General features: G+C 40.4%; 1 protein-coding gene across 1 annotated transcript; it reads left to right on the top strand.

Annotated features, from left to right (window-relative positions):
* Positions 1–19375: 19375 nt before the first annotated feature.
* ADRA1B (adrenoceptor alpha 1B) lies at positions 19376–58469 on the top strand. The gene is made up of 2 exons (XM_036751364.1): positions 19376–20353; positions 57815–58469. The coding sequence occupies exons 1-2, from the start codon at positions 19405–19407 to the stop codon at positions 58381–58383; spliced, it is 1518 nt and encodes a 505-aa protein (XP_036607259.1). The 5' UTR covers positions 19376–19404; the 3' UTR covers positions 58384–58469.
* The last annotated feature ends 13620 nt before the right edge of the window (positions 58470–72089 follow it).

The raw sequence follows: 72089 nt of genomic DNA on the forward strand, positions 1-72089 counted from the left end.
TGAGGACCAACCCTGACAGACTTCGCTCTTCTCAGCAACACAAGGTGCAGGCACAACCCCAAAGGACTCACGATGGAGAATGCTATCTACATCCAGAGAAAGAACTATGAAGTTTGAATGCAGATTGAGGAACACTTCATGCTTGCCTTTTTCTCTTCTCTTTTGTTTTTGTTTTTGGGTTGTTGTTTTTTTTTTCGTTTTGGTTCTGTTTCTTTTTTCTCGTGACTCATTCCATTGGTCATAATTCTTCTCCGCAACTTGACTAGTGTGTAAATTAATTCAATGGGAAGTTATTCATGGTAGTTATATGAGATTCCATGCCGTCTTGGGGAGGGAGGGGGGAAGGAGGGGAGAAAAACTGGAACTCAAAATTATGTAGAACCATCATTGTAAACTAAAAATAAAAATAAATATTAAAAAAAAAGAAAAGCACCCCAAACACTAATGCACTGTTGGTGGAGTTGTGAACTAGTTCCAAATATTCTGGAGAGCAATTTGGAACTATGCTCAAAGGGCTATAAAACTCTTCCATACCCCTTTGACTCAGCAATAGTACTAGTAGGTCTATATCCCAAAGATATCAAAAAAAAAAAGAGAAACGGATCTATTTGTGCAAAAGTATTTATAGCAGCTCTTTTTGTGGTGGCAAAGAACTGGAAATCCAGGGAAAGCCCTTCAATTGGGGAATGACTTAACAAGTTGTGTGGAGCAATATGCTTATGATGGAATACTATTTTGCTATAAGAAATGATGAGTGGGGGGAGTTAGGTGGCACAGTGAGTAGAGCACCGGCCCTGGAGTCGGGAGGATCTGAGTTCAAATCCGGTCTCAGACACTTGACACATGTACTAGCTGTGTGACCTTGGGCAAGTCACTTAACCCCAATTGCCTTGCCAAAAAAAAAAAAAAGAAAGAAAGAAAAGAAATGATGAGCAAGATGGTTTCAGAAAAACCTAAGATGACTTGTATGAACTCATGCAAAGTGAAGTGAGCAGAACCAGAACATTTTACACAGTAACAGCAATGCTGAATTATGATCAACTGTGAAAGACTTAGCTACTGTGATCACGACAATGATGCAAGACAATTCCAAAGGACCCATGATGAAAAATGCTATCCACCTCTGGAGAGATAACTCATGAACTCTGAATGCAGATTGAAGCATATTTTTTTACTTTCTTCATTTTTCTTGAGGTTTTTTTGTCTCTGTTTTTTTTGTTTTTGTTTTTGTTTTGCAACATGGATGATATGGTTTCCATGATTTCCCCTGTATAATCGATTTCAAATTACTTACCTTCTAGAGGAGGGGAAAGGAGAGGAGGGAGGGAATTTGCACTCAATTTTTTTAAAACTAAATGTTTGAAAAAATTATGTGTAATTGGGAAATAGTTAATGAAATAAAGGGGGGAAAACAAAAGAACGCCAAACAAAATTCACCTATGTCACAGTTTTGTCTGTGGCAGAACCTGATTGTGCAGGTGAGTTGGCCTGTTTAAAGTAGAAGACATCCAGGTAAAAAAGAATATATTGTGGTCACACTCCAAACAGAAACAAAATTGAAAAGAAAAATTCAATGAGATTCACTTAGTTTTGGCTTCCTTTCGTTGCTGACCTCATCCCTCTGTTTGAGGGAATGACTTGTCAAGGGAAGGCAAGGCCATTTATAATGGGACCAAATCCTTCTGAGGTAAATTAAATAAAAGCTCACTGATGTCTGGGAGGCCTCTGGAACCAGCTTCTCTGAGATGGGGTGAAAGAGGTTACTTTGGACATTTTCCCCAGAGTGAGCAAATCATCCTACTGAGGCTTTCAGGTGCCCCCGAAGAGCTGGACTCCTAAATCTGGAGCCAGTTTGGCTTTTGATAGAAAGAATTCTGTGGCCTTGAGAGGAAACAACTCCAAACTGAATTTTGTTCTGTTCACCGCTCTGCTCAGACTACAGGATTTAATTGATAATAAATATTTATTCTGGTTTTTGAATCCCACTGGCTACATGCCCATAGACCCCCTCCCTGCTTTTTCTCCAAAGAACACTGTATCTGGCACCTGATGACAATTAGCATATGCTGCTCCCCATTCCCCCACCCCAAAAGTATGTGAATGTTCTGCCAGTCATGCTCCTTTTTAAAAGCCCATGATATTCTGTGGTTGAATGGATGCACAAGGAAAATTTCTGTTGACACTAACTGCACTTTCGCCCATGCATTACAGACTGAGAGTCCTCCTCCCTGGCTCTCGACAAAGACTTAGTTTCACATTTTCTTGGCACACCATATTCCTCAAGTCAATTATCCCAGTCATACCTTCAAACACCCTACCTACCTTAATCCCAAGCTCAGTTGGAGTAGATCTCACAGTCAGCTTAAAAAATATCTAGTTAGTCCTGAGTTTGCTCAAGGTAGCTAGGTGTTAAGTAGAGAGAGTACTGGAATTGTGCTGGCAGAAAGAGCTAAGTTTGAATCCTGCCTTAGACATTTATTAGCTATGTGACCCTGGGCAAGTCACTTAGCCTCTCTCAGCCTCAGCTTGCTCAACTGTAAAATGGGGATAGTAAAAGTACCTACCTCACAAGGTTGTTTTGAGGATCAAATGAGATAATTTACATAAAGCATTTTGGAAATGTTAAAGGGATAGACGAATATTAGTTATTATTATTAGGTAGTCTCCAGAGCAAGTCCTATTGTTTCTGTATACTGGCAAGGTTATATAACTTTTAATCTGTCGAGAACTGTGTTGATCAAGAAACAAAGTCAGATGCAACCATTACATCATCTAAGTCACCCAGATACAGAGCACCAGTACTGTTTTCAAAAACTGCTTTTGGGAAGGACATCATAGTATTTAATAAGCTTAGAAAGAAAGTGTCTGGTCCTACCACTTACTACATGTGTAATTTTAGGGGTGTCCCTTGTTCTCTCTTACCCTCAATTTCCTCATCTATAAAATGAGGTGGCTGGACTTGATGGCCTCTTCCAGGTCTAAATATGTGGATCATAGGGAAGGCATCCTCTGAACTAATTTGTGTTTCTCTTGCTGTCATCTCAGCCCATTTTCTCTCAGCCTCAATGGTTATAATGATAACAAAATTTGCATCTGTATGGTGCTTTATGATTACGAAGACCTTTTATCGCATTAGAGCATTTGACTCTCATAGCTGAGTAAGGCAAACAGAACAGATATCATGCCCATTTCACATGTGAAGAAACTGAGGCTCAGAGATTAAATGACCTGCCTGCCCAAGACAACACACCTTATAAATGGTAAGACCAGGATTCAAACTAACCCCAGCATTCTTTCTGCTGAACTACACCTCCTCACAAGTAGGGCTCGATCCTAGAATTAGAACACATCAGATATTTTCAGACTGTTCTGCAGTTTTCCTACTGCCACCCTAACCTTCTCCTTGTAAGAGCTGAGACATATGCCCTCTGGACCTGGAGCAAATAAAATAGGTTAGGAGGAAGGAGTTCAGCTTCCGAATGGATGAGAAAGAACAGCTTCTGTTCCTTCTTTGGTACATTAGGATATCCTGATTCTTGCCCTTTGTCAATTTTCCCCGACTGCAGAGAACACATATTCTTATTATTTGGCTCAGCACCACGACCACCCTAAGCAAAATTTGTGAAGTCAGAGAAATTTGCCTTTGGTATACTCTTCTTCACTTCCTTCCTTCCTCAACCCTCCACCTTGTAATTAGTCCCCCTGAGACCCAAAGCCCTTCCCCTAAGGACTATAGGCTTTAGAGTCAGAAAGGATCACAAGAGCAGAGATGGAGATTTAGGATGTTAGACATTACCAATGTGATTTTTTGGTTTTGTTTTGTTCTCATTTTTGTTTTATTTTGTTGCCATTTATGATTTTTAAAAAAAGCAAAAGCTTTTTGTACCTTTCATTTTTTACATCATAGTCATTTCTGGATATCCACCCTCCTCCACCCAATAAAAAGTCTAGCTTTGTAAGAAATAAAAACAGTTAGCAAATCCAACTAGCAAAGCTGTTGTGCCAACAGTTCAAACATCTCATTTTATAAATGAAAAAAATAAATGGAAGCCCAAAGATGCCAAGTGTCTTACTCAAATTCACATAGGTAATAAGTAAAAAAGCTAAGATATGAAACCTAGGTCTCCAACTCAAAACCCAGAGAAGAAAGGATCTGATAAACTAATTCACACTGAGGTATTAATAACTGAAGCTTAATATATCAGCTCTACAGAGTATATTTCCTTTTTTAAAACTGTCTTGATAGAAGGCAATGCTTACCCCTCAAAATGAATAGAGTTTAATTGTGGTGTTTAATGGCAGGGTGCATGGAGGGGAGGTACTTGGGATAGGGCGACCATCCAGGTTAGAACATTAGACCCTAGGCAAATCACTTAACCTCTGTTTGCCTTAATCCACTGGAGAAGGAAATGGCAAACCACTCCAGTATCTTTGCCAAGAAAACCCCATGGACAGCACTGGCATGCTATGGTCCACAGGGTTGCAAAAAGTCAGACACAACTGAATAACCGAACAACAACAAACCATCCAGGTGCCCCCTAAAACACATCATCTAAGATGTTATTTTTATGAAAGACTGACTGTATCCAATAACTTCCCCAGGTGCTTAATTTAGATCCCACCCAAGTACAAAGGGTTGGGAAATGGAACAGGGCCTCTCTCCACTGAATCTTAGTTGATCCCAAGGCAAGCTTCCAAGTATCTCCTTGGCCAAGGCTTTAATAAACAGTCTGAGAAACGCTGGGCATTTCCTGTCCCAGAAATCCTCTTTACCAGGATGTGGGTAGGCAAAGAATAAATGAAACTTTCTCATCACCCCTTCCCTCATCCCCATGCCTGTGGGACTTTCAGTGATGTCACACACATTTGCACAGAAGACCTTCAAGCCCTCTTCTACAAAATCCAAGACAAAATATCAGAGAAAGTCCTTTTCTATCACTGCCTAAATTAGGACTGTTCCAAGTTCCTGTCTAATACTGGCCAGTCAAGCTTTGGACATCTTCAGGGATGAAGACATTTAAAGGTCATCTTGAAAGTTCCCTTGAACCTCTCTGAATCTGGTGACCACCAGGATTGATAATTTCATGAACACCTTGATGGCATGATGGCATGAGTCAAAGAGAATAAGGAATGAAATATGACAGAGATAGAGACAATAATAATAATCTTGAACATGTAAAGCTGGTGACTATTCTTAAAGCAAATGATGTATTCATAAAACACATGGGGATTTTCACCTTTTTTGGAAGTGGGGTGCAGGACAGGGTTAGGCTTTCCTAAAAGTTGAAAGGCTTACATTTTTAATGCACTGCAATTCATAGGATCTAGAGCTAAAAGAGAGCTTGGAGGTCATCTGTTTCCAACCTATTTTACAGATAAGGAAACTGGGACCCAGAGAGGGAAAGTGACTTGTCCAAAGTGACACAAGTACTAAGGATCAAAGTCAGGATTTGAATCCAGATCCTATAGCTCAAAACAGTGTTCTTTCAACTATACCATACTGAGAACTTTTGGACACAGAATCTCATTTGATCCTTAATACAATCTTGTGAGACCTAGAGAGAGTGAAGTTATTACTATCCCTTGGGGCAATGAGGAATCTGAGTTTCAGAAGGTTTCTGTCATTCTTATTAAGTAGCAAACATAACATTCAAGCCCATACCCATGTAATGAGGCAACTAGGTAATGAAGTACAGTGCTTGGATCATTGGGCCTGGAATCAGAAAGACCTGAGTTCAAATGTGACCTCAGGCACTTAATAGCCATGTGATTCTGGGCAGTCACTTAACTTCTGTCTGCCTCAGTTTCCTAATCTGTAAAAATGAGAATAATAATAGTACCTACTTCCCAAGATTGTTGTGAGGGTCAAATGAGATAATATTTGTAAAGTACTTTGTAAATTTTAAAGCATTACATGGCTATTAATATTAATTTTTGTTTACTTCATGTCTCTGTCTGTTGCCCATACAATTTTACATATATGCAATGTCATCCTGCATCACCATTCTCTTAGATGTAAGAATGGGAAGAAAGGGTTCATATCATTTACTCTTTTTATTCAGCACTTAGGACAGGTGCATACATTAACAAATGCTTGATGGTAATGGTAATGGTAATGATGTCATATCCATGAACAAAAGTGGTTACACATTTTTTTTTAGAGGGCTAGGAGTACCTAAGAAAATTTTTTTTAAAAAACCCTCAGTGTGAATCATTAACAGTCTAATGAGAACATTTTATAATAATTCATTTTTATAGTGCTACACAGTTACAAAGTATTTTCATAGACATTATCTCATTACATCCTTATGATACTCCTGGGAGATAAAAGGTACGAGGATTTTTATTCCCACTTTACAGATGAATAAACTGAGCTTCAGAGAGCTGGAATGATTATCTGAATGTTACATAGCTAGGATTATACATTTAGAGCTAGAAGGGACCTTAGAGGTTATCAAAAGCCAACTGGAGTTAACTCCCTCCCTCCTCCCAGGTAGATTGTCATGAAACCCAGATGTGAGCCAGAGACCATCCTATCTATGGTCTGGAGTGACTCAGATTGGAATACATCTTTGGAGTGTCTTTTACCCATGGTTGGGAGAGTGGGGAGGTACCTTGGCAGGAGATAACTTGTATTTCTGTAACAATTTTATGTGTGTGTGTATATATATATATATATATATATATATATATATATATATATATATATATATATATACATACATATATACACATATATACATATGTGTATATACAAATATGTGTATATATGCAGACATATATATGAATTTATGTGTATATATATTTACTTAAGGTTTACAAAGCACTTTACAAATATTATTTCATTTCACCCTTACAACAACTCTAGGAGGTAGATGGTATCATTATTCTCATTTTTCAAATGAGGAAACTGAGTGGGTTAAGTGACTTGCCCAGGGACATATAGCTAGGAAGTATCTGCAGTAAAATTTGAACTCAGGTCATGCTGACTCCAGGTCCAGGGCTCTATCCACTATGCCACCTAGCTGCCTATAGGTAAAGGTCAAAGAAAGCTGAGCTCAGAAGAATGACTTGTCAAAGGTGAAATTAGAAGCAGAGAGAGACAGAGAGACAGAGAGAGAGACAGAGAGATGTCTCACATTTGAGTTGGGGATGCATTTGGAGGAAGGAGTATCCCACAAATTGTTTCCTTTCCCAGTATCCTGTAAATTATACCATATACTCAAAAGCTCCAGAAACCTGAATCCAAATCCAGATGTCTGGGAAGAATGAACATTATATCTTTTTAAAAGCAAAATATAAAAACAAACAACAAAAAAAACCGTTTTCTATATTCTGCATTGTTTTGTCCATTTCTAAGACCTCATGGGTTGTCCATCCTTCCTTAGTGCAACTAATTCAGACCTGATAAGGTTTTGAGGTGATGTGTTTCAACATGGTCACAACGTAATTGCCTGTTCTAATATCTGCCCTTAAAAAACTTTTATTTTTGACTTACATGAACTGATGCTGAGTGAAGTGAGCAGAACCAGGAGAACATTGTACACAGTAACAGTAACATTGTGCGATGACCAACTTTCATAGACTTAGCTCTTCTCAGCAATACAAGGATCTAAGACAATTTCAAAAGACACGTGATGGAAAATGCTATCCACATCCAGAGAAAGAATTTTGGAGTTTGAATGCAGATTGAAGCATACTATTTTCTCTCTTTTTTTGTTTCTTCTTTCTCATGGTTTTTACCTTTGGTTCTAATTCTTCTTTACAACATGACTAATGTGGAAATATATTTTTAAAAACTTTTATTTTTTAAAGAATGATCATAATCTTGAATACAATCTTGATTATAGTCTTGAGGGAGGTAGACTCATCAGCAGACTACTGTCATAGTCCAAATATGAGGTAATGAGGGCCTGCACTTGAGTGGCAACAGTATCAGAGGAGTTTTGTTGTTGTTCAGTAATTTCAGTCATGTCCAACTCTTTGTGACCCCATCTGGGGTTTTCTTGGCAAAACTGCTGTAATCGTTTGACATTTCCTTTGCCAGCTTGTTTTACAGATGAAAAAACTAAGGCAAACAGGGTTAAGTGACTTGCCTGGGGCCACATGGCTATGGGGGGCTACAAGATGTTGTGAAGGCATAAAATACAAGGTCTGTCTGTTGATGCTTGTAATTTGTTTGTAATTGCTCTGAAGTTCAGGGTGCTGGCTTTTTCCCCTGAACTAAGTGAATGATACTTGTATGCTGGAGTAAAGTAAGATTGTTAACCCCTTAACGTTGCTTTCCTTAGTATAGCAGATCAAAAGAACCTGGGCTTGCAGCGTTCTTGTTGTTGGGCTCGTGTTGGTTTTTCACCCCCACAGCAGCTGCTAGCTGAATTGTTGAAACAAAAGTGGGGGGCAGGGCAGTAATGTGATTTGAGCACCCAGCTTTCTCATCAGCAGCATGGTGTAGTGGAAGGAATTCCGGATTTGGAGTTGGATCACCAGGGTTCACATCCTGTCTTTGCTACTTAATATCTATGTCACCTGGGCATGTCAGTTTACCTCTCTGTCAGTTTTCTTCATTCATAAAATTAAGGGATTATAATAAATTATTTTGAAGGACCTTTTCAACTCTAAATCTGTGATGCTGCGATCAGAGTGGGGGAATTCCTGGCATTGAAACTCCCTCCATCCACTTAGTCTTTGTGTGTTGCCTGGAGACACTGACAGGTGGCCCAAAATTTCTAGAGGCAGAATCTGAATCCATGTCTTCCCAGTTCTATGTCTAGCCCTCTCAACACCAAGCAATACTGCCTTTCTGGTCTACATAAAGGTACTGTTTGTCTTTTTAAACTAATTTCTGGCTGGGCATAGTGGTGCATTCCTATAATCTCAGCTACTAATGAGGCTGAGGCTGGCAGATTCCTTGAGCTCAGTAGTTCTGAGCTGCTGTTGTCTGCCCTAAGTTAAATGTTAATATGGTGAGCCCCCAGGAGCTGGAGCCATCCAGTTGCCTGAAGAAAAACAAACAGGACCAAGTCAGAAACTGAGTGGGTCAAAGCTCCTATCCAGATCAGTGTGATCAAACCCATGAGTAACCCCTGGATTTCTATGTAGGTTAAGATTTTTAAAATAAATAATAATAAAGTTAATTTCTGAGCAAAAGTAAGGCACACTCAAACTTACAGAAGTCATGTAATTATGTAAGCAAAGGTGCAAGTCCCACTTTACCACAGAGAAACCAGCTGCCCTTAGCTCACCGGGGTTTCCTGTGTTGACTTTGGCGGTGCCTGATTGCCTAGGCCTGTCAGAGAGGCTATTGAAAGCAAAACAGCAAAACTAACATCATTTCACAGGCTACAAACACCATTGTTCTTTTGGTTTTCTTACTCCAGCAATCCCCTATAAAGAGATCCCAGATGTGCCCTCAACATCTGATTTTAATTCAGTCTCTTGAGGTTTTGTCAATTTGATCTTCACCAGAACACTCCATCTTACCAGGAAAGTTGTGGGACTACAACGTCTGGACTCAAGGAATCTGTGCTAATCAAAGAAGGGATATGTCAAAATTACTGGAAAGAAAAGAAAATGTCAACTAAAATCACTTTCTTCTGGGTCTTTGGAGGCTCTAGGAAATCATTCATTCCCAGCAAGCTTTCTCAACCCTAAAAGCAAGATTGTCCAAAAGAAAGGTTTTCTCTGGGTCTTCCTACATGGGGAACAGAGTGGAGGAATGTCTATTCTGAATGTCATTGATTATCAGAGTTAAAATGAATCTTGAATACCTATGGTAGAAAGAGTGTTGGTTCTAGACTCAGAAGACTTGGGTTCAATCCTGTCTCTGATGCTCATTAGCTGTCTGACCATGGGTGAGTCATTAATCTCTATTGACCAAAGTTTTGTCATCTGTAAAATCAGGAGGTTGAATTAAATGGCTTCTGAGTTATTTTGCACCTCTAGATCTATGATTCTATGAATTTAGTCCAAACTTCTCATTTTATAAATTAGGAAGCTAAGTCCAAGAGAGGAGAATATGCTTGCCTGAGACAACTGAAATACTCAGATGGATCTATAAACTCATCAATGTGGATATTCTTTCTAATGATGCAAATTGCAATCCATCCCACCTTGGAGCAAGTCTCCCTATCTTGTCCACCTCATCTATAGCTCTCATTTGTCATAAAAGGTCCACTAAAGATGCTAAGGTCCTTCCTCACTCTCTCCTCCTGTTCCTTATAGTGGCAAAGAAATGACCATGGTTGAGACCTAGGTCAAAAGACCTGGCCAGCACTGCACTTGTCCTGGAAAATTCTACTAAACTAGAAAGGCTTCAGGTATAGTCATGGACACAGACTGCTTTCTGAGGGCCAGTGTAGCTAAATACAGAGAGGCTCGGCATCAGTAGTCTGGCCACTTAATGATAAACAAGAGTCATGGCAACCAAAGCCCACGGTCATACAGCTAGTTGATGTTAGTTCTCATACATACATATAGCTTTCTAAGTCCTGCACCAGTTTGAACCTATCAAAAGCAAAAAGATTCAACAGACTGGACAATAATATGAGTTACTGGGAACCCAGCTCAAGTTCCACTTCCTACTTTTAATGATCTCCAACAACCTTCACCGACACAGATCTCCTATATATCCCTTATCATCTGTATTACTCATTCTAGTACTAGTATATATATATTTTTAAAACTTTGTTATGAAATATTTTTAGCAGCACTTTTGTGATAGAAAGAAAAGAACTGGAAACTAGACAGGTGTTCTTCAATGAGAGAAAATAACAACAAATTATGGTAAATTAATGTCAAGGAATGCTATTGTGGTATAAGTGACAAATATGAAGAATTTGAAAAAACATAGGAAGATAAATATGAACTGATTCAGAAGAAAGTGAGCAGAACTAGGGAAAAATATATACAGTGACTATAATAAAATAAATTGAAGTAATGCTAAGAAAGCACTAAAACTCAGAATAATTGAAATAAGCAATTTTGGTCTTAGAGAACATACAATGAAACACAGTTCCCCCTCTTTGGAGAACATAGGGCAATAGAGGAACAGAATGTTGCATATACTGTCAGATAACATTCATTTTGTCAGTTACTTTTGCTTAACTGTTTTTTGTTGTTACAATGATTTGGTTGGGAGAGATGTTTTAGCAGAAAATAATAGGGGTGCAACAAACAAAAGGTATCAATAAGATTTTTTTTAAACTTTGTCATGATCTTTATAAATCTGTACTTTTTTTCCTAAGTGAAAAAAAGACCCAAGTACGTCAGAGAAACTACTGACAGAATAAGTGGCAAACTGATATGTAAACTCACTCAAGCAAAAAGTAAGATCTTTATATTTTAAGGTATTTGAGAGCCAGGTTGGAAATTGTGCTGATTATATCAATCCCTGAAATACTATAGGCTTCCTTAGTAAGTCCCACGGTCAATTAAAAGATTGGCCAAAAAATCCACACAGCAAAATGCAAGCAGGTAAGAATATGTATTATGGACTTCTGGCCAAGACAGCTGCCCAAAAGGAGGCATACTGCCCAGCTCCCACATATCTACTCCAGCAAAAACCTGAAATTTACACCAGGCCTAATAACAAACCAAAAGTCCAATGAGAAACTACAGCAAGTGACCTCTTCCACCCTCAAACTGCACAAAGAGTCAGCCAGAAGCCAACGGGCAATGAGGAAAAGGAAAAGGAGCCAACAGCAAAGCCAGCACCAGTGCAGCCAGTGCCAGCAGAGGCAAACGAGCATAGCCTCCTAGCAAGAACAGAAACATGTGCAGCCCACAGGACTCTCTCTCCAAGGGAAGCAAGAGTGGAAGCTGAGCAAGCCCCAGGCTGGGGATCTCAGAAGTCCAGAGGAGCAGCAGAGACCAATATGGGTTCGGCAATACTCAGACAATACTTAGCCCTAACACTGTACTGAGATGCCATGAAGAGTCCTGAACATCCAGCCCTCTAAACCAAAAATTCAGGGGCTCCTAACCGCAGGATAGAGAGATCAGCACAGGGAGTCAGGGAACCCCATATGAAAACAAGCAGAACCAAAAACCGCACCCAAAAGCATAGCCATTGACAGAGCTTTGTCCTAGCAAAGAGATAAGTAAACCAAAGAGACTGAGCAGCATACAAAAATATGTGTATATATGCATGTATGTATGTGTGTATATACAGTGCAGATTGAAAGTCCCCAAAATGGTATAATTCTGTAACAACTATAAACATAGACTCAAAGGAAAAGTGGATTTTCCACAAGTACTATGTGAATACCTAAAAGAAATAAAATAAGAGATTTTTTAAATGAAATTAAAGAATGCATATTGCCCAGATTATGATCTGTATGGTGGATGAATGGATGCAAGGATCGATAATTAATATTTGATTGATTGATTGATAATTAGTTTATGAAATTATGAAATGGGGGCAGACACACCCAGTTCTTTGGTTACTTACTGGGAAAGACCATAATTGGCAGCAGGAAATGGGGCAGCAATCACACTTTATTAAGGCACAGATAGTACCAGGACAAGCAGTGAAAGGGGTATAGAGGCAGACAGCGCAGTGACAGGGGAATAGGTTAATGAAGGGAGGCAGGTAACATGGGGAAATGGATGGGGAGGGGGAGAGGCAGAGAATGGCATTCACACAATCATGGAATTGGGAACACTCAGCAGCATGGACCTGACAGAGATAAAAGAATGCTAGAGAGGAGGAGGTTTGAGGTCTCATTTTTATAGGGTTTTTTGGAGGGACAGACTAACTCCTATCTGTGCCAACTTGGGATTAGTTCATTAACATAACCAAATCATCTCAAAATTATAAGTAAAACTTGAAAGTTAACATATCCACAGCATCTCAAAGTTATCAGTGCTTTTTGATGTCTTGCTAGTCTAAAACTGTGGAGGTCTGGAATTTGTCTGGAATTTACATATCATAGGACCAGGACCGTGACAGCAGCACCTACATGGTTCCTGCTAATTCAGTACATATTACCAGAACCTCAATTTTGGTTACTTTATGATACAATTTCTAAATTATGTTCCTTGGATTTGGGGAATGGTTTGTTCTTGACTTCCAGGTTCCCTTTTGCAATCTTATTTCCTTCTATTGCCCCCTTTATACTGGCTACTTACAAACTTACTAAATTGACTAAAGGGAGGAGAAGGGTAATCAGGGGGACCAGAACAAGATACAATTTAACACAATGGCCCAGACATAGACACAGACATAGTCATAGACACAGACACAGACATAAATGCAGATATAAGATGCAGTGGTAAATGTCTTGGACAAGCACTGCAGATAGACAATGACCTTAGCTCAAAATTGAAAAGAAGAGAAGAATGAGGAAAAAGCTAGCTCCTTCCTCCTACAGCCCATTGTTTTAACACTAATATTCTCTTAGTGGTGCTATATACATACGTACATATATATACATATATATATACATATACATATACACATATATATACATATATATAACTACAAATCAAGGAACACATCTCAGAAAAATCAATGTTACCTAAAATACAACAGAAAAAACACATCTTGGGTATGTTTGGTACAACATATTAATAGTGGTAACTTTTATCTGAGAGGTGGCATAAAAAATACCATCAAGGACACATGTAAGCACATAAAGCGTGCTCTAAACATATGGTGAAAGAGAGAGATAAAAGATTGAAAGTGTGAGTGGTACACTAGTATCAATCAATCAACAAGCATTTATTAAACATCCTTGAAGAGTTCATGGAAAAATTATGGACAATAATCACTCAGAATGAGAAGATATGAAGGGATTTTGATCTACAAGGAGGCACCAATTTGATTCAATTCAGTAAGGCCCCATGGGACAACTGAAAGGGAAGAGCTGCCAGTGGGGGCACCCAGTGGGGTGAAGTCCCCCACTCCCCCACCCCCAGACCACCCAGACCTCATGCAGTAGCCAGGCAGGACCATTGGGCATTTCCACCAGATCTACCTAAAGACCCCCAAAGCCTTACCATTGGCCCTGCAGGGGAACTGTCTTATATGAGTTGTTTCCTTTGATTAGAGTGTGAGCTTCCTGAGAGCAAGAACTGTCTCGCTTTTTCTGTTTGCATCCCCTGACACTTAGTACAATGCTTGGCCCATCGTAAGTGCTTAATAAATTGTCATTTTGTTCGTTTATTCAACTACTATGTCTACTATGCTCAAGGAGAGGAGGGTGTAGCATATATATACACATACATATGCAAATATGTGTATATATATATACATACATAAAGCCACTAGTATATGTGCATTGTATAAATATGTATGTATATATACATATATGCATATATGTAGATATACTAAACCATTAACGTGTGTGCAAATATCTATTATTTGAGCATATGTGTATATATATATATATACATACCTATATATACATATATATTGCATGTATATATACAAAGCCTTTAATATATGTGCATACATAAACATGCATAAGTGAGATGGTCTTTGTCCTTAAGAAGCTCACACTCTGATTGAGGGAGACAATTTATATAAGAGAGTTCAGCAGCAGGGCAAATGATAAGGCCTAGGGGGTCTTTAGGGATGTCTGGTGGAAATGCCCAATGGTCCTACCTGGCTCCTGCATGAAGTCTGGGTGAGCTATATGTATATATATATATATATACATACATATATATGTATGTATGTATATGTATGTATGTATGTATGTATGTATATATACATATACATATATATATATACACACACACATATATATAAATGTCATTAGAAGGGACAGGAGAAGTACTAAGAAATAAAAATGAGAAGAGATTAAGATCCAGGCCTGAGTTAAAGGCCTGTGTAGAAGACCAGAAGTGGGAGACCTCAGGTAACAGGTCCAGTTTGCCTGGCATGTAGAATTCATAAAGGGCAATGTGACATACATACACCATACAGTGGCACAAAATATGTCTGAGAAGGTAGGTTAGAGAGAGATTATAGGACTGTAGGGCCAGAGGGAATAGCCACAATAGGTCCCTCAAAGTGTCCGAGAGTATAGTCAAAGAGGTGCTTTGGAAAAAGAGCTGGGTTTGGAACATAGAGGACATATATTCAAATCCTTTTTCTGCCACATACCATCTGCATGATCTTGGGCTGGGCCTATTCTCTGGACCTTAATTCCTCATCTGTAAAATAAAAGGAGGTAGGTGTACACTAGGTAATTTCTAAAGTCCCTTCAGCTCTAAATCCACAGTCCTGTTGAAGACAAAGAAAACATCTTCTTATTTTGTATGACCTAGAGCACTTAGCACAGTGTCAGGCATATGGTAGGTGTTCAATAGCTATTTGTCGTCTTAGAGGAAGGTGGTGAGGAGGAGAAACAGGAGACTGAACCATTAGCAGTAGGAAGACTTGCAATTCTGTTCCTGGCACATTAAACAGGTCACTGAATCTCTCTGAGCTTCAGTTTCTCTGCCTACAACACAAGGTGAAGACTTTCCCTATAGGATCCTGAAGACTTGCCATAGAATTAGCCAAAGGGGCGTAGTGGGCCATTTCAAAGATTGGAAGTTTATAATGCATTAAAAAAGAGAATAAAAGCTCTCTCTCCTTAATTGTGGAGTGAATCAGAGCTCTGTGGTATGTTCTGTCCCAAGGAATGTAGAGAAAATAGCTCCCTGTGATGATAACTGAACAAATAAATGTTTAGCTCAGTAGGTTAAAATTCACCCCAAGTGATTGTGAGGCATATGTCAGGGAACTTGGGTGTAACCAGGAATAACAATTATAAATTAATTTATTAAGGTCCTGTTTACAATGTTATTGTCAAGGTTAATATGACTGCCTATTTTGCAGTAAGGTGTTTTACCTTCATTACAACCCTTAAGGGAGACTTGGAAATGATAGCATTTGAATTCCACAAAGGTATTTGAACTTCACATTCAACTCAGTTAACACTTTCACATACTAGCACCTGTATTCAGGGCATAGAATTTCACTTAAATAGGAAACTGTTATCTTTCACAATGAAGGCGCATGGAGATAGATCCCTGATTCTTGGATTCACTAACTATTCTCTTCTATGGCCATGGTGTATGTCAAAATTCTGTTTAATGGACTAAACTTTTTGAATTTTCAAGAGAATGGCTGTCCCTTAAATAGGGGGTAGGGACTGGATCCATAATTTAATAAATATAGGGATCTTCCAGGTGAGAAAACTCTTTCTATTAATGTAGGTTGGCATTTTTCTGCAATTTATAGTCTTAAAGAGTTGCTTAGGGTACTTAGAGGGTAAGTGACCTTCCTGGGTCATAGAACTGGTATGTGGCATCAGTAAAACTTGAACCCAGGTCTTTCTAGCTTGGAAGCCAGCACTGAATCCATGATGCAATGCTGTATCTTGGTGTATCAGATAGGAAAATTCCACCTGGAGGAGGTAAAGAATTGTTTAAAACAAGCAAGGGGCAGATCAGGGATTGAGAGCATGTGACCATAGACAACTCTTTGGGTCTCAATTTCCTCTTCTGTAAAATGAAGTCTTGGACTGGATGTTCTTTCAGGTTCAAGCTCTAAAATTCTATAAAATTCTATGACTCTAGTTGTTCCACCCTCAGCCTCATTGCTCTTTCCCCTTTTAAATGGCCAATCTTCTGGACTACTCTTGGCATTCTTGCCTATGTCACCACTGTCTTTCTTTTCCTTCTGCAAACAAAGATGACAAGTCTATCAGAGTCAATTTTTCTAGGCTTAAGGCATGTATAAAAAGGTAGGAAAAGAGTAACCTCAGACATTGAGGAAGAGCCAATGATGATGTGCAGGAAAGGAAACCACCATGGCTAAATGCAGGATTTTGTTCTGCTGAGTACAAGAAAGTACAAGAAATCCTGGGGTTTGGGGAACCTGAGTGGTCATTGGTCCATTCCCCCATCTCTAGGGAAGATGGCGTCTAACTATTCTGAATTAATGAGAATCTACCCTAACTTCTGGAGAGGTGCCAGAATAACCATCCTCAGTCATATTTTTCAAAATTTAACACCACACATTATCAGGAAAAACTTCTTTATGAGGAGCAGTCGAGTGCGGTAAAAAGAACATTAGATGGATAGCCAGAAAACTTAAGTTTTAGTCCTGGTTTTGCCACCTGGACTATTGAGCTGAGTGGCCTTGATCAAGCATCTAAACTGGGCCTCAGTTTCTACATTGATAAAAATAAAGGGCCTGGACTAGACAAGATCTCAGGTCCAGGTCCCTTCCACCTGTGACATGCTATAAATGTTATTTAACCTAAGTCAAATATATTGCTACCTAGGCCAGTTCTGCAGGTGAAACAGAAGAGCTCACACAGTTGTCACTAGTGGGGTAAGAGATTTGGGACAAATTACACTGTGTGGTTCTTCCTCAGTTTTTTTTTATACTAGTGAAACCAGGTTAAAAATTTATACTAATGAAAGCCTTAAAGCAAAAAAAAAAATCACCATGCAGCCTTGGTTGGGATCAGGGTACAGGTGTGGGATAGAAGAGAGGCTATCCTTATCCTTAGGTGATAGAGAGGGGATAAGAAGACCAAGGGCTGAATTCACACCTAAGTTCCTCAAGTATTTTATTTTATTTTATTTTTTAAGCACACATCATTCACTGGACAGCACCAGCAGTTTCTACCAAATGAACTTAAATCTCTTAAATCACTTTGCAACCTAAGGAAAACATATTTAAAGGATCCTTCTAATTAAGGTTCTCCCTCCACCTTTCCTACCTCAGCCAGAATTATCCTAATTTAGTCTTTTCTCATCTCTAAGTGTCCTGCTTTACTAGTGGGAGGGTTTCTCTTCCCTGAATTTTCTGACACCTGCATCATCAATGAGGAATGATAGGCTCTGCAAGTAGCCCCACCTTTGATCCATCAGTGTCTGTGATCTTAATCTTGTGCCTCTAACAGTGAAGGGTACAACCCATCCCACCTCTTGTGATTCTCATCCCATTTGACTATTGTCCTTGTCTCTCATAAATCCTTCCACTCAACATACTGGGGGACATCCCGTAAATCCCTCGGCATTGGTATTGTGGATATCAATAAGGCCTAAGAGTTACCCACTGGTAATACTTCACTGTCACTGAATAACCAGACCCCATCCTTTCCTTTTCCGGTCATATACATCTATGGCTTTCTTTTCAACACAAAATTGCAATTCATTGTTTGTAATGAATTGTAGAATATTCACACCCAATCTGAGCTTCTCCATTAGCCTTCAGGTAAACCCCTTTAATTCTTCAGAGACAACTGTGTTTCATGGTCAAGGAGATATAGCAGAACACTGATTTTTTTTTTTTAAAGATGGGCCTTTGTTTTAGGGAGAAGCTTGGTGTCATTATCAACTCTGGCCCTTACCAAGATTAAAAAAAAAAAGGCATTGGATCAGGCTATGGAGGAGTCAATCCCAGACAAAGCGATGAGATTAGAGGGGCTCTAGTTCTGAGTATTAGTGTCTGGTGTCTCTCTACTTGCCTAACTGTGGTTTTTCGTCTTATTTTAGGTGGTCAGGGAGGTTTTACTTACCCCCATACCCAGATGGTCTAAATTTCTACTATCACCATCCAAGCGCTTCCTACGCAAAGCTCTTACCTGCCGCCTTCCTCCCTCCCCAACAAGGTAAGCGCTCCCTCACCTGGGCTTTGGTTCTCTTGGGATTACATTCCCCTAGACTGGAAATGGTGTCCCCCGAGCAAGCTCTCTCCCTATCTATCCCCAAGTTCTCCTCCATCACCTGGGAAGGGTGGGAGGGGTGGGAAAAGGGTAGAGTGGTTTCCAGGCCGCTTTCCCCAGTGACAAATGTTTTAATTAAGCCCCGTTGGTGTGCGTGGCTGTGGTTTCTGCTGTCAGGGCTGGGGAAGCGCCTTAGCTGAAACTGCATTGCCCTCTAGTGCCTCGCTGTGTGAGGACAGGACGGCTCTCCCCTCCTTGATGTCACTGCCATGCAGAGCCAGCCCAGCAGCTCATTGAAGGCTGCCTGCAGACCCTCCTCGCAGCTCCACGGAGCCAGGCGCCGCCGCCACCGCCGCCGCTCCCTGCAGACCCGCAGAGGGCAGGGGGGAGAGAACACGGAGCGCCCCTCCCCTGCGCCAGCTCCAGTCCCTTTCCCCGTCACTGCCCCCTCCCCAGCCACAGATCCTGGCTTGCCTGACGTGGACAATTAAACTTGAAGCTACCTCTTCCCTCTCTCCTCCTTTTGACAGGCTTCCGAAGATTCTGAACAAGCAAGGAGGGACTCGCTCGCTGCCCGTCTGCTCTGGGAAATGCCTGCCCGGGAGGCGAGTGGCTCCTGCCCAGTAGTGACGGCTGAGGTGGAGGGAAAGTTTCAGGAGAGCTGAGGGACTTCGTGAGCTGCCCCTGAAGCCTAATTACCCCCCGGCTATGGAGGGTGGGCTTTAAAATGAATCCCCATCTGGACGTGAGCCACAATATATCAGCACCTGCCTATTGGGAAGAACCGAGTGGTGGAAACCTCACTGGTCCCAATCAGACGTCCAGCAATTCCACTCCCTCTGAGCTGGATATCAGGAGGGCCATTTCTGTGGGCATTGTGCTGGGTGCCTTCATCCTCTTTGCCATCGTGGGCAACATCCTGGTGATCCTCTCTGTGGCATGCAACCGTCACCTGCGGACACCCACCAACTACTTCATAGTTAACCTCGCCATTGCAGACCTGCTGCTGAGTTTCACAGTCCTGCCTTTCTCTGCTGCCCTTGAAGTGCTCGGCTACTGGGTGTTGGGAAGGATATTTTGTGACATCTGGGCTGCAGTGGACGTGCTGTGCTGCACAGCATCCATCCTGAGTCTCTGTGCCATCTCTATCGATAGATACATCGGAGTTCGCTACTCTCTTCAGTATCCAACACTGGTCACCAGGAAAAAGGCCATCCTGGCCCTACTCAGTGTGTGGGTGTTATCCATGGTGATCTCCATTGGCCCTCTCCTTGGGTGGAAGGAGCCTGCGCCTAAGGATGAGAAGGAGTGTGGTGTCACTGAAGAGCCCTTTTACGCCCTCTTCTCCTCCTTGGGCTCCTTTTATATCCCGCTTGCTGTTATCCTCGTGATGTATTGCCGAGTCTACATCGTGGCCAAAAGGACCACCAAGAACCTGGAGGCAGGAGTCATGAAGGAGATGTCAAACTCCAAGGAGCTGACCCTGCGGATCCACTCCAAGAACTTTCATGAGGATGCCCTCAGTAGCACCAAGGCCAAGGGCCACAACCCTAGAAACTCAATAGCTGTCAAACTTTTTAAGTTCTCCAGGGAAAAGAAGGCAGCCAAGACCTTGGGCATTGTGGTCGGCATGTTTATTTTATGCTGGCTTCCATTCTTCATTATTCTACCGCTTGGTAAGTTGGGGACTAGAAGGGAAATTGGGGAAATTTTGAGGTGGCCATGGTACAGTGAAATGAGAACCAGATTTGGATTTGGATACAGAAGGCCTGGGTTCAAATCCCAGCTCTGCTACTTTACTTCTGTGACCTTGGACAAGTCACTTAGCTCCTCTGGGTCTCAGTTTACTCATCTGTAGAATTAAGGATTTGGTCTACATAACCCATGAGGTCTCCTAGAGTTCTAAATCTTTGATACTATGATCTGATGGTGGTAGGGGCAATCATGATAATGTTATAAACTATTTAATGCAGTATGTTCCTTTTTTGGTCTGGTTTGGTTTCCTATGCAAAGGCTTTGCAGACGGATAGCTTGCTAGGAACCAGTGCAGGTGTTAGTTAAACACACTAGTTCCTTGCCACTTGAAATAGACAGGAAAATCAAGTACAGTGAATGATTCACTTGGCATTCTCTGTTTAATAATTAAAAAGGACAGTCAGCTCAAACATCACACAGGCATCATTTTGGTAGTAATGATGTGGTGGCTAGGGCAGCGTCACTAATGCTGCATACAAAATAGTTTGTTGGTGACTGCAGAAAAGGCAGTTGGGAAAGAGTGGAGAGGCAGATCTTGCAGGGGGTAAAAATGCAGCTTTCATTCAAAAGCTCCTGCTCAGAGCTGGGTTCCCATAGAGCTTTTCAGGCTTTACAAACCATTGCTGGTTTGGCCCTTCTGCATTGATGGGGAGTGGGGAGGGGCGAGGGGAGGGCATTTTGTTATCAGTTCATAAGGCATTTTACAACTGCTTTCATCCAAAAGTCTTTCATTTATCTAATGACTGAAATATGAAAGGGAAGGAAGATGACTAAAGTCTGGAGGTTCACATGTTCTCAGTTTTCACCCAGAAATTTTTCCTGCCTCTGACAATTTATGGAATTCCCCAGAATTAGCTCAAACTTTTGCCTTGCTTTCAGCTCCTATACAGGTAGCAACATCAATGGGTCTATACTGAGGTGAGATATTTACCTGACTAAAATATTGTCTAGGTTTCCTTTTGACTGTCACTTCCACAAATTGAATGGGTCCAAAGACATCTTATGTTTCCTGTAAGGTATATGTTCCCTGGAAGCCCAACCCCAGTGAAGAAGTAATCCTGTATCAAGAGAGTTGTGACATACTTTCCACATGGCATCTGAAACCATTGTGCATATTCTGAGTATCCTGTCTCATAGCCCTAGAGGAAGCCACATACCATGACAGGAAGCAAATGTGCATTTCACTGGGCTCTGCTATTCCCATAAGCAGAGGTAGGGGCTCTGTATGTCATGAACCATAGAAGACATTAAATAGAGTGAAGCTGCAATTAACCACAACCCAACTATATTTGGTAGATAAGAGCATGTTACTGCATTTTGCATTTAAGAAAAATAAGCTGACAAGAAAGCAAGTTGCTATCAGGTATTTAGTATATGTGTGTATACATATGTGTGTGTGTGTGTGTGTGTGTGTGTGTGTATCTTCCAGGGTATTCTCAGTGCATTATAAGCAAACTATTTATGCCACAAACTAGCTATGTGATTTGAAGCAATTCACTTCTCTCTGGCAAGTTTCTCTATCTATAAAATTAGAGTTGGACCATATCAGGTTTCTTAACCTGGGGTCTGTTAATTTTGGTGTTTTTTTTTTAATGTCTTGATAACTGCATTTCAATGGAATTAGTTTCCTTTGTGTTTTATTTTATGCATTTTTAAACATTATTCTAATCAGGTTCTCCTATGTTTGTTTCATCCAACTGCCAAAAGGGTCCATGACACAAAAAAAGGTTAAAGATGCCTAGGCTAGAAAATCTCCAAGGTCCTTTCCACGTTTTATATGCTGCAACCATCATAGCCTTCTAGTACTGTTCAATGAGAATTCAAACACAAAATGATGAACCTGAGGCCATCATACAAGATCCTCATCAGAAAAGGTGATGTTCACTACCTGGCAATACTTATTAACAAAGGACAATTGATTAATACTTTTAAGGAAAATTTTCAATAGTAAGGGTTGAATCCAAAAGCATTTGTCAAGTTACCATCAGTTAACCAGAAAATATCATTACCCAGAACACCATTTTCCAAGCATTCTGGGTACTTGAGATTTAACTGTGCAACATGATATAGTGAAAAGAACTCTAAAGTTGGAAACAAAGGATCAGGGTTTGAATTATAGCCCTGAAATTGTTAACATGTAACATTTCATGAGTCACTTGACCTCAGCTAATCCATCTGTAAAGTGAAAGAGGCTGGACTAGATTGATCTCTGAGGTCTTTTTCATCATCCAGTTCTATGACCCTAAGCCTATAAGTGATACAGAGAGCCCTTACTGAGTTTAACACAGAATTTCAGGAATACTGATATGAACATAAAAATTGCTATAGCCCAAACCCAGGTTCCTCTCTTGGTATACCTGCCAGTCCCATACTTCCCTAGGCTATCCCCTACCTTGCCACTCACCCTCCTCCTTCCACCCTATCTCCACCCTTTCCTAACTCATGCTTCCTTGTTGCAGCTCTTGTCTTTCCTCCTCTTCTTGCTTTGTTATTCCTTTCATGATATGATAAATACCTTGAACGTTATCTGGGGCCAGGATGCCCTGGAACAGAGAGAGCTAGGGCAGGAGTGTCAACAAAGGAAACTGGCCTTTTGAAATCAAGGGGCTCTGCAATGGTAGGATGAAGAAGCCTACCAGTAACCATTGCTAACCTGAGGGGTAGAATGAAAAGAGCACTGGCCTGGGAGTCTTGGGACAGAGGTTCTAGTCTTGCCGCTGCCCCAACTAAGCAGGTGATTTCACTTAGCCCCTGTATGTCTCAGTTTGCTCACCTATCATCTACTGGGGGTGGGGTCCCCAAGATCTTTTAATTCTAAGTGAACAAAAAGCACAAAAGTTGCCCAGCTGATCTCTGGCATAAGACAATCCCCACACACACATACATACCCTGTCAAAAACTGTCCTCCCTCCCTCTTTTCCTCCCTCCCTTGGATGCCTTTCCCAGGGTTTGTTGCCCTAATACCCCAGGCCCTTTGCATATGCACGATGGAAAGTGAGATGTACTTAACACCCTGAGGTAATTCTCTTTATCCCTTTCTTATCCTTTTTTCCAGTCACTGGAAGCTTCCTGATCACCCATATTGTGGTTGCATTAGGACCTCTTGACAGTATGGCCTTGTGAAAAGAGCTCAGGTGTCAGAAGACCTGGGTTCAAATCCTGGCTCTTCCACTTACCAGTTCTGCTACTTATTACCCAAAGGTCTTGAATGATCCCGTTTGCATCTCTGCAGCTCATTTTTCTTATTTGTAAAAGGAGGGGGTTCATCCAAATGACCTCTAAGGTCCTATCTGGCTCTGAAGCCTATGAGTCATAAAGTGGGTGACTTCATGTCAGGGAACCATTCTGAGCCTCAGTTTCCTCACTTGTAAAATGGAAAGATACTTGCTATACCTATTTCACAGAGCTATTATGAGGAAATACTTTATGAGATTTCAAGTGCGATAAATGTGAGGTTTCTGTGAGGTATTGCATTGCTATGTATTGTATTGGTATATATAGTATTGGTATTGTCCTGCTCCAGAACTGAATGGTCATATCCTTCTTGCTTAGAAATGCTAGCAACTAGCAGCTAGTTCTTACCAGGGGTAACTAATACAGAGGGAACAGTTAAGGGGCGGGGTGGTGGATGCACACTTAGGAGGTGACAGGAGCATAAAGTCACTTTTTTTTCCAGGAAAGGGAAATTCTGGTTTTAAATTTCTGCTGGGTCCAATGACAGTCAAGCAAAAAGTGACAGCTGGACTTAGAATATTAAGCTCATAGAATCCTGAGTGGGGAGTATAAATCATAAACTGCTTTAGATTTCTTTTTTAACAAGACCTGTGATTTCATTGTGGGGAGCTCCCAGTGAAGAAACTTCCTGTACGACTACAGATCAATATCTTCTCTGTAATCTGTAGTCTTAGATGCTTACCTGGCACACTGAGAAATCAAGTGACTCATCCAGGGTCACATAGCCACCAAGATTTGAATCTAGCTCTTTTCTTCTCTGAGGCCAGGCCTCTACCTATCATACCATGCTGTCTCTCAGGCCTCACAGGATTTTCATCATATGCTGTCATTACAAAAGAGAAAAGAATAAGGGAATGTAACATTTGGCAAAATGGTAGTTTTCTGGGCAAGCAGGTGGAAGTTACTTCCAAATTCAAGACAGACTCACAGGTGCCTGGGTGCAACAAGATTTCCATATTTGTGTTTGTTATTTCTGTGAGAGACAGGAGAGGGGTTCCCCAGGGGAAAAGGGAAAACAACATACCCCACAGTAGGGTTCTGCTTAGGACCCCGATTGTTTTCTCTCTCTCCCTTGTTTTTATTTTAAGGAGCAGGAGCCAGCCTGAAGACAGGGCTCCATTTCTCTTCTCCTACTGTGCTCCACCTGTAACACACACACACCCCACTTCCTTTCTCCTCAATACTCTTCAGTGTGGCCCCAAACAAAGTCAGATCAGGGAGGGGAGCAAACTCCAGAACAAGAAAAAGACACAAGGAAACAAGGATCTCTTTATTGAGGCCCTGGAACACAGAGCCAGAGAGAGAGGAAATAATCCGAATATAATATAGGGGAATTTATACTCGATGGGTTGTTGGCGAGATGTCTAAGAGAATCATGAGCTGTTCAGCATTATAATTAAGGCCCTGATCCTCCCCACTACTGTGAATGCTTGGTCAGTGCCTGGAGAAATGGTTGTGCTATTAAGTGATGCACACTGCAGTGGGGAGCATTAGGAAGTAACCAAGCAGCCAACTGGTAGCTGGGCTTAGTGAGTTGTTTAGAAAACACTGGAATCTTGCCTCACTCTTCTTTTAAAATGCTGAAAGGCATCAGGAAGCCATTAAATAACTAACTGCCTTCCTCTCCTGAATAAATGAAGGTCAATTTCAAAGGAACGATTGTGTTTCCTATAGCTTTGGAACCAAATAGGGATCCCGAACCACTAATTTTTCTAACCCTCTCATTCAAATAAAGGGTTTATGAATTTCCACCTCTAGGATATGTGAAAGGAAAAAAAATTCCCTATGCTGACAAGACCCTACTTAGCCCTCCAGCCTGTGGTTTTCTAACCCACAGAATGGTTTAATTTATAGGGGTAGGAATGGCTCATGTGGGGGGGAGGGGAGGGCCTCAGAATAGGGGTAAGCATGAAAGGGTGTCAATCAAGGACTTATTCAAGGAGGAGGGAGATGCCCCACAATAAGATTTCTGCCTCTTTTGCCCTCTGACCCAATCATTTCTATAATAGCCAAAGATTCTGGTCAATCCTGAATTTTCCTATTACAAAATAGATCGCATTCTTATTTCAGAACCCTGGTCTTCCTACTAAAGGGAGAAGGACTGAAAAGGTCTAGTGTACCATGAAGGAGTGAATGAATAAGCATTTATTAAGGGTTTATTACATGCAAAGCACTATGCCAAGGCAGGTTGCAGGGTGGGGGTGGAAAAGATACAAATAGAAAAGGGAGACAGTCCCTGCTCTCAGGGGGGCTCACATTCTAATAGAGGGAGACAACACATTAAGAGGTTTCACCTGCAAGTCATATGTAAAAACCCCATTCTTAAGGGTATAGAGAAAAAGCATGGTAATTCAATTTCATTGGTATTATTTCTATTCATAAAATCATGCCCATTTCTGATGCTGGATCATTTGACAATGAATGTCAAGGACTTCAGTGGCCTAAGCATTCTTTTCTGATTCTCCAATAACTGTGGCTGTGGAGGAGCACAGAGCTGCAGTACCTGCAAAGGCAGTTGCCAGGTCACATTTCCATAAGAGTTGTTCCAGGGGATGATGGTTACAGGGGGCCAGCTGGAAGCAGGGTTGCTGGCATGGGAATCCATCTATGGGAATCCCATCTGCCCTTTGGCTGAGTCTTAGGATTCCTCAAACCAGTTCTCTGCACTCACTACCAACCACACATAAATGTGCCACAAGGGCACATCCTAGAAACTCACACCTAAATGAACAACATGGGTCCACATTCTCCTTCAAGGCAATGTTAATACTTATTGGCAGTTCTATGAATGCTTTTGGCTTGGCACTTAGGTCAAGACACTAGGAATGGTTTGTAGCCACAACACAAGTTGAATAGGTACAATGTGCAGCCAAGGAAATGCTGGGAGACTTGGATAAGCGTATCCAGTAAAGAACTGGGAAAAGAAATTTGTAATTTGTTACACTGCCCAGAGAGCCTGTGAGCAGATTGCATCTAGTTAATTACCTGTATAGAACTGAAATCCTTCCCAGTCAAAGATCCCACATGCCAGTCTGCATGGGAAATGAAGGAATGCCTGAAAACAAAGGTTTGTGAGAAGGAAAAAACAGTCTTTAAGCAAGAACCAATGTCTTTAAAAGGCTTGGCAGATGCTGCTGCTGAGCATTAAAAATCTTCCTGACTAGCATTTAATGGAACAGTCACTTGGTCAAGCCAGGGAAGAAGGAAGAGGAGGAGGGAATCCTATCCCTGAATGTCTTTGTAAGGAAATACCTCTCTGAGACTGGAAACAGGGTCAATTGTTGAACCCAGAATCCATTGTCCAAAGTGTTCGTAGGATCATAAGGATAGAGAGAAAAGGGACCTCAGAAGTTATCTAATTTAACCACCTCATTTTACAAATGAGGAAACTGAGGCCTTTACTACCTATGACTTCCTCAAAGTCTCATAGGTACTAAGAGTCAGAGCCAAGATTCAAACCCAGATTTTCTGCCTCCAAATCTAGAGTTCTTTCCATTGTACCATGCTTTCTCTCTGGCATTCTTTCTAGTATATAAACTACACCTCATCAGACCCATTTGCAAAGAGAAAAGACTGACATCCACTGGGTCCAATGAACATTTGACGCTGGTACCAGTCACTATCATTATATTCTCTAGGTAATGAATCATTATTTTCAGGTTTAGTCTCATTTGGTCTAGCCTCGGAATTGATAGAAAGGATTGGGGTAGGTACAGACAAATGGGAAGGTGTGCCTACATAAGAAATGCTCAGAGAACATAGAGACTAAGGCATGCAAATTCAGCCTATTGGTATGATAACTCCTCTGATCCTCCAACCACTGTTTCTTCCTGCTGTTCTTTCCATGACCCGACTTCTTAGCTCCAGTCTCGCAGTCTCATTTACTATGTACCCATGGTGCGGGGTATCCTGCAAGGTACAAAGGTTTAGATAAAGATAAAGCTTAGATAAAGCTCCTAAGTCTGACATGATTGGCACTATACTCTTCTTAGCTCAGCACCCTCTGAGCTACTCCAAGACAACCCTACCATAGCCCCTCCTCTGTTGATCTACTGCATCCCCCCATGGAAGTAGTCTTTTCCAAGAATCATATCTTTCAATTTTATGATATCCCAGTAGTTTACGCATGTAGTAATATCACAGTTAATCTCTACCCACCAAAAGGGAAAGCTCATTTAATCAAGGATTCACATGTGCTAGAGAGAAACTCGATAAATATTACTCAAAGAGGCAGGAGAAAAGTGGTATCAGAAACTCATGGTAATACAACTTACTGCAGCACAGAATTTAGCATAACGTGGGCTAGCTTGGAATTGGTCCAGTGGGAAAAGTTACTGAAGATACCAGAAAGACCTTGTTAGAGCATTATTTCATCTCTGACACAGTCCCATAGCATAAAGCTAGAGAAGAATATTATAGCAGAAGAGAAAGAACCCCAGGCATGCCTTCCAGAGATAATATGGGGGCCAATTTTCAGGACTTAGAGACTGTTTACATACCTTGCCCCCTCCTGTTCCTAGGGAGAATCTACTTCATGAAGGTCATATGCAGCTAGGTGGTTTAAAATAGTGTTCAACTGGGGGTCAGTAAGATATGAGTTCAAATCCTGCCTCAGGTACTTTTTTAGCTGGGTAACTGGACAAGTCATTTAATCTTCCTCAGCATCAATTTCCTCATCTGTAAAATAGGGATAATACCTATGTCACCGGGTTGTTGTAAGGATTAAAGGAGATAACACATGCAAAGCACTTCTGCAAACCTTAAAGCACTATACAAATAGCGGCTGTTCCTTAAAAAGGATGAACTGAACTGCATGGCCAAATCTATCCACTGATTTTGCCAGGTCCCCCCTCCCCACAGGCTTCTGTCAACAATAAATGTCATCTTCTTCCATGGTAGGGGCAGAGTCCTCCTCGCCATGAATTAACAAATTAATTAGCAGATAAACAAATATATGGAGAAACATGTAAATCAAAGCTAATATTGTTATCATCACCATAGATCATCATCTGAATCTGTGATCCAGAGCTGGAAGGGAACTTGAAGGCCCTCTTACCCTCTCATTTTATAGATACAGAAACTGAGACCCATAGAAGCTATGTGACTTACCCAGGGTCAAAAAGGTAGTAGATGGCAAAGCCAGCCATCATATCCTCCCCACTCTCACAATGACAAAAGCCAGATCTTAGTCACCAACATACCCTACCCACAGTATTCTAGATGAACAAGGGTCAGGAAGGACCTTCTCATGCTGCTTCTGAGATGTTGCCGAGCCCTATTCAGAATGAATTGAGTTCCTTTTCCAGTTGGCAGCCCTTCAATATTTGAAGACCGCTATCATGTGTGCACTTTCCAAAGCCCACTGAGTTTTCTCCTAAACATCCCCAGTTCTTTCAATCAACCTTCACATGACATAAACTCCAGGGTCTTTCCCATCATGAATGTCCTCCTCTGAATGATCTATAGTTTATCAGTACCCTTCCTGAATGGTGGCACCTCAGAGTGAACAAACACAACCTTCCGGTGTGGTCTGACTAGGTCAGAGGTCAGCAGGATTACCAGCTCCTTATTCCTATAAGCTGTGCCCCTATTAGTGTAGCCTAAAATCTTACCAGCATCTTTGACTGTCATATCATTTGCTACCCTTTAAAACTCATAGATCATGTGAAACAAACTGCTGTCCCTCCATGCCTCCTCTGTCTTATATTTGTAAAGTTAATTTTTGTTTTTAACCTGGATCTAAGACTTTATCTTTATCTCCATTAAATTTTACCTTATTCAATTCAACACAACATTCTAGTTTATTAACATCTCTTTGAACTATAACTCTTGTCAACTAGTGTGTTTGGCAGGCCTTCTCAACTTTGTGTTATCTGTAAATTTGATGAACATGCCATTTATACCTTTATCTATGGCACTGATAAAAAAAAAACACCAACTAAATAGCATAACAGTGTGTGTGTGTGTGTGTGTGTGTGTGTGTGTGTGTGTGTGTGTACACCTAGGCCACTCCATTATAGACCTTTCAAGTTGACATAAATATTCTTTAGGTCCATCTATTCAATCATTTTGAAATCCATCTAATTGTTTTACTCTAGAAACAATTAGGTATCAATCAGTCCTTAGCACAGTGCCTGGCACATAGTAGGCACTTAATAAATGCTTGTTCCTTTACTTGCCCCCTCCTCTCTAGCTCATATAGCTCCTTTTCCATGGGGCTACAGAAGTAACTCTATCAACTGCTTTGCTAAAATCTAGGTAAATCAAGAATGTCCCTTATCGCCACTGTTATTCAATATTGTTCTAGAAATGTTAGCTTTTGCAAGAAAAGAAGAAAAATAAATTGAAGGAATTAGAATAGGCAAAGAAAAAACAAAGCTATAAAAAAAATTTTTTATAAAATCTAAGTAAATCCTACCAACAGCTTTCCCTTAATCCACCAGTTTAGTAATTCTGTCAAAAGAAAAAAAAGAAGGGGGAATAAAAATGATCTGGAATTAGATCTTGTTGCTGAAGCCATACTGGCTTTCTGATATCACTACTTCCTTTTAGTTATTCACATCTCCTTTAGCTTAGCAAATCCCCAGCACTTAGGATAGTGCCTGGCACATAGTAGGCATTTAATAAATGGTTATTGATTGATTGATTTAGTAATAGCTCTAAAAATTTTTCCAGGGATCGAAGTCAATTTAATTCAATTTAACAAACATGTCAAATTCCTACTATATTTAAGACACTGTGTTGAGCACTAAGGATAATAGCAAAAATGAAAATATTCCTGCCCTCAAGGAGTTTACAGTCTCCTTGGTCTAGAAATTACGCATTTTGTTCTATTCCCCTTTCTGAAAAGAAGGACATTTGCCCTTCTCCAAGCCTGCTGTTCTCCCCAATCTTTCAAAGTTCATTGATAGTAGCTCACCACCTACACCTGCCAGTTCTTTCAGCACCTGAGAATGTAGTTCATCTGATCCTGGTGACTTGAATTCATCAATAAGATATTCTCTTATAATTTTCTTATTTATCTTGGATACAAATTCTCTATTAGCCATATTTTTTTCTGTCCTTTTCCAGGTCAGAGATCGTTCTCCTTGGCAGAGAAAAATGAAAGCCAAATAAGAGAAACATTCTGCCTTCCCTTTGTCCTCAATTAGCTCATCCACCCTGAACAGTGGTCCTATCCCTTCTGTGATTCTCCTCTTTTCCACAATATAACTTTTTAAAAATGCTTTTTGTTGCCATTAGCCTTCCCAACTAGTTTTAACTCATTCTGAGATTTAGAGCCCCTGACATTAACTTTACTCAGACATGACACCATTTTTGTTCAGTCTCTATTACCAGGTTTTGCTTCCATCTTCCACATATTTCTTTTTTAAAATGTAAATCTGTTGGTAAAGTTCCCATGTGTCAACATCAGTCTCTTTAGATAACTCCTCTTCCTACCCCACATTGAAATTGTTTCTCTTTGTATCTTAAGAATTTCATTTCTGTGAGCTTCCTCTCCTTTCTGGGCTAACATCCCCTTGTGGGATTGTAGTACATAAGATGGTGCCCATTCTCCTTTTGATATCTGTTTTCCTATCATTTATGGTGTATGTCGGACTAAGCTCAGGTTTTTTTTCCTTCTCTATCACAAGTTTTAGGAGGGAGCAGTCAAGTTCTCCCAAGGTTCTCATCATTTCTACCCAGCAATCAGTTCCTTCCAGTTTGTGAGAATTAGGTCCAGAAAAGAATTTCCCCAGCTCATGTCTCCACATTTTATTGAGTACTGTGCTGGGGAAAGGAGACAAGAAGTGGAAATAAAACATGGTCCCTGCCTCATGGAGCTTTCGGTTCAAAAGGAGGAGAAGACACCAACACCAAGGTGGAGGATCATAGGAGAGATAGGACCACTGCTCAGGATGGATGGGATGAACCCAATTGATGACAAAGGAAGGGCAGAGAGAGGGTCTCACTTATATTGCTTCTGTTTCTCTCTGCCAAAGAAATCAGCCTCTGGCCTGGAAAGGACATAACAAATATGGCTAATAGAGAATTTGTATCTGGGACAGCTAGGTGGCACAGTGAGTAGAGCACAGGCCCTGGTGTCAGGAAGACCTGAGTTCAAATCTGACCTCAGAAGCTTGACACATGTACTAGCTGTGTGACCTTGGGCAAGTCATTTAACCCCAATAGCCCTGCCTTCCCCCCTCAAAAAAAAGAGAATTTGTATCCAAGATGAGTTGCAAAAATTGTTAGAGAATATCTTAGTGATGAGTTCAAGTCACCAGGAACAGATGAACATTACATTCTCAAGTACTGAAAGAGCTAGCAGGTGTAGGTGGTGATCCACGATCAATAAACTTCAAAAGATTGTAGAGAACAGCAGGATTGGAGAAGGGCAAATGCCATATTTTTATTTTTATTTTTTGGAGGGGAGGAAGGCAGGGCAATTGGGGTTAAGTGACTTGCCTAAGGTCATACAGCTAGTATGTCAAGTGTCTGAGGCTGGATTTGAACTCGGGTCCTTCTGACTCCAGGGCCAGTGCTCTACTCACTGCACCACCTTGCTGCCCCTAAGTGTCATATTTTTCAAAAGGGAACTTCAAGCTGACAAATAGCTGCTACAATACACAATATTACATGAAAAATGTGCCAGAGAGGTATTTTGTGAAATCTGTAGAGTGAATGCCAACTGGGATAATCAGGGAAGGCTTCTTGAAAGAGATGGCAATTTTGTGGGCTTTAAAGACTGAGCAGAAATTTTACAAGTTGGGAAAAGAGTAAAAAAGGTATTTCAGGCATAAAGAATGCTGTGGGCAAAGGCTCAAAGACATGGGAGCACAGGTCTCTTCAGGGACAAGTAATTCAGTTTGACTGGAGCATTGAGTGCATGGGGGTCAGTGATATAAAATGGAAAGATCAGGTTGACTAGATTTTGGATAACCTTGAATGTCAAACAGGGGAATTTGAACTTTACTTGGAAAGCAATAGGGAACCACCTAAGATTCTTGAGGGAAACAGTCAGATTTATGCATAAGAAATAACATTCTGTAAGATGTACAAAAGATGGATTGGAAGGGGGAAAGAGTGAAATTGAGAAAACCTATTTTAAAAAAGAATTAATGTAATAGTACAGGTGAGTAGTGATGAGGAGGTAGAACTGAGAGTAAAGGGAGTGAACACTAAGTATGTTTTAGAGACGGGATTGATGAGACATTGGAAACTAGTTGGATTTGAGAAATGAGGGAAAAAATGAGTCACAGATAAATCCTAAAGTTTAGAACATGGGAGCGCAAGGGAATGGTGGTGACACAGACATAAATAGTGAAGTCACAAGGAGAAGTGAGTGTGGGGAGAAATACAATGAGCTTGGTTTGGGGCACACTAAGCTTTGAGGTGTCAAAAGAGCATCTAGAGGGGCAGCTAGGTGGCACAATGAGTACAGCACCAGCCCTGGAGTCAGGAGAACCTGAGTTCAAATCCAGCATCAGACACATGACACACTAGCTGTGTGACCTTGGGCAAGTCACTTAACCCCAATTGCCCTGCCCTCCACCCTCCAAAAAAAAAGAAAGAAAAAAAGAGCATCTAGATAGACATGGTACGGGAGAAGCATCTGAGGGAAGAGGCAAGGACACTATATTTGAAATCAGTGGACTTTGATTCAAATCCCAACTCCAATATGTACCATCTGGGTGACCATGGGAAAGTCACTTAACCTCTATAGGTCTCAGTTTCCTCATCTACAAAATGACAGTCTTAGATAAGATGATCTGTAAGGGCCCTTCCATCTCTGAGTTCTAGGATCCTGTGTCCTGAAGACCACTAGTATCAAAACTCAAATTGAAATGGAAGCCACTAAACCCTACAAAAAATTCCCTGCCAGAATCATATTGACTCAGAAAATCACATGTTAACATTATCTCCATTTTATTGTATTTTTATTTACTGACTCCTCTGCCCTAGGTAACTGGCTGTGCAGATCTGAAGGGAGAACTAGCAACTCAGATTTGGTAATCATTTGTATATGGGGCAGCTAGGTGGTGCTGTGAATAGAGCAGGGCTTAGAGCCAGGAAGATTTGTCTTCATGTGTTCAAAGCTGGCCTCAGACATTTACTAGCTATGTAACCCTGGCTAAGTCACTTAACCCTGTTTGCCTCAGTTTCCTCATCCATAAAATGAGCTGGAGAAGGAAATGGCAAGTCACGCCAGTATTATTGCCAAGAAAACTCCAAATGGGGTCACAAGAGAGTCAACATGATGGAAGAGACTAAACAACAGCAAAAATATTTACATATTTGCAATGAGATAACAAAGGCTGGCGAGGAAAGGAGAAGAGAGGAGAGAGCCAGGGACAAATCTTTAGAAAACATCCCTATTAAGGGTTAAGGATAAAGATAAGGAGTTTGAGAATGAGCAGTTAAAGAAGAACCAGAAGAGTGTGATGTGAAGGAGATAATATCTAGTAGAAGATGGTTTACAGTGACAAAAGCCACATAGAAGTCAAGGCAGATGAGAACTGAAAAAAATGACCACTGGATTTGGCAATTTAGAGGTGACCTCTGAGAGAGAAGGATAGAAAGCAGTTTAATCACTTTGGTAGATTAGTTGGGGAGAAACCGAATTACGGGAAATCGAGGAGAAAACTGGTAGTCAGGAAGCAGAGACATCAAATATTAAGCAACTTTTTCAAGAAGTTTGGCAGTAAAGCATAGGGAAGAAATGTGATAATAGTTAGATGACTTATAAGCATCAAAGGAAATTTTTGCTTGTTTGTTTTAGGACTGGGGAAACCCGAGCATGTTTGTAAGCATGTAAGAAGGACACAGTAGCAAGGGAGAGAATTTGAAGATACATGAAAAGGGAAGGAACGTGTACTAAAGCAAGGTCCTGGAAGAGGTGGGAGGCATGAGACCAAGGTGCAGAGTGACTAGCCTTAGTGAACACTAGGGATAGAGAATAGATGAGGATGCTGTCCTCTTCTGAGGAGAGAGGAGGGGAGCTGCTGGTGCTTCCATGGGTAGATGTCAGAGAAGAAAGGGACCAGGTCTTCTACCTTAAGTGTGTGCTTTAGTGTAGAAGGGCTGCTTAGTAGTAGCAAGGGCCCAGATGAGTTTATGAACCGAGGAATTTGAAATACAAAAGGTCAGGATACATTCCTGAGTGACACTTATTTATTCAACAAACATTTATTAAGCACCTACTATATGCTAAGTACAGTGCTAGACACTGGGAATACAGAGACAAAGATGAAAGCAAGGAAAAATAACGTGTACATATTTAAAAGACACAATACAGATGATGTATACAGATGGGGGAGGGGAGGCACTAATAACAGGCTGGAAGGAAAGGAAAGGAAAGGAAGGGGAAAGTGAGGGGGTGGTGAATCAACACAGGAATCCTATAGGAAGTGGAATTTAGTCCATACTTTGAGAGGAGCTAGGGATTCTCTGAGATGAAGGTGAGGAGAGAGAGGATTCTAGGCATGGGAAGCATCCTGTACAAACCTGTGGAGGCTGGAATGAAGCATCACGTACAAAGTCCATCAAGTAAGTCAGTTTGGCTGTAATATACAGCAAGAAGGGTAACCATGTATATAATAACCCAGGACAGGTAGGCTGGAGATGGAGTGTACAGGGCTTTAAATGTCAAATACAGAAATCTATATTTCTTCCTACAGGCAATAGAATCAAACATCTAGTAATTAGAAAGTAGCTAAGTGGTGCCGTGGATAGAGCATTAGGCCTAGAGTCAGGAAGACCTAAATTCAAATATGGCCTCAGACACTTACTAGTTGCGTAACCCTGGGCAAGTCACTTAATCCTGTTTGCCTCAGTTTCCTCATCTGGAAAATGAGCCAGAGAAGGAAATAGCAAATCAGTCCAGTATCTTTCCCAAGAAAGCCCCAAATGGGATCATGAAGAGTCAAACACAATGGAAATGACTGAACAACAACATAAAACAGTATAATCAAATGATAAATTGTGGGAAGAAAAAATGGAAAAGCTATAGGAAGTCAGAGGAAACAGGAGTCAGAGAGGGATAAAATAGATAAAGATGCTTTCTTAGAAGAGATGTAACATAAGGTGGGCCTCTAAGTTTGGGTAAGAGTTAAAGAAAGGTAAGAAAGGGGAGGGCATTCCAGGTGAGAGGAATACTTTCACACCTGCCCTTCCCACCCCCATCCTCACTAAAGATGGGCATGACAGAGACAGAAAAATCCTCCAATAAATCAATAGGGTCTGGCTTTTCTCCTGGCATATTTGTGTTGCTAGGGGCTCTTGTCAACAGAGCAATTTTGGCTTCAGCTCTGGGTGGGATGTCTGAGCCCCATTTAAATGCTCATATACCCCCTCTGTTGTGTCAAGCCTATTAGAAGCCCTGTAAAAATTACATAGACTCTAACATTGAAAGTTCAGAGTGTAACGTTCAGAAACAGAATGTTCCAGTACAAGGAAGGGGAGCCTTTTCTCAAAAATCTGTATTTGCCCTTTTTAGTGATTGCTAGTAGTGGTCTCTTGCTAAGCCAGTTTTGTCTCTGGCCAGTGCATATTTGGGGATCGAGTTGTTCATGGTTCTAGAAATTCTAGATTGTTTGCCATTAGGCATGTGCATATATAACCATAAAGATTGAACTTAATGTATGGGATCTGTGCCACATTGCTGTCAATTTTGTCTCAGGGTAAGGCACCCTCCAAGAGTCATCCTAGAATAAGATGAAAGGGAAGAGGTGATCTGGACCCCTCATTTTAGAAAACCCTAAAATGCTGGTCCTGGGCAGTAATTCAAGATGGCAGATAGTAGAGAAGAAATAAATAGGTGAATCCAGCAGGGATAAAAAATAATGATAAAAATAAAAGCCCTAAGCTCATATACATTTAATCAATCCATAAACTCTATGGCCACTAAATCCATCACCAAAGCTAGGGGCAGGCCTACTTAGGCCTCTTTTTTGTATTCCCCCAGGAGTACAACCTTTCTAGACCCATTTGCCTTGTTCTGAATAGGACTTGTGGGTTTTTTTTTAGAGGGAATTCCCAGTGAGGAAACTGCCCTACCAATGCGGCTCATCATGGGCTCCACAATTTATAGTCTCTGAGAGGACTAGATAGATACTTAGATAGGTAGATACATAGATAGATAAATAGAGAGATAGATACATACATAGATAGATAGATACATATATAGATACATAGATACATGGATCCATAGATACATGGATACATACATAGATAGATACATAAATAGATACATAGATACATGGATACATAGATACATAGATACATGGATACATACATAGATACATAGATACATGGATACATAGATATGTACATAGATACGTAAAGAGAGAGAGGCAGACAGACAGATAGATAGACAGATGGATGGATAGATAGAGCATTTATTAAGCACTATGTGCCACGTACTATGCTAGGTTCAGGGGAGACAAATATAGGCAAGTACTAACTGTGCCTGTACTCAAGGAGCTTCCATTCTAATGTGGGAAGACAACATAAAGGGGAGCTGGAAATCAAGGAATCAAGGTGGGCCTGTCCCCTGCAAGATAAAGAGATAGCTTACCTATCAGAGTCCAGTGTCCCAAGAGTAGAGTTCCAGTGGAAAATCGATGAGGATGATGGTTGAGTTCAGGCAGAATGGTTTGGAAATAGCAGCTGGGAGTACATGTTAGAGACAGGTCCTGAACCTAAGTCAGTCAGTCAATAAACATGTATTATTCACCTACTGTATACAGGCACTGTGCTAAGTTCTAGAGTTACAAAGAAAGGCAAAAGGCAGTCCTTGTTCTCAAAGAGTTCACAGTCTGATGGGGAAGACAACATGTAAAAAACAATGTACAAACTCTATACAAAATAAATGATAGATAAACAAAAGAGGGAAGGAGCTAGAATTAAGGGGGAAGGGGAAGGGTTTCCTGTAGGAGCTAGAATTTTCTCAGGGACTTGAAGGAAGCCAGGAATTAGAGATGGAAAGAGAGAGAATTATAGGTGTGGGGGACAGATTGTGAAAATACTTGGCATTGGGAGATGCAGTGTCTTGTATGAGGAAGAGCAAAGAGGCAAATATCACTTTATGCAGAGTACATGAAGGGCTCTAAGGTGTAAGAAGACTGGAAAGGATGGGAGGAGGAGCAAGTCACGAAGATCTTTGAACACCAAAATAGAATATTTTATATTTGATCCTGGTGGTGACAGGGAGCCACTCAACTGAGTGAGGGAGACAGGGGTGACATGGTCACTCAATTTAGGGTGCTCTAAGAAGCATTGTACTTTAGGAAGATCACTTTGGCAGCTGAGTCTAGATGGACTAGAGTGGGGAAGAACTTGAGGCAAGGACACCAACCAGCAGGCTATCGCTATAGCGTGAAGAGATGAGGGCCTGCCCTAGGTCAGTGGCAATGTTAGAGGAGAGACTGAGATTTATATGAGAGATATTTCAAAGGTAAAATTGACAGGACTTGGAAACAGATTAGATACAGATAGTGAGTCAAGGATGACACCTAGGTTATGAGACCAGGTAACTAGGAGCATGATGGTACCCTCAATAGGAATAGAGAAGTGAGGAAGAGGGAAGTGTTTGGAGGGGGTGGGGAGAAAGATAATGAATTAAGTTTTGAACTTGTTCAGTGAGTTCAAGATGTTTATGGAACATCCAGTTCAAGATGTCCGATAGGCAGCTGGAGATACAAGACTGGAGGTTAGCAAAAAGGTTAGGGCTGAATAAGTAGATTTGAGAAACAGCAGCAAAGAGATAATTGAATTCATGGGATCTGATGAAATTACCAAATGAGGGAGAAGAGTACCCAAGACAGGAGCCTATGTGATACCTACAAGTAATGGACATGACCTCCATGAAGATCGGGCAAAGAAGACTGAGAAACCTATGAGGAGAACCAGGAGAAAGTTGTGTCATGAAAACCTAGAGAGAAGAGAGCACCAAGGACAAGATGGCGATCAACAGTGTCAAAGGATACAAAGTCAAGAAGGTCTTTCTGACTCCAAAACCTGCCCTCAATCCACTACATCAAGCTGTCTCTCTTGTTCTGACTTCTTTTCCCCCTTCCAGTCTGTCCTTGACTTTTGTTGTGATATGATTTCACCTAGATACAAATACTAGTGATTGAGGGGGTGGGGCACCCCATGCAATGTACTTTGAGCCGTCCATCACCTGAAGATGACCCAGGGACCCAAAACACTGTTCAGGATGAACTGATCTGCTTCCACATGGGTTTTTTAAGGATAGCTCCTTATTGGTTGTGGTCCTGAGAGTTTTCCCACCTTGTTCAGATATCTCCCCTATAGTTGCCTCACCACAGAGGTGACAAAAAAGCCCACAAATGCTAACTCTCTTAGAGCTAAGTTGAAGTTGACTTTCCAAGTTAGAAACTGGTTTCCTTTGGAATGGGACACAGTAGCTATCTCAGGACTGATACAGGAGAACCCCAAAACAAAAAGGAGTCATCTACTATATGTAAATTGCATATGATCTTTTACATTTTAGCAATGTTATTAATATTATGGTGGTATCAGTCAGTGGATTGCAAGACATAGAGTCTAAGATCAGTACTTAAGACCAAAAGAGATCCAAGAAAACAGTCACCCATGAGAGAATAGAAGAGTTGCAGTGGGAAGGATGAGTTCATAAGGAAAGATCTCTTCCAGAACCCAGGCAAGTGTCTTCCCCCAGTAGGACACTGAGTATTCAATGAATATCAGTGGCCACTCTGTCTTTATATTTTAACATAGAAAACACCACACCAAGTTTTACATATAAACTTCAAATTGACTCAGAAGGATGCACAGAGAAAAAAAACTGAAAATAGTGTTAAGCATCCCTCTAAAACAGGGGTTCTGTGAACTTTTTAAAATAGGTAAGATAGATAGAATGTATTTCAATTTAATTAGTTTCTGATTAATTATAATCCTATTTATTTTGGTTTTATGCATTTCAAAACATTGTCCTGAGAAGTGGCTCACATTACCATTCTGCCAAAGGGGTCCATGGCACAAAAAAAGCTGAGAACCCCTGCTCTACAAGAATGAATAGTTAGTTTAGAGAAGTGCCCATTCAGTCAGAGCAGGCCTCTCAAGCAGTGGACAATTTATCCCACTCAGGTCAGGCTGAAATTTAATCATGATCTTGAACATGATTGCCTGTCTGGAAAGGAAGTTAACTATGTGTTCATGTTATTTTCTGATGATGCTAAATTGGGAGGTGTTCTCACAAGAGGAGAACAGAGAGAAGCAATTCATGTAAACTTAACAGGATGACAGATTTAGAGCCAGGACCCAATACAGAGGTAATCTAGTCCAACATCCTCATTTTACAGATGAAAAAAAAAACTGAAGCCAGAGAGGATATATAACTTGTCCAAGATCACAGGAATGAGGACTAGCATTTGAACCCAAATCTTTTAAGTACAGATCCATCACTTCCCAGGACATCATACACAAAAACAGGGAGAAAAAATTATGTAATACTATATCAGAGGGTCCCCACTCAATCTATTAAGAGATCTCAAAGTTTTAGCTTGTAAACAAGATAGACGGAACAACAAGTTGGCACATCAGATAAGACCACTGGACCTGAAGTCAGGAAATGCTGAGTTCAAATCCAGTCTCAAACATTTAATAGCCATGTGACCTTGGTCAAGTCACTTAATCTCTAACTATCTATTTTCTCATCTATAGGGATAATAATAGTAACAATAACACCTACCTCCCAACATTGTTAGGAGGATAAAATGACATAATATTTGTAAAAAGCTTCATATTAAAGCATTATATTAAAGCTAGCTATTATCATTAGATACCCAAACAATTCACTACTACTGTATACAATTCTCTTTGCATTCTATCTTTTCTTGTTGAGGAGTGCCCCAAATTTTCCATGGCTACAGTCGTAGAGAGTGTGATGGCTAAGGTCCACTTGGTGATAGACCAGTTGAGGCTTGAAAATAGCTTTTGATCAACCTTTGGAAATCCCCACATAGCTCCTTCCTTCTTTTCTCAGTTCTATAAAGTCAATTTACCTCCATCATCATTTCAATTAAACAAGCATCTATTAAGGACCTACTAAGTGCAAAACTCTCAGATAGGTGACTGGAGTCCCAAAAGCAAAAAGTAACATAGTCCCTGACTTCATGGCCCTCACCTTCTACTAGGGGATACAATTTATACCAGATATATATAGACAGTTTTTTCCTGGTTAGAGGAAGGATGAAAGGAAACCTTCTTCAAAGATATTTCTGCATACCTATGGGGATATGTTTGTCACTGTAATTAAATCAAGGTGAAAAGTTAATTTTTCTTACTCTTGCTAAATTCAGGTTAATGGGCTAAGTGGAAGCACTCAGAGGCTGACCTGACCCTTCATCACCTTTTGTTTTGACCTTCCAGCAACAAAACTGCTTGACTTAAACCACAAAAATTCTTTTAATATAAACAGGAAGAATATTACACTTCTGGTGTCCACTACTAAGAAAATATACAACTTAATCAGATTTCTGGGCTATTAAGGGACATTTGTCTCTGTTAGCAAGAAACTATCTCACAAGAAACTAGAAAGAAATCCATCTTGTCAGAAAGAAAACTATCTCAGAAAGAAACCAGGGAAGGAGAATGGAAAAGAGAAACAAGGCAGAGGGAGCCCAAGATTGGATCCTGTGATTCATTCAGCACAAAGTGGGATGTAGACATAAAATAAAATCAGGAACATAACCATTCTAGTGTTGAGGGGAGGGGCGGCAAAGTAGAAAGGTGTGAGTACATTCTAACAATCTGGGCCAGGGGTAGGCTGTCCACTCCCCTGCATGTTTTCCTCCCTTTATCCCATTGATTATTTTTTTAAAAATCACAGAATCTGAATTGGAAGGGATGGCCATCACAGGTCATCTTGTCCAACCCATGTCTGAGTGGGAATCCAACAATCCAGATACATACTCTTCCAGGCTCTGAGTTAAGTCCTATATGGATGGTGAACCTACTACAAAGTCCTGCAGCAGCCCATTCCACTAATGGGCAGGTCTCATTGCTAAGACACTTTTCCTTGTATCAAGGTGAAAATTGCCTCTTTGTAACTTTTCTTGCTTTCCTCTGGGCCCAGAATGGTTTAAAATAACCATATCCAAATACTAGCCCACAGTTACAGGTTATGAAAGTGAATAAATAACATATTCAAGCTGGAAAAGATCATACATTTAGAGCTAGAAGGTAGCTTAGAAGTCAGAGAGGTTAATTGGTTCACTCAAGATTAGACAGATAGTAACAAGGAAGGAAACAAGCATTTAGCATTTATGCTAAATCCTTTACAAATATTTTCTCATTTGATCCTCGGAACAACACTGGGAGGGAAGGAAGTGCCATTATTATCCCCATTTAACACCTGAGGAAACTGAGGTGGGCAGACACTTAAGTGACTGGTCTAGGGTCACACAGCTAGGAAGTGTTTGATAGAAGATTTGAACCCAGGTCTTTCTGACTGCAGGCCCAGTGTTCTGTCCACTGCAGCAGTCACTGTTGGTAGTTATTCGAACCAGGATTCAAACCCAGGATCTCTTATTCTAAATACAACACTCTCTTCACTGCATGTTGACCATCATTTTATTGCTAAGGACTCAAAGAATGTGGCTTGCTCAAAGTCACAAGGTGAATTAGTGGTCAGGCTGGGATTAGAACTCAGGTTTCCTGTCTCCCACCTAAGCAACTGGCTAAAAAATAAGATAAATTATTATCTGCTAAGGTGTTAAGAAGATAACAGGTTTATCTCTCACTTTTCTCAACATTTTAACAGGGACCTTGAATGTATTATTTTCCTGCACCCAAATGTGCAATTGATGGCAAGAATTTTAGGTACTGTCACAGACAGATGAGGTATATATTTGGGGCAAGGGAGGCTTTTTGAACAACAATAAATTCCCCATACACTTAAGACCACTACCCTACTAGACAGGAAAACAGAAAAGCAGGAAAGCCAAGAAAGAAAGGGATTCTTTTAGTCCTGCACTGGATTTTTAAAACGAGGTATGGAGTAAAAGGAAGAAAAGGAATCTGAGTCTTGGAATAGGTGGGAATCCCACAAAAAGAAATTAAATAAAAGACTAGTGGGTAGATTGCCAACATTTAATACAATTGCCTGTGAGCTGCATAGTTGAATGTAATAAAGATTCATTAAAAAGAAGTTGTAACAACTAATAACAACCTAATTTAATTAGCTTTCACTGGGCAAACTACTTTCAAGGACCTAATTGAGTTATTTGCTGCTTCTGGCCACAAGAGAAACTGAATGGCTGTTGTATCTTCTAGAATATCGAGCAAATGTGTGGCTTTGATCTAGAGTCTGAAGTGCTCGTATGGCCATGTTAGTGGCCAAAAGATTTGCAACCATCCTAGCTAACAGAAGAGACAAAACAGTCCTAAGGAAAAAAATCTATAACCACAGCTTTCTGTGTACATTCTAATCACTGCTCAGCCCTTCCTGAATTACCAGACTTAACAATCGTTCTTCTATTAAATCACAAAAAAGCAAAAAAGAGATCTTCCAGGCCAGCATCTTTCCATTTACCTGAATTAATAATTATAACGATAGAGAGGTGTGTGTGTGTGTGTGTGTGTGTGTGTGTGAGAGAGAGAGAGAGAGAGAGAGAGAGAGAGAGAGAGAGAGAGATCCCCCTTAATACTACCTGCAAGTAAGTAACTAGAATCTATTTAGGTCTATATTCATTTGCTTACAAATCTCCATTTTCCCTCTGAATCTTAACCAGAGAGAAATGGGCATGTGCATGTACACACACACACACACACACACACACACACACACACACACACATCATAGTGAGGCAAAGGACATTTACTTAAATAAAAATACAAGAAAAATAATATTAAAATAATGATAAGCAGCACACTCCTACCACCAATTGCACAAAACCTCCTCCCAACCTCCAGGAATTAAAGATTATGAGTCCAGTTGGTCCTCATCCCATGTTGTTAAATCAGCACAGCACTCAAGATCTGGAAGCAGTAAAAGATATATTACTGGCCTGTCCACTGAAGACATTGCAGCTTGATAACTGAGATGCTGTTATCCTTGGTGCTAGACCAGTGACTCTTCAGGATCCCCCCAGTCACTGAAGCCTCAAAGTATTGTCCAAAATACTACCACATCAAAAAGTCTAACCTGGTATGTACCAGCAACAGCAGGACGAGACACAGCCCAGATAATTCCTGTAGCTCTGCAATCATCTATTCTCTTCCTCCCCTTTTCCTTCAGTTTATACCTGCTCAGTTCTGTCCAATATCTCCAGTCTCACCTGCCAGGGTTTCATGCACAGTTTCTTGGGTGACCAGCTGAACTCTCACACCAAATTCTGAGAATATAGTCCCAAAAAAGCACATGGTTTCATCCTAATCAAGGACATATCCTCCTTGTTCTAATAATAATAGCACAGAACAACCTTCTGAAATAGGTAATACAAATATTATTATACAATTTTACAGATGATGAAATGGAGGCTCAAGGAGATTTAGTGACTTGCCCACAGTAACATTCTTTTGAATCCAAATCTAATATTCCTTCCACTAGGCTATATTGCCTAGGTAGAAAATACTTGGCTAAAATAGGCAACTTTTTCTTCTAATGGTTACATTTTTTTCTTGGAAACATACTGAGTTTAAAAATAAGAGTAAGGCTGTTTAGAAATTAAATTGGAAATCTGGGCATAAATTTGTTTCCATTCAAGAGGCAAAGGGCTGTGTAAGCCAGAGGAAGTATAATGCTAGCTGTAAATTCAAGAGAGAAATGAATGGGCACAATTTAAATCTCTGAACAAAAGAATGTGGTCATGAGACAGAGTATGGAACATAAATAGTATCAGCAGATGCATTATTAAGAAGGAGAACCAGCGATTAATGAAGCAATCTAGATTAACCACACTAATATCTGTGAGCTTTTCTTTCTCGCTAGCCTTCTGGAATGTCTTCAGAGTTACAACTATAACCAGGATCTTCAACCATGTAACATTGAGGGATTGAATTGATTAATTACATTGCTATTTGCTAATTAGTAAGCAGTGCTATATCTTCCCATCAAATTATAGCAATTAAACTTGGAATCCAGTTTGCTGACGAATTTTCATTAGCTGAAAAATACCTTACCATTCTTGAATGGTCATTACCCTTGATTTAAAGTCAGAAGATCTGGGTTTAAATCCTGGTTCTGATATTTACCACTTGGCCTTGGATAAATCCAAACCTCAATTTCCTCATCTGTAAAATGAGGAGGATGAACTAAATAACGTCTAAGGTCCTTTCCAGCTCGAAGGCCTATGATCCTAAGGAACTGGATTAGTATTTTTACTTCCTGGACCATGCCAGATGATTATCAAAATAACAAGAACAAAACAAAACAGAATAGTAATCCATTTTCCAAGCTCCTGACTTAGCTGGAATTGTCTGTTAACAATTCTATTGCATAATAGCCTACATTATTTCAGTGTTCTCTTTGCCATGAAGCCTTCTCTGATTCCCGCAGGTAGGAATGATTTCTCTCTCCTCTGAATGAGCAAAGCATTTTGTATTTCTTTTTGCATCTTCACATTCTATCTCATAAAAAGTGGGGGAAGGCTGTATCTATTCTAGTCCCACTTTTTTTAGAAGAAACAATAGATGCATTGTGATATATTGGGAGAGCCAGACTTAAAGTCAGGAGAATTTGGGTTCAAATCTTGCCTCTGACACTTTCTAGCTGTATGGACAAGTCACTAATACACCTCTGAAAGCTTCCTAAGGCTTCACAATTAAGTCATAAATGAATTTTATTTGTTTTAGTAGAACATTTCCACACCAGGGATAACCTACATCCTGATCACAGACCTTTCTAATGCTTGCGCACTCAGATAATAAGCTTCTTGAAAACAAAAACTATATGCTTCATTCTTTTTTCCCCCAACATGTTTTTCCCATAAGTGGTCAGATGAATGAATTAGTGAGGTGGTGAATGAATGAATTGATGGAAATGGTGGGAATAGAATGCTCTATCATGTTGGAGCATACACCTGAAATCTGGTGTGACTTGCAGAGATCAAAATAAGCATATCCTGATATCCTGCCACCCTTTCACCAAAACCACTGAGAATTTGGAACATGAGTGAATGACAACCGTTGGTGATTTCTCCAATTGTGTCTTTTAGAAAGCATGATTTAAAAGATGAGGATCTACCTGCCAAATGTAATTCTTTGCAAATAAGTGTTTTTCATTATCTCTCTTGGATCCCATTTGGTTATGGCTCAGAAATACTGATGCTGTCCCCTCCAGCCTAAAGCACTAAATTTGAAACGGGCAGAGAAAGAGGAGGGACTAAGGACCCAGGGCTCTGTATGCTCCAAAAGCTACCTCTGAACAGGTAGATGGATTGTTTCTTTTTTCCCCAAATGCTTACCCCTGGCAGTAATGGATCTGTTTTTCTTAACAAACCACTGAGTTTCAATGACATATTTAGGATTGAGGGTGGAATATCATAGCAGAAAGAGGTAGGGAGAACAGGGAGGGAAGCATTCTCAGTTCCAGGGTGATATGTCCTTTTACATGACCAAGAAGAGAGTTGAACTCTAGGAGATGGGCAGGTGAGGGCTGCCAGACTGCCCTGAGTGACAGGCAAACAATGTACCACTCGTCCTGAAGAGTAACCAGAGACCCTCTGGCCTCCTTGTCTATCCATCTGTCTTTCACTTTACATCCAAAATGAAGCATAACAAAATCATACTTTTTCAGAATCAGAGTCTTGTTGCTCTTTTACTGACTGGCTCTCTCCTCTCTGTTGAGCTCATGTTTTGTTTTGTTCTGTTTCCCTGTCCTATGAAAATGTTGCCCTTCCTTTCCCTCTCTGAATTTAGCTCTTGGCTTTGCCATTTATACATCCCTTGTCCCTTGACGCTGTGCTGTACAAACTTTCATGAGGTGGTGATATCGTGGAAGAATGGTTTTCAGCCTTTACTTTTCTTGGCTAGCCAGAACTGCCATTTTCTTCAAAGCCAACACTCAAGTACTCCTTTTCTTAGTTTAAGTTCCTTCATTCCCCTGTGTAATCTACCCCACTTTCTTGAACTCCTTTTTTGTATTGAATTGGCAGGTTCACTTAGAAAACTAAATTAGTGAAGGAGGGAGCAACAGGACCTCAGCCAGTGCAGAGTACACACATCTTCTGCATCTTCATAGGATCATAGAGTATGAGATGCAAAGGGTTTTAGCGATCACATAGACCAAACTTCTCATTTTACAGTTGGGGAAACAGAGGTAAGGAGAAGTTAAGTGACTTGTCCAAGGTTACATAGGTAGTAGTTAAATACTCAGCTAAAGTTAAATACTTGTAGGTAGGTCACAGAGGTAGGAGCTGAGCCTACATCCTTTGACTCCAAAATTTTCCATTGTACAAAGCAGTACTTCGAGTGTAGCATAAGGATTGAGTGCTCAGCCCCATTCTCACCGTAGAGGTGGCGAATAAGCACTTCATAGGATCACAGCTCTAGAGTTGGATAAGACCTCAGAGGCCTTCATTTTACAGATGAGGAAAACTGAGGCAGGGAGTAAGTTTCAGAGGCAGGATGAGAATCTAGTACCTCCTACTCCAGTTCCAGTATTCTTTCCACTGACCACAAACACTCAAAGAAAGGTTACTACTCTGGAAGAGAGCAATAGCTAGCTGAATGAATTTTCACAAGTTACTCAGCTTCTCTGTGTCCCCCTCTTCCCAGGATGATATTGTATTTCCTAACTAATAATAGTGTGTGTATATGTGTATGTGTGTACATATATACACATATTTATATATTGTGCATGTCTTCACATCTATAAACTTCCTTCACATCTATTACCTCACTTGCTTATCACAAGGATCCTGTGAGGTAGGTAACTTAAATAAACTTCTCACCAGTGAGGATGAGTAATTTGCCCAAAATTACATCCCTATTAAGTGGTAGAGTTAGAGCTCAAGCTGTATCCTCAGGACTCTTCCTACTCTACATAGCATGATGCCTTACAGAAATGGAAAGAAATAAGAGAGTTATGAAGGTTGCATTGCCAAATGAGTAGTAAGCACTATAGGAATTTAATTACAATGTGGGCTGAGGTGGTCAGAGAAGGCCTCGTGAAAGAGAAGAGATTTGGATTGTACCTTGAAGGGTAGGTAGAACGTAGGAATGCAGAGGGAAGTAAGAATAACCATTCCAGGCTGTCGCCCAACCAATCTAATGCAATTTCATAAGCCAGATTGGTTACAAGAAAGGCTTTAGATCACTGAACCACCAGTAAAAGGAGAAAACAAACGGGTGAATCAGAAAGAAGAGGGGGAAATTAATGTAATGCTGAAAGGAGGATGAAAGAGATAAGAGAGAATAATAACAAAAGGCACCTTATCATTGGTACTTTACTGATTCCTTTTTCTCCTTCCCCTCAGCCAAATACTAAAGAATATAATCATGGTATCTTTCTTTAGGGAGACTTTCATCCAAAGATCCATCCCTAGTCCTGAACGAGCACTAACTTGTTCATCTGCTCCCTGGGAAGAAAGAAACAAGTTCTTTAAGACATATTTGTTCAGACAAAAGGAAAACCCTTTTGTTTTTCCTTTAATTTCGCTTTTGAATATTAAAGCAGAGCTTTGTAGAATCACAGAATGAGTGAAGTAGAAGGCAACTTAGAGATCACCCAATCCAACCCACTCACTTAGCAGAGGAGGAAACTGAGGCCCTGAAAGATTAGAAAACAATTAAATGATAAACTCTGGTATTCCCTATAAAAGGTGTTAGCTGTTTGTTCTTCATTCTGAAAGAGGACATGACATCAGGAAGGTGATGCTATGACTTGCAAATGAATTGGATTTGAGTGAGAGAGGGCTGTGCAGTCACCAGCCTCACTCTCTTCTCCTGAGCCATCTGGGATGACTGGAGATGGCCCCAGATGCAATGGGAGACCTTGGCTTTTTAAGCTAAGGCCTTTCCCAGGTCTCAGTCTGACTGAGGCAACACCCATTCAGTGATTAAGGCTAGGTAAGAAATGAGGCAAGGAATGACCTCTTTTACCTAGTCAAAAAAAAAAAATCAGTCTAGGAGGATTGACTTGAGGTCCCTTGAGGGACTCTCAAGGTTTCTGGCCAAAACAGAAACAATTGCTATTTACACTCACTCTGAGCCATGATAGGTTTCTGAAGATCACCTGGAGGGATAAGATACTAGACACCAAGGTCCTTCCTCAAACTAAACTGCCAAGCATTCAACTCTGATTCAGAGAATGCAACTCTCATAGCCAAGTCGTGCAAATGCAAAATGTACATTTTGCCAAAAAAAACCTATTTTATGGAGAACTCACACAGGGCAAGTGCTCACATAGTTGTCAGAAGAAGTGATACAAGGATCCCACCAAGGTCTCTCTTTTTGTTGTTGTTGTTGTTCTTGTTGTTTTTTTGGCAGGGCAATTGGGGTTAAGTGACTTGCCCAAGGTCACACAGCTAATACATGTGTCAAGTGTCTGAGAACAGATTTGAACTCAGGTCCTCCTGACTCCAGGGCCGGTGCTCTACTCACTGCACCACCTAGCTGCCCCTCTCAAGGTCTCTCTTGAGAACTTTGGGATTGATTGTGTGACATGGGAAACACTGGCACAGAACTGTTCAGCGTGGCATGCCCACATCAGAGAAGGTGCTGTGCTCTTTGAGCAAAGCAGAACTGAAGTAGCTCAAAAGAAACATGAGATGTACGGATTTAGAGAATGCACCCCAAATGTTCACATGGACTACTTGTGCCTGACCTGTGGTAGAGCATTCCAAGCTCATATTGGTTTGATCAGCCACAGTCAGACACACCGAAACTTGACTCTAGCATAGTGATGTCATTTTGGTCCTCTTCCAGAACAAAGGACAACAACTGAGGCATGATAGTCCAAACAATGACCAAGTGAGGCTTGGGCTGGAACCTATTTTTGGCCTATCATAGAGACACAGAGTGATTTGAGTTTGAGGCATGGTCCTTAAAAAAGAAAGCTAGCCTGTAAAACCCCAAGATATCTCTTGAGGTTTTAGCAATCAAAATTTATATTCATTTGGGCAGAGCACTCACAACAGGACAGAGGGAGAGGAGAAAGGGAAGGAAGGGGTGAGAAGAAGGAGGGAAAGAAGGAAGGAAGGAGGGAGTGAAGGAAGGAAGGAAAGAGGGAAAGGAGAGAGAGTGTGAAAGAAGGAAGGAAGAAAAAGAAAGAAAGAAAGAAAGAAAGAAAGAAAGAAAGAAAGAAAGAAAGAAAGAAAGAAAGAAAGAAAGAAAGAAAGAAACTGCCTTGCCCAACTGGAATTGGCCATCTGGGTCTCCAGTGGGGCAGCTACTACCACTCACAGATCATTGTTCATCCTTTGTTCCCAAAAGGGACCATGACATCAAGAAGGCAGTAATCAGAATTTGGAAGAGGAGATGTATATGTGATGGCATGGCTGGAAAAGACTTCATGAAGGGAAAGCCTTCCAGATGAGCCTTGAAGGATAGATTAGATTTAGATAAGAGAAGAGGACTTGAGAGGCCAGTCCAGATCCGATGAACAGCATGAATGAAGCTATGGAGAATTAGTGTTCTGTCAATTAATAAATATTTGTTGTGCAACAATGTTGCTCAATATTTTTGTTACATGTTCTGAGAGAGGCAAACTTGTATATGGTACAGCCCTTGCCCTCAAGAAGCTTATGATGTAATTGAGAAGACAAGATATACTTCCAGTGCAGGAAAAGATAACTAACAAGTCCATGTGGAATGATCCCAAATGAGTGGGAGAAAATAAGTACCATAAGAGGAAGAAGAGGTCACTGCAAGCTAAGGCAGTCAGAGAAAGACCTAAGGCTTAATTGTAGTATTTAAGAGACAGATAAAAGATAGGTAGAAAGGGATGGGATGGCATTATAAATTAAAGGCACAGAGGCAGAAGAGCACAGATCACCTTTCAGGAAGGCACAAGGGACTGGAGTATATAGATAGGACCAGATTATAGAGCATTGAGTGCCAAGCTAAGGAATTTGGATTTTTATCCCATAGGGAATGTGAAGTCATGAAAGGTTTTTGAGTAGGGAAGTGACATATAAATATAGTTACTACTCTGAGGCCCCTGAATACTAAGAGGGCTGCCCATCAGTTATCCCATTTAAATGTTAATCAACTGAAACATTGGGGCAAGATCCAAGCTCTAAAAACAAAGTTGAACTTGATGGGAGAGGAAGCTGCCTGGGAGTTTCTAATCAGGTATCTGCCAGCTCATCTTTATTTAGGGGTAGAGAAGCTACAGAGCTATGGCTGAAATATTAGCTCTAAATTCGGAATCCTTTGGAAGAGAAACAGAATTCCGTCATCACCACCAGCCCTAAGCAACATGGTAAAACACACATTTTCTGCTTTCCTAGCCTCTCCGCTCTCTGTCCTTTTCCTCTTTGGTATATTCTCTCCATCACCACTCAGGAACTCAGTGTCCTATGAAAACCTGTCATGAAAGTCTCTGAAACTCATTCATACTAAAGTTAAAATGACTGATAACAGCTTTAATGTTTCCTGGTACAGGAGAGTGAAGAGGGAATTACAAAGAGCTTTAACTAAAGGAATAAATCACCACTGGAAAAATTTTTAAAGGATTTGGTTGGGAAGGGTGATGAAGGGAAAGGGGGAGAGACAGGACTAGTGTAAGAAGAAAAAGTAGAGAAGAAAAATATTCCCAGAAATCCAGTAATTACAGTATATAGGTAGTGAACTATTTCTTCTGTGGGTAAGAAAATCCTATAGCCTTTAAGCTCACTGGTTCTTATTGGGATAGGCCTGCCTATCTGAAAGGAAAGTAGGTTCCCTAGAACAGGGGTGCCCAAAATACAGCCTGAGGGCCTCATGCAGCCTGCAGTGGGATTTTAATTTTCACGAGCAAAAAAATAAAATAATAATTTGCATGGAATGTGTATTAGATTTTTTAATTCCATCACAAATAATCTCGTTGATGTTAATTTTCTTTGGTGTTTGGAATTTTCAATTGATCTGTGGGATGTGTTCCATCTGTCCGATGCAGACTAGTCAGTATGCACTTACCTTTATACTGTTACGTTGTCGCTTTTGTGTTTGCTTTCACACTTCACGCCTTCACCTGTAGTATTGATGACGTGCATTACCCCACTTTCTTTTAATGTACTGTATTTTTTATTCTGGGTGTGGCCCTCAAACAATTGTTTTATTTTAATGTGGCCCTAAGATAACCTAAGGTTGGACAGCCCTGCCCTAGAATAAGGTTTATTAAATTTTTTCCACTTGGGACTCCTTCCATGCTTCTTAAACTGTGGGTCACAACCCCATGTGGGGTCAAGACCCACAGCCTAGAACAAGGATAACCTTGCCCTCAAGCCAAATTCAGCCCACCTGTTTTTGTTCTGCCCCTAGATTTTTACATTTTTAATGACGTTTTATTGTACTTCAAAATGTGGGGACTGTGCCTGCCACCTTCTTTGCTCACTGGCTATGGCCCTTGGTCTAGTTTGCTGATGCCTGCTTGGAGCACCCTAAAAGCCTACAATAGGAATACATTAATTAGAAAGCTGAAAGCCTGGAGGCATCCCTTCATCTTCCCAGAAACCTGAGCAATGTGTTAGTATGACTCTTCGTGGCAGCCTGGTCTAAGGACAAAAAAGCAGGAATCATAACTTCCATTTATGCAGCATTTTACAGACTACAGACCTTTGCACTTGTTTGACCTTCCTTGGAGCCCTGTGATAGAGGCAGGAGCAGTTATTATGGTCCCCATTTTATGGGTGAGGAAATTAGAGCTCAGAAAGGTCAGATCATGACACTACTAGAGTGAGTGGCTGAACAAAGAGTCAAACCTGCGGCTTCTGACTGAGTCCAGAGCTTTTTCCCTGCTTTCAGATCAGGCGTGCTTGGCTTCCTAAACATATCCAGTTACTGTGCTCATTTTCCCTAGAATTGAGTCAATACCTGGCAGGACGTTTTACATCCAATGGACTTTGTAAAGGAAACAGGTCCAACAGTGGCTTTTATGATAAGGATTTGTTCTGTGGCCAAATCCTTGAGAATGTGGTGTCCATTCTGCTTACCTACCACTCCTCTCACCCCATGTCAATCTATGTGCCTTACTACGGTTGTACAATGTCAAACTAATATCTGCTATTACTAACTCATCATTCATCATGGTAAGCTCCAGGCACATAGCTCCCTACCTGGTGGTGGTCGTGGTTGTGGTGGTGGTACTAGTAGTAGTACTAGTAGTAGTAGTAATAGTAGTAATACTAATAGTAGTAGTAATACTAATAGTAATAGTAGTAGTCATAGGTGTAGTCATAGTCATAGTCATAGTAGTAGTAGTAGTAGTAGTAGTAATCATAGTGGTAGCAGTAGTAGTAGTGGTGATAATAGTTGTAGTAGTAATAGTAGTAATAATAATAATGGGAGTTATAGTAGTAATTATAGTAGTAATCATAGTATGCTCCAGGCACATAGCTCCCTACCTGGCTGTAGGAGGAGAAGTAACAGTAGTAGTAGTGGTAATAATAGTTGTAGTAATAATAGAAGTTGCAGTAGTAATAGTAATACTAATAGTAGTAGTGATAGTAGTGATAATAGTAGTAGTAGTAATACTAATAGTAGTAGTAATACTAATAGTAATAGTAGTAGTAACAGTAGTAGTAGTAATAGTAGTAGTAGTAATACTAATAGTAGTAGTGATAGTAGTGGTGGTAGTAGTAGTGATAATAGTAGTAGTAGTAATAGTAGTAATACTAATAGTAGTAGTGATAGTAGTGGTGGTAGTAGTAGTGATAATAGTAGTAGTAGTAATAGTAGTAATACTAATAGTAGTAGTAATAGTAGTAGTAATACTAATAGTAGTAGTAATAGTAGTAGTAATACTAATAGTAGTAGTAGTAGTAATACTAACAGTAGTAGCATTAGTAGTAGCGATAGTAGTGGTGGTAGTAGTAGTAGTGATAATAGCAGTAGTAGTTACAATAGTTGTAGCAGTAATATTAATAGTCGAGGCATCAGCAGCAGCAGCAGTGTTGTAGTAGGGGTGTTGTTGTTGAGCTTCCATGGACTCTCCGCTCCCAAAGCACCAACTTCCATAAACACTTCACTTTTTCCTTTGAATCTCATCCTGACCCTAGGAAGGATAGTAGGCCTAGAGCAAGAAGGGGCTTTAAAAGCCATCTAGCCCAACTATCCCATTGTACAGATAAGGAAACCAAGGCCCAGAGAGGCTCGGAGATTGCCTAAGCTCATAGGAGCACGTCGAGAGCTAGAAGGGCCCTCAGAGGCTGTCCAGGCAAACCCTTGTTTTTACTGAAAAAGAAACTGAGGGTCCAGGAGATTAAGAGACTTGGAATCATGCTTTAGAGTCGGAGAGGACCTCAGAGGACTGCACTTTTCAGACGAGAAAGCAGAAGCCCAGAGCAGTAACGGGACTTGCCCAAGGTCACACAGCAACTAAGCAGCGGAGGTGGAATTCGTCTAGCTCCATAACCACTTCCTTTTCCTGTATGACACTGATTTGTCCAAGGTCATACAATTAGGAAGTAGCAGGGCCAGGATTTGAATTCAAACCTTGCAGTTCCAAGTTCACCACTCCTTTTAGTACACAACCCTGCTTACAGAACATGCATGAACGGTCCCATTGATGAATGATGAAAAGACGTTAAATGACTTGTGCGAGATCACAGACAGAGCTGGTGGCAGTCTACACACACACACACACACACACACACACACACACACACACGCACACACACTTAGTTCAAGGTCCACTCTCCCCCTTTTTAAGTATGCTGATTCAGCCGGTTTGCACTGGTTCAGTAGAACCAGTACCTAATTTTACATTGAGTTCCCTGAACTGATTCTTAGCAGGGGTGGGGCCTGTGCCTGCCGCATCAGGTGCCTTGGCTCAGTTCCATGGAGAACTGGCTGATTGTGTGTGTTTTGTACGGCAAAGTCACTTTTCAATCTTTCCCCCTCCCTCGTTGGACCCTCCTTTATAACAAAGAAAAGCAATTAAGCAAAATCAACAAAAACAGCAAAAAAGACCCAATGGTATGTGCAAAACTCCACATGGAAAGTCCACCTCTTAGGTACTGAGAGGAAGGAACTGGTTTTCATCATTGGTCCTCCAGAACCAAGGTTGGTTATTGTATATAATCTAAACTCTTGCACCACTTAATTTGCCTTCATTTACATTATTGGACTCATTATGCTTACTGTTCTCCGAGCTTCGTTTTCTTCCTTCTGCCTCAATTCAATCAAGTCTTCTCCTTGACTCTATCACACCCAGCTTTAATGAATAGCCAAACCTATTTCATAGCCTCTGTAACAGAAACTCCCAGAGGTCTGAGACCACATAATTCCTATCTAGTTCTAATGGGTATTGCCTTCATAATCATAGGCAAATTGAATGAAAGAGATTATTCCCTATTCTAATAAAGGGAATGTGACACAGTGTAGGGGCTAGAACGCTGCTCCTTGCTGAAGTCAGCAACATCTGAGTTGAAGTCCTTCTTCTGACACATACTAATTGTATATCAGGGGCAAGTTCTCAGACACTCGAAGGCTATAAGCTAAAGCTGCCTACCTGCATTGGGTAGGAGTTTTCTCACTGAGTTCCTTATGCCAATGAAATTACAGGTATGGTTCAAAAGGAAAAAAAAAAAGGTGGGAGATGGGGAGAGAAGCTTTTCAATATGTTGAAATTGTTACAATAATATCCTTTCATCCTTGTTCTTTATATTCTCTCCAGAGTAAAGCTTAGAAGGTCATAGGAATATTTAAGCGATGTACATGGTCTTATTCAAACATCTGTTCCCCACCTCATCTCTCTCCCAAAACAAGAGGGAAATAATAAATACCTTCTTTGTGGATATTACCTTCAACTTCTCAGCCATTGTATTCAGTACTCACTTTTAAAAATAATTTTTATAAACCCTTTTATAAATAAGGAAACTAAGAGAGTGAGAGGCCAAGTGACTTCCCCAAGGTCGCGCAGTGAGTTAGTGATATGACCAAGAATAGAATCCAGACCTCCTGACTCTCAGGCCCAGCCTGTTTCCACAAGACCCTGCTACCCATCAGGCAGGAGAAGCCCTGGTTTGTTCTCTCTTGGCTCCTTCCAGCTCCTGTGACAAACACATTGTGGGGCTCAGAGACATCCCCAAAAAATTTTTTAAAAAGAACGGGATATTAGCAGGCCTCCTGCTCCTGCTTGGACCAAATGCTAATTATTTCTCTAATTAACTAAGTCGTGCTGACCACTAGAACAAGGTATGCATAGCATAATGGGGCCCCTGCTCCTGCCTACTACTGTTCTGTTGTAAGGAGAGGGAGGGAGGGAAATATGTCTGGAATCTTATGCCTCCCTGGCCAGACCCTGGGAGGTTATTGCTGACTCAGTCTCTAACCCAACCAAGATAGAAGCTGACACTGCCTCTCGGTGGTGAGATTGAGAATCAGTATGGGAATTTCGTGCTACTCAATTCAACTAAAACATTTATCAAGTGGCTGTTATGAGCAAGTCCCACGCTGTCAACGTTTAGGTCTCAAGGTTCATAGAATATGAAAGCTAAACACATACCTTAGAAATCCTCTCGTCTAATCCTCCCATTTTAGGCCTTTCTACTCAAAGGCAGGAAGGGACTGTATCTCTCCACTCCACCCTCCCTAACACATCGGTTGGCATGAGTAAGCTCACGGACTTGAATTCACTTTCTTTCTTTCTCTCTCTCTTTCTCTCTTTATTTGGAGGCAGTTGGGGTTAAGTGACTTACAGACAACTAGTAAGTCTCTGAAGCCAAACTTGAACTTAGGTCCTCCTGACTGCAGGACATGTGCTCTATCCACTGTGCCACCTAACTGCCCCTGAGCTCATTTTCAAATGAGCTATGTGTAAATAAAATTCTGCAAGGAAAAATTCTGCAAAGAAAAAAAAATCATGTAGTGTATTGCAAAGCCATATATTAAATAAAGGAATCTTAGATTCAAAGTCATGAGACTTAAGTTCAAATCCTGCCTCAAGACGTTTGAAGGTATGTTGTGTATGCTGTGTCGATAGCTCAAGCCATGTGGAAAATAAGAAGGTAAATTTGCTGTAAGGAAAAAAAAAATCATGTGTATTCCAAAGCCAAAAAAGTGAAGGAATAATAGTTTCGGATTCATGAGACCTGAGTTCAAATACTACCCCAGATACTAGTTATGCAAGCACAGGCAAGTCATTTGACATCACTGAAAGGTCAATTCATTTCCTTATCTGTAAAATTAAAGTGTTGGACTAGATGGCTCCTAAGGTCTCATCTGCTTCATTAGCTATGGATCCATGATCCTGTGAAGTAAACTGAACCAGAGAAACAATATACACACCAACTAAAATGACGTAAACTAAATAAGCAATAAAATAAAACCCACTGCTGTGTGATTATAATACCTAATCATGGTCCCAGAGAAGAGATGAGGAAATGCTTCTCTCTCTTCTGTTCTGTTGGAGAACTGGGAAGCAAACCATAAGTGCATAATGTTGCATATGCTGTCAGATGAGGTCACTGGGTCAATTGGTTTTCTTTAAATGTTTTCCTCTACTACAAGGGAAGGATCACTGTGAGAATAGCCCACAAATATCATGGAGATAACTGTGCTGTTTCAACAAAACTTAAAAAAAAAAGGAAAGAATACTGGACTGGGAGGCAGGAAGTCAGACTTACAGCCGCAGTTCTGCCATGAATTTTCAGCACAACTTTGGGCAAACACTTTGGGCCCTTCTTTGGACATCAGTTTTCTTGTCTGTAAGATGGGGAAGGAGTTGGACTAGAATGAGCTCTGAGTTCCCTTTAAGTTCCAAAAGTTAATGATTTTGTTCCTCACTATATCACATTACCATTCTGAGTGCTATGGCAATCACTAGGGTACAGACCCTTCCTGACCTTGGGTACTGACATCCCAAGTCTGCCTTTACAGAGAAAAATAGTCTGCCAGAATACTGCCATTTGTATGAATCACTGAATTGAAAACATTTATGAGAGGAACAATGGCAAGCAATGACATTTCGGTGGGGAGTTACAGTGAAAGGTGCTGATGGACTGTTAATTTTCTACCATTTTCTCTCTACCCTGCAGGATCCCTGTTTGCTACTCTGAAGCCCCCAGACACTGTCTTCAAAGTGGTCTTCTGGCTTGGCTACTTCAACAGCTGCATCAACCCCATTATCTATCCCTGCTCCAGCAAGGAATTCAAGCGCGCCTTCCTCCGCATCCTCAAATGCCAGTGCCATCGGCGGAATCGGCTAGGCTGGTGGAATTACAACTACCGAGCCTGGAATCGAGGCTCCTTTGAACACTCTCGCAAGGACTCTCTGGATGACAGTGGGAGCTGCCTAAGCGGCAGCCAGAGGACCCTCAACTCAGCCACCCCCAGCCCTGGGTACCTGAGCAAGGTCACCCACCCACAGATGGAGATGTACACTTTCTCAGAATGGAAGAGTTCTGGCACCTTCCTGAGCCCACCCCACCCAGAGCCGCCAGGGCGCCACCGAGACACAGGCCACCTCTTCACCCTCAAGTATCTAGCAGAACACGAGAGACACCCAGGGCTGGACAGCAATGGGGGCTGTGAGGTAGCTGCCAACATGGCCAATGGCCAAGTTGGCTTCAAAAAAAATATGCCCCTTGGGCCAAATCAGTTCTAAGGGACCATCCTTAATATCCCCCGTCATCCTGCTCCATCATTCATTGGCAGACCCCACACCTGGTTTCCTGCCCTGGGAAAGACATATGGGAGCCAGGAAGTTCAACACTCAACAGACACAGGTTCCCAAGGGGAAATTGAAGGGAGGGGAGCAGTAAGCAAAAGATAACTGCATTTCTGGCGGGTGCACGGGTGCCAGACTTGTTTCCAGTTACAAGGAAGATCTAGGCCCAGAGCAGGTGAAAAGGAATACACACAGCCCAATGTTTAGCTGCTGTGGAAATGCTAGGTGACAGCTACTATATAAACATATATGAAATGAGGCGCGCTATATATATTTCTATATATATATATATATACATATGTATATAACAGTAGATATACAGTGTCTATGTATGTGGTATGCATGTATGTGTGTGTATGTGTGTGTGTGTGTGCATGGGCACCCCAGTGGGGAAAGTACGAGTGTGAATCAAAGAGGAAACCGGTGGCGTTTTGTTTTGTGATTTAACTTTGTACCTCTCAGCGGTCTCCGCAATCGCTATCCAACCCTTCCCTGTACTTCACTGAACATTGGCACTTTAAGGGGGAAAAAGTCAGACATTAAAAGTCATTTCTCATGTGTTTACTCTTGTGGTTTGTGACTGGTTGTTCTGGTTGCAGCTCTGGGCTTGGGGTTCCTCCTCTTCCAAGGCTGTTTCATCCCCCCCCCTTTCCTTCCTCTCTGCTCACCTCTGGGCTACTAGTATCATCCTAAATGAGTCCTTCATTTCCTAGATGGGCTCTTTTCCTCTCGTTTTATAAAATCACAGAATCTTGGAGTCTTAGGATATGAAAGCTTGCAAGTATCTCAGAAGTCATCCAATCTGACCCCTTACTTGAGAGGTTAAGCTTTTCTGCAAATTTCTCCTTAGATCATCAAAATTAAGTATCCCCTCCTCTGTCAGCTGCCCAAAACTTGAAAACACTAGTTCAACATAAAGAGTTCTCTGGCTCATACTCAAACGAATCCTCAATGACCTGACATTTGTGAAAACAATATTCAACTTGAGCACCCCAGAGTACAGAATTAAAGATAATTTAAGCCAATTTACTCACTTCACAAGTGAGAAACCGGGGGACCACATTACTACTCTGAGTGCTACACCAAACCACCTCATTAGGCTATCATAGCTTCTGCCTGCCCTTGGGGAACTGACTCTCTAAATCCAAGCTCAACCTCACAGAGTACAGGCCAGAAGCCTATGCGATGAAAAGAAATTACCTCCCTCCTGTGATTTTCCCTTCTTTTCCCATTCACAATACCTTGACAACCAGTAAATAAATGTATTTCCCAAACTAGTTCTGGCTAGTTCTATGTTTCGATTACCTAATCTCACTACTAGCATTGCTACCTCATAGGGGAGGGATTCTCCAAACTACTCTGCTGCAAGATCCAGGCTGGGAATGCTCAAGGGTTCTAGTCCCAACCAGATTTTCCAGCATGGAACTCAGAGCCAACAGCTCAACACAATTCTCTCTTGCTTCCAGGTTACCCAACTGTATTCAAAGACATGGACAATTTACAATGTCTTTATATAAAAAGCTACTGAGGAAGGCCATCAGGCTTGGCAGCCAGCAATTCAAATCAATGGAGCAAAGATTTATTAATCCTATTGCAAAGTACAGTCCTAGGTACTAAGGATATAAGGGTCAAAAATTACAACAAAGTCCTTGTGTTGAAACACCAAAAGGGGGGGATAACAAGTACACAAATAAATGACACAATGCAAACTATAATAAAGGCAAAGGCAGAGCCCAGACAAAATGCTGTAAGAAATTTTAGGAAGGAAAATTTAAGTTGAGGGAATCTTAATCAGTCTCAGGAGATTAGAAGGTAGAAAACTCAATACAGTGAGGCCCTGGACATATTCTTCCAACCCATATATGCACTGCTAGTATTCTAGGCTGGCTATATTTCTCCTAAGGTTCTAGGCGTAACCCAAAGGAATTATGTGATTCTCTCCTATATCAGCTCAAGCTCCCATTCTGGTGTGCATTTCCCACCAAAATTAACTGCTGTAATATCATCTAATGGCAGCTATTTTACAGAACAAATAGTTTTATTAAGGGGATTTGTTCTATGAAGTTTGCCTTCAGTCAAAGGACCACACCTGAGGATCTAGAGGGCCACACATGGCCTCGAGGCCACAGGTTCCCCACCCCTGAAACCAATTAGCTTTTACAAAGGGGCATTTACTGAAAAGACATAGCAAGAACCAAACTACAAAAACATCCCTTTCAAATACTGGTGCACATGCTCTCCTCTACCACCTTGGTGCCTGGGAGAGACCTTAAAGTAGCTGCCACAGTCTTCCCACCAGCAAGTTTACTTTAGGGTAGTGCTGTCCAAAATGAGTCCCACAGTGGGATTTATGCAGCCTACCTACAAGCATAGAAACTTACATAAATGCTTTAGTAAACAAAGCTGGGCTAATGCAGAGCTCTCTCTAAAATGGCAAATCAAAATACATTGTCTATTGTTTCCATAAAAACCTAAGGTTGGACAGCCCTGATGTACGGTACAACTTAGGGGATGTGTTTCCCTTGCTTGTACAACAGAGAGTCTCAGTTGCCGCAGTGGTTGATTCACTGTTGGGCTAGGTCAAGCATGTCATTTCTTGGGTGGTTACAGCTTTTGGCAAATTCTACTGGCTCTTTCGACCTTGCGAAGCTCATAAGGTAGTTCCATCACCAATTGTCCACTTGGGAACAATGAAAAGAATAGTTACAAGGATTAAGGCGTCATAGGAATAAGGTGTTTCAGATCTCATGACACCCCAGTGGGAAGGACTTGAGGACCTTCTCCAACCAAGGAGACCAAAATTTGACTCACTACCAGGAATGAAAAGAGATCGAATCAGTCAATAAGTTCCTTTTGCATACATACTCATTTCCGACTCAGCAGGCAATTAAAGGACTTTCTTTCACTACATAGCAAGTGGACAGAAACCAGGCACAAAATGCATGCCCTGAAGTAGAAGAGCTGGGTTGCTCCCTTCTGTGTCATCTGCCAGAAAGGGTTTTCCAAGCTCCCACTTGGGTCCCTTGTCCATGTTCCCAGGACTAGGCCTTAAGTGGCCAACTTTTCATTACTTAGAGAAGTAAAAAAAACAAAGACTATTGAGGACTGGAGCTAATAATTGGTGTGATGCTTTTCTTCCAGAAGAAAGATGTGAATCCTCTCAGGAAGAAACAACTTCTTATGTTCTAAGGAATGATCATCCAGAAATAGGAAGAAGAACATACAACTAGTGTTGGAGAAAGCTACTATTTACCTAAAAAAACAATATTCTAAAATCAATATCCCACTCTAAAGAAGCAAAATTGCAAGCATCTGCAATTGGCAATGGAGAGGCATATGGTTAGTACAACAAGTGTCAGGATGGTACTGATGATAACTTCTGAGCAAAATATAGTATTAAAGTATTTTCTATGAAATGTTTGATTAGAAAAAGAGATAGACGAGTCATGTAGCAACTCCAAAGGATGACAAATTTACAGCCTGAATATCATACTAAATCTCACTGAATGTTAAAAGACCTAAAAAAAGGCTTCCAACTAGTTGGAGACCATATCAGAGGACAACAAGAACTATAGGATAAGAAAATATGGATGGTTTGCAACCTACACAGAGTCATACAATTTGAGAGTTGTAAGGGACATCCTTACTTATCTTGTCCAACCTGTTATAAATATACTCACATTGTCTAGGAATAAACAATACTCGTTAGGAAGCCAGGAAGGTTTTAGTTACATTTATTCATCCTGCATAAATGAGTACATCTCCTGAACAGAGTACAGGAGAGTACAATGACTCAGACAAGTGCCAGTCCTTTTGTTGACTCCCAATTCGAATCTCCCACCTGGCCTTTCATTGGCCAGATGCAACCCCCTGACTGCCTATGTCACACCCTCCTCAAATGGCTCCTCAAGCCTGAGAACAAGTGTCTAACCTTTCACCCTATCAGAAGCTGCCTAGATCACAGCTCTGGTTAGAACCAGTCACCTGACTTACATTCTACTAAAGCTTGGAGGGGGGGTAGAGATAAGAGTTTTCAACTCTGTGGAAACAAAACTGCTTCCACCATTTCCCACAAACCCATACATCAATGGAAACCCTACTAAAAAGAACCTTACAAGTGGTTAAGAGAAATTATTATTAATAACTAATTATTTGGGGAGATTCAGAGATCCTTTTTCTATTTTCAAGACCTCAGTCTCTGAAGGTTGAGTCAACCTTCTCTTCTATCTGACCCCATCCAACCTTACAAGGAATCTCTAGTCTAAAGTGAATTCCATTCAATCAACCTAGGGTGGAGACAGACCCTTTTGTCTAAATTGCCCAAGGCTAAGGGTGATCTGGGTATAGAGATAGTCTCTCAACCCCTCATTCTAATATTCATTCTTTCATTGTTAACCAATCAGGGTTGATTCCCACCCTCACCCCCCACCTACTCTTCAAAGGGTATATAAACTGTGAGCCCACCATGATTGTCTTTGGTCTGACCATCCTTTTATTAAGTTGCTGGCATTATTAATAAAATGATTAAATTACCCAGAAATCATGTCTCTCAAACCTTTTTAATCACCACATGGTCATGCAGCCTTTGATCAAAGACATCTGAGAAGGAAACCACCACCTCTCCAGTCAGTCCATTCCACTTTCAGACAGCTCTAAGTGTAGGAAGCTTTTCCTGACATCAAGTCTAAGTTTGCCTCTTTACAGCTTCTACCCATTGTTTCTGGTTCTGCCCTCTGGGGCAAAACAGAACAAGACCAATGCATCTTCCACATAACAGCCCTCCAAAATAATTGAAGACAGAGAGCTCATCTCTCATGAGCCTTCCCTTCTCTAGGCTACATATGAACAATTCCTTCAACCAATCTTCCTATGTCATTAACTCAAGACTCTTCATCATCCGAGTTCCCCTCCTCTGGAGCCTCTCCAGCTTGTCAACACCCTTCTTAAAGTGGCTCCCAGAACTAGAAAAAAAATACTCCAGGTAAGGTCTAAATATGTATGTGTATATATATACATGTATATATTTATGTATATGTATATGGATATATGCCAAATGAAATACCATAGAGAGGATGACAGGCATGACAAAGAAAAACAGAAGGGATTGGTAATTCGCAGGAGACAATACATAAGAAAAGTTCCATCAATAAAAGATATGGTCTCAAATAACTATATACAAATGTACAAAGTGTGGATAATAAATAGAGTGACCTAGATATTCCAAATCAGAGAAAAATTTAACACATATGGCTAGGATTTGGTGAGATGAGACTCCTGACCAGAATATGGCACTAGAAGGTATATTTTATTCTAAAGGTATGAGAGGCAAAAGAAGTAGGGAAATGGAATAGCATTGAATATTAAAATAAAATTTTGTGAGGAGATCCAGGAATCTTAAATGAAAGCATAGTTGAGAATATTTGAGGATGGAGAGCACAAGCAATTTTGTCATGTAGCACATTACGAGCCATCCAGACAAAAAGGGGGAAATTAGACAAGGAGTTTGAGACAGATCACAAAACAATCAAGGAAACATGATGTGGTAGACTGTATTCTTTATTTGCCTTAAAAATAACTTCATTTTTCAAAAGGTAGAGAAAGAAATGAGCTTACTTGCTTCTGGCCAACAAGATTAAGAAAAGAACTGGTTGCTGATGTACAGATACCTTCAGGGCAAGGGATTATTCCATCTTAGAGTATGAGATGGAGAAGGAAGTCCAATGTGGTCTAATCTCCATCCTAGATTTGGGGAGAAATTTTTTCAAAGCATTCAGAGAAAAATATTGGTAGAATCTAATAGTCTAAAATTTTACAAGAGAAGTTAGTCCAATAAGGATGGGAAGTTCTCATGAATGAAACACTGAAGACATAAACAAAAATTATTCTATGAGAAAACTGGGGTTATCTAGCCTGAAGACTTGGGGTAGGGAAGCTATCGTATGGAAGAGGGCTAGTCTTGTTCTGCTTGTCATCAGAGATCAGAACAAAGAGCTATGTGTGAGAGGTGCAGGGGGACAAATTCACGCTTAATGTAAGTGTAGGGGAAAGGGTGAGTCCCACATATTTGGTGAGGCCCATGTGTAGAGAAGGGGCTGTCATTTTGTGCTCAATAGGAGGCAGAATAGACATCTCTGGCCTCTTCTCCCAACCTTCTCCAAGGGAGACTTTCATTTCTGCCAGGAGTGGAAGCACGAGTTGGAGGTTGAAGGTTTTTCTGCATTCTTCAGAAAGAGGGGGCACTGGGCTAGAATGACACCCATCTGCTCCCTTAAATATTGTTAGTCTGGGGGTTATGATCAGGTTCAATCTAACTTCTGATCGCTTTGTTATTTGGAGGGAAAGGGAGACCCCAAGCTCTTTATCCAAAGTTTAACCCCTTTCTCACCAAATACCAGTTCCACAATGAACATACGTAGCAAATAGCAAAGAAGCCCATTTATACAAATCATAGCAAAAGAGAAATCAGAGAAGGTATTCATAGGAGAATTTGAACCAGACAATACAGAATGAAGGAGCTCTCCCACTGAAAGCAAAATAACTCAGCTGAACCAAGAGGAAAGTCCAACATGGTCTAGCCCCCCTCCTAGATTTGGGGAGAAACTCCCCACAGTCTGTAGTGTAGCAAGTTGCAAACTGGGACAGGATGGAGACTGCTAGCTCCTCTTAATGCCTTCCCAGAATCTTTTCCTTAAGCAAGGTGAATTGGAGTTGGCTTCTTCCATCTTCCATCTCAAAGCTGGAAGCCAGGAGTGCCCAGAGCAACTCAACACTTGAAAGAAGATTTGAAGCTTGGCCTGAAGAGTCCCAAAGGGGGATTGGCTAAGAACTGAAGTCCTTTCATCTCTTGCCAACTCCTCCTAGCCCCTTTTGCAGAAGAAAGCATTCATTGCCACCAATAAGGAGACAGTCGCGTACCAATGACATAAGGGAAAACTTCCTAAGATTAGAATGGATGGTATGATAATAACTGACAACAGAGAAGACAGAGCTGCTCAACTTTTATCTTGTCCCTATTCCCTCTGCAAAGGACAATAAACTTTTGTTAAGGATTGGTCTTTTGCCAAGTCATAGCTGACAAAAGTGATTCCATGTTTGATCACTGATTGACCTGTTTATGTACCAGAAAGTTCCTGTGTACCTAAAAACTTGTTTAGGTTTAAACACTGTTCCTGCCAACCCCCTTACTCCCATGTACTATTTAGTCAGCTTTATTTAGGTAAGGAATGCAAGGTTCTACTGATCATAATCAGTTTACAATACTTCATTAATCAATGTTTGCAAGGCTAATGAGCTTTCCCAATCACAATGATTGATAAGAGGCAGTCATGATCTGAGTCACCGGCTGATTAACTGTTCCTGAAGGCCCTCCTCCTACTTGGTTCCTGTGAATCTGCCTAGCAACAACAATCAGAGATTAAGGCAGAAACCCAGATCTCTGGGCTCTCCCTTGGAGTATCCCATTTACGCTGAAGCCACCACTCATGTTTGCCTGTAGAACTGAAAAGCTAGGGATCTGAACACTTATATGTCTATGAGTAATAAGTTGCCTGTGATTCCTGAATGCTATATTCCTTCTCGGTACCTCACCTCGGTACCTTTATGCCTTTATACTATAAATAATAAGACAGAAATGACTAGACAAGTTGATAGCCAATGTAAGGAAGGCTATGTTAGAAAAGCACCTAACTGCTCTTGATGAATTCATGTCAATTGGCTAAGATGAATGACATCCTTGGGTCCTAAAAGAACTGGCAAAAGTGATAGCTAAGCCATTGTCAATAATATTTTAATGAATTAATTAATAAAAATAATTTATTAAAGACTTACTGTGTGCCAACCACTCTGCTAAGTGCTGGGGAAACAAGTAGAAAAAAAAAATAAGACAGTCCCTGTTCTCAAAGAACTCACACTCTAATTGGGAAGGACAACATATGTAAAGGATATGGGAAAGGCAGATGAAAAGGCCTGAATGTCCTGAGGGTACAGCTTTAGTGCAGGTGCCAAGGCCCACTGAAAAGAAAAATAAAATAAATTTAAAAATCAGGGAAGATGAGAGAGATGCCACATGAATGGAGAAAGACAAATGTCTCCATTAAAAAAAAAGATAAGAGAATAGAGTCAGCAAACCATAGGTCACTGAACTTGACTTCAGGTCCTGGGGAAATTCTAGAGTGTGGAAATTGTAGAGGTGGAAGAGGTACTTATAAAGAACCAGTATAGCTTCATTCAGAACAGGTTGTACTAAATTAACCTCATTTCCTATTTTTTTTTTGGACAGGACTATGTAAATGAGGGGAACATTATGATTATAGCATAACTAGATTTTTTGGTTGAATTTTATTTTAATTTATTTTCTGTTCCAAATTCTCTCTCTCTCTCTCTCTCTCTCTCTCTCTATTCCCTATCCCACCCTTTAGAAAGCAAGAGATATGACATGCATTTTACATATAAAGTCACGCAAAATAAATACCTGCATTAGCCATTTTTCAGGAGGGAAAAGCAAGTAAAATACTTATTTTTTAAAATTCTTCAATCTGCCCTCCAAATGCATCAGTTCTCTCTCTGCAAGTAAATAGCATTCTTCATCATAAGTCCTTTGGAGTTGTGGTGGATCATTGTATTGAGCTAAGAGTTACTAAGTCTTTGCTGGCAGCTAGGTGGTGCAGTGGATAGAGTAGTAGGCCTAGAGTTGGGAAGACTTGGCCTCAGACACTTACTAGATGTGTGGCCTTGGGCAAATTACGTAACTAGATTCCTCATCTGTAAAATGAGCTAGAGAAGGAAATGGCAAACCACTCCTGAATCTTGGTCAAAAAAAAAAATAAAGCCCAAGTGAGGTCACAAAGGGTCAAATACAACTGAAAAATGAACCTTGTCTTTCACAGTTTAACTGGATTTTAACAAAGCTTTTGGTAAAGTATTTCATACTATTCCTGAGGAGAAGATGGAGAGATACAGATTGAACAAATCAGAAGGATTCAAAACTAGATATATGGTCAGACTCAAAGAGTAGTTGTTAATAGTTCAATGTCAATATGACAGGAGGTCTTCAGTAGAGTGACCTAGGCATCTGTGCATGGCCCTGTACTATTGAACACTTTTGTCAATGACTTGAATAAAGGGATAGATGGCATGCTCATTAAATTTGTAGATGACACAAAGCTTGGAAGGATAGATAACAGAGTGAAGAAGCAGGAACCAAAAGAATTTTCACAGGCTAGCTAGGGTGAGGAACCTGAGGCCTTGAGGCTATGAGTGGCTTTCTAGGTCCTTGGGTGAGGCCTTTTGACTGAGTTCAAGTTTTACAGAACAAATTCTTTTATTAAGAGGATTTGTTCTGTGAAGTTTGGATTCAGTTGAAGTGCCACACTTGAGGACCTAGAAGGCCACATGTGGCCTCAAGGCCTCAGGTTCCCCACCCCTGGGCTAGTGCATTGGACTGAATCTAATAACATGAAATTCAATGGGAATAAATGCAATGGTTTGCACTTGGGTGCAAAAAAAAATCAAATTCCCAAGTATACACTGAGGGAGGCATGGTTAGACAGAAGTTTGTCTGAAAATAATCTGGCGGTATCTACAAGTTCAGTATGATTCAGGAATGTAATGTGACAGCCAAAAAAAAATAGCTAATGTGACCTCAGGATGCATTTAAAAAGGTATAGTTGCACTGAACCCTGCCTCATCAGACTTTATCTGGAGTATTGTATTCAGTTCTGGGAACCTCTATTGAAGGACACTGATAAACTAGAAGGGCAACCAAGATGGTAAAGAGCTTTGAATCCATGTCATATTGTGATTGATGGATGGAACTTGACACATTTAGATTGGAAAAGAGAAGACTCCAGGGAAACATGACAACTATCTTCAAGTATTTGAAGTGCTGCCATTTGGAAGATTGATTAGACTTGTTCTGTTTGCTCCCAGAGGACAGAGCCAGTAATAATTGGTAGAAATTTTAAAGAAGCCCAATTTAGGTTTAATATCAGGAAAAACTTCTGGACAATTAGAGTTGTCCAAAGGTAGAATGAGTTACTTGTAGAGATGGTGGTTTTCTCCTTCCTAGACATCTTCAATTGGAGGCTGTATAACTACTTGTCGGGTATGTTGGTTGAGATTTGAATTCATTTTGTGTATAGGCTGGACCAGTCAGTAACTGAAGGCCCTTCCAGCCCTCAAATTCTATTATTCTATGAAATACATTCTTCAAAATAAGGGGATGATTTCAGAGAAACCTGGGAAGAGTTGTATGATCTGATGTCAAGTAAAGTGAACAGAACCAGGAGAACAATTCATACAATGACAGCAAATATGGTAAAGGCAAAAATATTTGAAATAATTGGGAGCTCTTATTACCATAAGGACAAACCACAATTCCAGTGGACTAGTCAATGATAAAACTTGTTACCTGCCTCCTAATAGAGAGGGAAAAGACAGAAAGAGACCGTTTTTAAGACAACGTAGAAATTTGTTTTGATTTGACTATACATGTATGTTCTTTATATTTCAAGGTGGTGGCAGGGGTTGGGAGAAAGGGGGAAGTAGGAGGGAAAGAAGGCAGTTTTTGCTGATTGGAAAAAATATACACAATTTTTAAAATAAAATTGAAAAATAAATGGATTCTTCAATATTTCAATGGATATATGTTTCATTAACATAAATCAGGGGTTCCCAAACTTACTTGGCCTACCATACCCTTTTCAAAAAGAATTACTCAGTAGTCCCTTGGAAATCTACTTTCTTTAACCCTTTAACTTTTTAAAATTTGCATTATTTTAAAAAAACATATGACTAACACATCTTAAATTTAACAATTTATGGTAAATTTGTGGTTTTTTCCTGTATTGAAATTTTGATAATTCAATATTGTGTCATGTAACCATATAATATTGTATTATAAACAAGTCATTACACACACATATTCCTGCCCATGCATACTGGACTTTCCAACAATGTACAACACACTTATCTGCCAACACTTGCTTGTTAAGACCTGTCGGTGGACTTGCCCCACTGATCAGTTATAATTTGCATTTTGTGTGTTTATTTGGTAAATAATGTAATCACTATGACTTTAACTCAGTTATACAATAGATGAAACATGTGCAAATGGTTTTTCAAATTTTTCTTATCTTCTCTCCTTATGCTTCCACTGCCACCTTATTTTTATTCAACATCCCCCAATTGCACTTGAGGCTACTACCACCCTCTTGAATCATTCCTGGGGTCCCCACGGGGCAGTATTGCCCACTTTGGGGATCTATGATTAATCCTTCATAAAAATTCAGCTCACAACCCATCCATACCTTCTTGTCCAGTATGACTTTCATCCATTCCTTCCTTTAAATTCTCCACAGTGGCTCCACCCAACATTCTGGGCACCTTCTTCTGAGTCTCTTGACATTACTTTGAGCATCAATGAGCTCTTGGTCTACTAACCTTTGCTCACACTACATGACTCCTCCATTTCCTTTTTCCATCATAGGCCTATTTGATAATATATTTATATCAATTTTTTTTGTGAAATTCTTCATTGGAAATAATACTGCAGCCAATTAAATGCATACCATGTCTTTTTCCACTGTCCATTGGGTGATCTGTCATTTTGATTCTTCAGAGATTATGATACACAATCTTTCCTCAGGATTCAAAGCCATAGAGGATCACCAGAAGAATACTGATTTTTAAAAGATAAGATAGTTTCTGTAGTACTATTAAACTTCCCACGTGCAATGCAGACCTCTGGTTTCTCCTCTTCAATTCTTGACCATTCTTTTTTGTCATTCTTCTGTGTCTATCCAAGATATGTGTGTGTGTGTGTGTGTGTGTGTGTGTGTGTGTGTATAATAAAGGACCAACTCTATGACTTGTCCATCCAACTGCATATAATCTTCTGGACAATAATCATTCTCCATTATTTCAGGGTTTTCCTGTATGGACAGTTAAGAGATGAAATTTTGAGCAATTATGTATTTCATTTATGAGTTTTTACAAAGTTCCAGGTTTTATCAATCAATCAATAGATATTTATTAAGTGCCTACCATGTGCCAGGCATTATGCTAGATGGGGGGAGTATAAGGTTAAAGAATGAAATTATCCCTACATACAATTAGTTTACATACTAATGGGAGTAGAGAATGAGTACATATAAAATATATATGTAGCATAAATATAAAGTGAATACACACAAACTAGGTAAATACAGGGTAGTTTAGGAAGGAGGGCAGAAGCAGTTGGGAGGGATCAGAAAAGGTTTCAGGCAGAAGATGATGCCTTAGTTGCACTTTACAGGAAGAGAGGGACATTATGACATGAAAGTAAAGAATGTTTACATTCCACAGATGGGGGAGAGAGAGTACAAAGATGTAAAGATGGGTGATAGGGTGTCGTGAGTGAAAAACTCAGAGAAAGTTAGTTTGGCTGGGTCACAGAATGCAGGAGAGAAGCTATGTCCAATGAGAATAGAAAGATTGATTGGGATCAGGTTGTGAATGGTCTTAAAAGTTGAACAGAGAGTGTTTGCTTTATCTTTGAGGAAATAGGAAGCCACTGAAGTTGGTTGAGGAGGGGAGTCACATCATCACATTTGTACTTAAAGAAAATTACTTCAGCACCAATGTGTAGGATGGACTAGGGTGGTTATATACTTGAGGATGGGAGACAAAACAAGATGCCATTATAATAATCTAGGTAAGAGGTGATGAAGACCTGACTTAGGATACTATAGTGATGTAAATGAAGAAAAGGGAATGGAAGTGAGAGGTAACTTAAATATAGAAATGGCCAGGGTTGCCAATTGATTGGATATGAGTGAGTGTGGAGTCCAGATAATAGCAAGAATACAAACCTGAAAATCTTGAAAGTTTCACAGGTTTTAAAACTAAAATAGATTTAGTCAAAAGAGAAAAATAGGAAAACCATATTGTGTCACCAATATTATTTAATATTGTTTTAGACCATTTAAAATAACTAGACAGTATAAAACACCTGAGAGTATACCTGCCAAAACAAACACAGGAACTATATGGACAAAAACATAAAATACTTTTTATACAAATAAAGTCAAATCTAAATGATTGGATTAATATTTATTGTTCATGAATGGATAAAGTCAATATAATTAAAAATAGCTATTTTACCTAACTAATCTATGTATTCAATACTATCCCAATTAAATTACTAAAAAAAATCTTACAGAATTAGAAAAAATAACAAAATTCATTCAACAAACTTCATTTGACGGGCAAAAGGTCAGGAATTTCAAAGAAACCAGGAGACAAAAGATGTAAAGGAAGGAGATTCAGAAGTATCAGACCTTAAACTATATTATAAGGCAAGAGCACTGTTGAAATGTAAAATGGATAATTATGATTATTTATAATTAAAAATTTCTTGTATAAATAAAATCAATATATCCAAGAATAGAGGAAAAGCAGAAAATTGGGGGAAAACTTACATAGACAATCTCTTAGATAGGATGTAATTGTGATAGAATACTGCTATGGTATAGGAAATGATCTAGTTGATTTAGAAAAACATGGAAAGACTTGGACCTATGAAGGAAGATGTATCCACCTTCATAGAAAGAGATGAGAAGTGGAAATATGTATAGTGTGGCCTTATATATATGTGTATGTATGTG

Source organism: Trichosurus vulpecula, chromosome 3 (assembly GCF_011100635.1).
Source record: "Trichosurus vulpecula isolate mTriVul1 chromosome 3, mTriVul1.pri, whole genome shotgun sequence".
Taxonomy (NCBI): Eukaryota; Metazoa; Chordata; class Mammalia; order Diprotodontia; family Phalangeridae; genus Trichosurus; species Trichosurus vulpecula.

What these genes read in the sequence shown, in the direction of transcription:
- ADRA1B (XM_036751364.1), top strand. Translation starts at nt 19,405, where the DNA reads ATGAATCCCCATCTGGACGTGAGCCACAATATATCAGCACCTGCCTAT. An exon ending in CTTCATTATTCTACCGCTTG is followed by an intron (nt 20,354 to 57,814) that starts GTAAGTTGGGGA and finishes TCTACCCTGCAG; the next exon opens with GATCCCTGTTTGCTACTCTG.